Source organism: Lacerta agilis, chromosome 11 (assembly GCF_009819535.1).
Source record: "Lacerta agilis isolate rLacAgi1 chromosome 11, rLacAgi1.pri, whole genome shotgun sequence".
Taxonomy (NCBI): domain Eukaryota; kingdom Metazoa; phylum Chordata; class Lepidosauria; order Squamata; family Lacertidae; genus Lacerta; species Lacerta agilis.
Window position 1 is genome coordinate 408,576 of NC_046322.1, and position 57,424 is coordinate 465,999.

At 51.8% G+C, this 57,424-nt stretch overlaps 5 protein-coding genes and 1 non-coding gene across 6 annotated transcripts; 3 read left to right on the forward strand and 3 right to left on the reverse strand.

Annotated features, from left to right (window-relative positions):
- Positions 1–2,552: 2,552 nt before the first annotated feature.
- On the reverse strand, positions 2,553–14,314 carry LRPAP1 (LDL receptor related protein associated protein 1). Its single transcript, XM_033164269.1, has 8 exons — positions 14,126–14,314; positions 12,308–12,452; positions 10,529–10,653; positions 8,284–8,404; positions 7,110–7,277; positions 5,788–5,870; positions 4,308–4,484; positions 2,553–2,697 (listed from the first exon to the last, which is right to left on the reverse strand). The coding sequence occupies exons 1-8, from the start codon at positions 14,297–14,299 to the stop codon at positions 2,632–2,634; spliced, it is 1,059 nt and encodes a 352-aa protein (XP_033020160.1). The 5' UTR covers positions 14,300–14,314; the 3' UTR covers positions 2,553–2,631.
- Positions 14,315–16,396: 2,082 nt separating this feature from the next.
- LOC117055293 (beta-1,3-galactosyltransferase 5-like) lies at positions 16,397–18,002 on the forward strand. Its single transcript, XM_033164754.1, has one exon. The coding sequence runs from the start codon at positions 16,484–16,486 to the stop codon at positions 17,507–17,509; it is 1,026 nt and encodes a 341-aa protein (XP_033020645.1). The 5' UTR covers positions 16,397–16,483; the 3' UTR covers positions 17,510–18,002.
- A 773-nt stretch (positions 18,003–18,775) lies between these two features.
- On the reverse strand, positions 18,776–24,229 carry LOC117055210. Its single transcript, XM_033164619.1, has 5 exons — positions 24,115–24,229; positions 22,256–22,627; positions 20,890–21,039; positions 19,855–20,004; positions 18,776–19,294 (listed from the first exon to the last, which is right to left on the reverse strand). Exons 2-5 carry the CDS (start codon positions 22,599–22,601, stop codon positions 18,951–18,953), a joined length of 990 nt encoding a protein of 329 aa, XP_033020510.1. The 5' UTR covers positions 22,602–22,627; positions 24,115–24,229; the 3' UTR covers positions 18,776–18,950.
- A 4,850-nt stretch (positions 24,230–29,079) lies between these two features.
- LOC117055247 (B-cell differentiation antigen CD72-like) lies at positions 29,080–37,030 on the forward strand. Its single transcript, XM_033164689.1, has 4 exons — positions 29,080–29,308; positions 29,744–29,833; positions 30,511–30,813; positions 36,978–37,030. The coding sequence occupies exons 1-4, from the start codon at positions 29,080–29,082 to the stop codon at positions 37,028–37,030; spliced, it is 675 nt and encodes a 224-aa protein (XP_033020580.1).
- Positions 29,373–29,479, reverse strand: LOC117055370. The gene has a single exon (XR_004427625.1). It is a non-coding gene; the product is annotated as a U6 spliceosomal RNA (small nuclear RNA).
- A 5,062-nt stretch (positions 37,031–42,092) lies between the features above and the next one.
- Positions 42,093–49,528, forward strand: LOC117055248 (B-cell differentiation antigen CD72-like). The gene is made up of 7 exons (XM_033164690.1): positions 42,093–42,268; positions 42,338–42,427; positions 46,351–46,440; positions 46,872–47,116; positions 47,201–47,279; positions 49,007–49,182; positions 49,448–49,528. The coding sequence occupies exons 1-7, from the start codon at positions 42,199–42,201 to the stop codon at positions 49,526–49,528; spliced, it is 831 nt and encodes a 276-aa protein (XP_033020581.1). The 5' UTR covers positions 42,093–42,198.
- Positions 49,529–57,424: the final 7,896 nt, after the last annotated feature.

The following is a 57,424-nucleotide window of genomic DNA, read 5'->3' on the forward strand; positions in this document are numbered from 1 at the left end:
GGGTCCTTTTTGCAACAAAACAGCTTTCCCAAAATGAAGCCGAACACCCGCCCATCGCAGGCCTCAGCCCAGGGATCAGCAGTGCATGACCTGAGAGCTGGGACCACCCTCTCTGTGCCACGCCAAGGGATGCGCCAATCATACAGCAGAGATGCTCTACAGGGGGGGGGCGCTCCCTTGTGCCAGGCCCAGGGGAGACTGCAGAGCTCAGCATCTTCAGGGCAACCTGCTTCCTACTCAGAAATGGCCAAGCAACTCAACTAACTTTGTGGCTAAAGCTGTTCCCTGCTGGCAGAAACATAAACCAAAGATCCATTTTTTAATGTTGGCTTTTGATTTTATCTTGCCCTTCTGCTGTTGCGCAGTTTTATTATTACATTTGTATTATTGTAATTCAATTGTCTTCTGCTTTGGAAATCATTATGATTGAACATCGGGCTAAAAATATAGCCTAAATAAATACAAATAATATATTAAACTGGGGGGGGGGGATCACGGCCAAGCCAAGAGGACAGCGGAGAAGAAAACACGTGTGGCTCAGAGCCAGCCTGGCCCCAATTGCTCAACGCAGCACGCACAAATCCTGCGCAGGAACAGCAGAAAGCCTGCCAGAAGCCAGGCCTTAAGAGGTAAAGAGGGGAAGGCTGAGGTGGTTTTTTCCCTCTTTAAGTTTTCAATTATTGAAGGACACTAAACAGAACTGAAGAGGGTTGTGCCCCAGGGCGCCCTCTCGCCTGCTTTCTTTTTCTGTCATCCACAACACCTTTGACTCCTCTTTTTCACACGCTCACCCTTGCAAAAGGAGGGTGCTGTCAAGCAGTTCCCATTCACTGCAAGGCGGCTAGCCTAGAAAAAAAGGCCCTGGGGAGCTGGGTCTGCCGTCTTGCCTGCCTTTCTCTGCTCCCCCCCCCCCGCTGCCCACTTTGTGCTTCAAGTGATGGAGACAGAGAGAAATGTCCTTGCACTGGGGGAGAAATGTGCTTCTGTTCCACCAGCAAGACTGTGGCCATTTCATACCCTTCTGTGTATTCACAGCAGTGAGCAACTACCATATTTTCCCATGTATTAGGCGAGGTTTTTTACTCAAAAATCAAGTAAAAAAACTGGGGACATCCTATACATGGTTAGTGACATGGGGGGGGGGGGGAAGCTGTGCGCCACCAGCCGGCTGGTTAGCGGGCCCCACAACTCCCCCCCATGCCGCTGTGGGAGGCGCGCACTCTAGGGAGCGTTTCCTGCCCACAGTGGCGTGGGGGGAGAGGCTGCCCACTTTGCCAACCCCCAGCAACGGCCCTGCTGGGGTGGGGTGATGGTGTGTGCGCAATTCCTCCTAAAAAAAGCTCAACAACTTTGGACCATCTCCCCTCACTTTCTTTGAATTTAGTCCCCCAAAATCGGGGGCATCTTATACACAGAAAAATACGGTAATCAAAACCACAGAGATTCCGAGACAAATTAATCAATGCAAAAATCGCTAGGACACCAGTCCCTGCTCAGTCTGTGTCTGGCTAAAAGGTACCTGGCTGAGCTAGCCTTGGTCCAGAATTTTCATCCCAGGGGTTTCCCCAAAGCACAGCTTCCTGCTGGGAGGGGCCATCCAGGGACTCTGGCCAGGACCCCCCCCATCCCCAAGTCACCATCCTGTTTCCCCCGACTGTGTCATCCTGCCAGCCGCTGGGAGATGGAAAGGCCAGAGAAACGGCAAGCACCCCAGCGCAGCCAAGCTCCTGCAATCATTACAAGACCAAGACCTTAGTCGGACCGTTTATTTCACAAAATGGAACAGAAACACGGAATTAAACGGAGGTGCCCAAGCTACTCAGTGTCACTCCTTCCTACAAATCCCACCCCTCTTCCTGGCAGCCTCCCTTCTCCCTCATCAGGGTCCTTAAGCAAGGAACTCCCCCCGCCCCCAGTTCCCAACATGCTCTCAAGGGAAACCGCCCCACAGGCAGCCTCAGTTTCCCCAGGAGCCAGCCCCACGCTCAGAGAAAAGGGTCTGCCCGACGCTCTCTGCTGGTGAGGAGGGGCAGAGGACTTTGGAGGGAAGAGCAGGAGGGGGACTCAGCAGCAACAGGCACCCTCTCCTCCTCCTCCTCTGATGGCTCTAGGAAAGAGGAGGAGGAGGAGGAGGGGAAGGAGGAAGGAGGGAGGGAGGGAGGGGGATTCTGCCTATCTGGCCGGTCGCTCCGGGGTCCTTTTGCACCACACACAACAACTTGGTCCCTGCAGGTGCCACAGCAAAGGCACACATTATCCCGATTCTTCTAGGCTGACGGCTGTGTCCACATTTTGCTCCTTTATTCAGGAGGAGAAATCAACACTGTGCCTGGAAATCTTTAGCAACCTCCCCACCTGCCAATAGCAGTTCAGGGACTTCTCCGAACCTTCCCTTTCCTTCCAAACCCCTCTCTCACTTCAAAGCCTTCTGTTCTGCAGTGCTTTGAGGCCTGCGGGCCCAGTTCTCGGAGAACGTCTTAAAAGATTCACTGATATAAATGATTAGGAGAGAAACTAGGAGGAGGCGGCTGTACCGAAGACAATTTGCATCAGAATTTTAAGTAATTATATAAACCTTGGGATATACTGATTTTGATCAATGTACAGAGATCCTACGAGAACAAGGAAGTTTCAAAGTTCATTGTGCTGAAGGCCTCTGGAAATTCTGGTGGACAAGTCCTGCAGGTGTTTCTTGACCTGAGAAGACAAGAGACAGGTGCATTTCAGCGTAAAGGAAATGGCCGCATCTCAGCAAAGAGACAAACATCCGCTTGCTCCTGCTGCTCTGAATACGGCCGCACCAAGGAATCCCGCCTGGACACATGCAAGCAGCAAGGGCAGCCCCACCCCCAGGGGATGTCGGGGGGTTGGGGGGGAGCAGTTCTTAGGATCTTGGGGTGCTGGAAGGACATTGCCTTGGGACCAGCAGCGCCTGCGCATTTGTGGACAAGCAGATTGCTTAGGAAGGCATCCACCCCTTCCATCTCCAGCGCTGTCTCATAGAATCCTAGAGTTGGAAGAGACCCCAAGGGCCATCCAGTCCAACCCCCTGCCAAGCAGGAAACACCATCAAAGCATTCCTGACGGACGGCTGTCCAGCCTCCGCTTAAAGACCTCCAAAGAAGGAGACTCCACCACACTCCTTGGTAGCAAATTCCACTGCCGAACAGCTCTCACTGTCAGGAAGTTCTTCCTAATGTTTAGGTGGAATCTTCTTTCTTGTAGTTTGTATCCATTGCCCCGTGTCTGCTTCTCTGGAGCAGCAGAAAACAACCTTTCTTCCTCCTCTACATGACATCCTTTTATATATTTGAACATGGCTATCATATCACCCATTAACCTTCTCTTCTCCAGGCTAAACATACCCAGCTCCCTAAGCCGTTCCTCATAAGGCATCGTTTCCAGGCCTTTGACCATTTTGGTTGCCCTCTTCTGGACACGTTCCAGCTTGTCAGTATCCTTCTTGAACTGGGGTGCCCAGAACTGGACACAGTATTCCAGGTGAGGTCTGATCTAAATGCTATACTCCTATTGATGCAGCCCAGAATTGCATTGGCTTTTTTAGCTGCTGCATCACACTGTTGACTCATGTCAAGTTTGTGGTCTACCAAGACTCCTAGATCCTTTTCACATGTACTGCTCTCAAGCCAGGTGTCACCTATCCTGTATTTGTGCCTTTCATTATTTTTTGCCCAAGTGTAGTACTTTACATTTCTCCCTGTTAAAGGCATCGTTTCCAGGCCTTTGACCATTTTGGTTGCCCTCTTCTGGACACGTTCCAGCTTGTCAGTATCCTTCTTGAACTGGGGTGCCCAGAACTGGACACAGTATTCCAGGTGAGGTCTGATCTAAATGCTATACTCCTATTGATGCAGCCCAGAATTGCATTGGCTTTTTTAGCTGCTGCATCACACTGTTGACTCATGTCAAGTTTGTGGTCTACCAAGACTCCTAGATCCTTTTCACATGTACTGCTCTCAAGCCAGGTGTCACCTATCCTGTATTTGTGCCTTTCATTATTTTTTGCCCAAGTGTAGTACTTTACATTTCTCCCTGTTAAAATTCATCTTGTTTGCTTTGGCCCAGTTCTCTAATCTGTTAAGGGGTCAATTTTGAAATGTGATCCTGTCCTCTGGGGTATTAGCCACCCCTCCCAATTTGGTGTCATCTGCAAACCTGTCTCCCCTAAAGCAAGGCTGGCTTAGATTTCCCACCTCTCCCTGAGACCACAGAGCACCCCCAGATTAATGTGCAAGGGGGGTTGAAGAACAGGGGCTCCTGGACCCCCCAGAGGCTCCCCTGTGCACCTTGTAGCCCAGCTCCTTGGTCTTCTCCTCCAGCATGGCGGTCTTCTCCTTGTTGCGGCTGAGATGCTCCTCGTCTCCCATCCCTTCAATGTGCCTCATCTTCTGGTGCGAAATCTCCAGCTGCTTCTGGTAATGGTGGTGCTTCTCGACCTTCGCTTCAAAGTGTTTGAGCTCTTCCTGGAAAAGCAGGCGACATCGTTTCCTTTTATTAGTACCTGAAAGATCTTAAAGGGGTTCACGATAAATACGCAGGTGTGCACAGCAGTGTCCTGTGCCCTCGAGGAGGTGCTCAGCAACCCCCCAAACACACACACAATCCTTTGCACCCTCAACCACCCAGAGAACCAAGGAAGGACGGAGAGCGCACCCAAGTCATGTGGGAATGTTCAGGGTGGCAAGAAAGGATATATTGTTTATTAATATCCTTCCTAACTTGCGCTAGCAAGTTCCTTTACTTAGCAGAGTTACATTCCCCTTCTCACATGCACAGCAGATAGCTGGTTGCAGGCTCGTGTGAGCCTCTCACTATTATACAATTCAGTCTGTCTCAGATTGAATTGTACATTCCTGGTAAGTTGACTTGACTCCCTCTTAAAAGAATATAGACGCCACAATCTTATTCAAAGTCAATAAAAGAAGTTTAGTTACACCAGTTCACAGACTTAGTTACAAATCTGTACATGTGGATCTACCCCATATGGGGGAATAATCCCAGTGCTTCTGCTAGCTGAGAGCTAGCAGAGCAGTCCTAGCTAGAAGTTGGTCAAACGAAGAAGAAAGTAAAAAAAGGGGGGGAGGTGTGCTGCGTGACTCATCCTTTTGTTACCTGGACAGGTTAGGTCACGCCCACCTTCTATCACATGGAAAAGGAAGGATGCTCCAGCCAGGAGGAACAGGAAGTTCTGGCTGGCTGGACCAGGCTTCCTCAAACTCAGCCCTCCAGATGTTTTGAGACTACAATTCCCATCATGCCTGACCACTGGTCCTGCTAGCTAGGGATCACGGGAGTTGTAGGCCAAAAACATCTGGAGGGCCGAGGTTGAGGAAGCCAGGGTTGGACCAAACGTTCCCTCACGTGTCTTCTCTAGCATTTCAAGGAATGTTGTACTTAGACTGCCTCTCATGGATCACACCCCACATGTCACAGCAACACCCCCCCAAACACACACATGATCCTTTGCACCCTCAGCCACCCAGAGAGAACCAAGGAAGGATGGAGACGCCAGAACCATCCCTTCTGCAAAGAACGCGAAGCGTTTTTCAGACGGACGCATTTGTTACAAATCAGTCTGGGACCCCTTCCAAACTCAGCTCTTCCAGATGCCAGCCTCGTTTCCGATTAACGCAGCACAAGGCACCCAACTGGAGCCCCAAGGTTAAAGCAAGAAGGGCAACCCTACTGCATTTGTGTCTCGGCCAAGAGGATGATCAGAATGAAGCCAGAAAAGCCCCCAAACCAGGCAGGTTTAAGCCAACATACCCGAAGCGATTCAAGCTCTTTCTCTGTGAAATTGGTGGATTTAGCCAGATCCCACAAGTCAATCACTCGGGGCTCCTCAAATTCTGGAGGAACAAAGGAGATTTCTGTGTGGAAACTCAAACAGCGGCAGCTGAACTGCAAAAAGGCTTCATTGATATTTGTTCCGCACTCACTCAGGAAATACTTGTGCAGGAAAAGAGAAATTATTTCCCCTCTATTAAACTCCAGCTGAGAAGCTCCTGGAGCTCTGTCCATCTTATTTCAATTGTTCAAAGAGTGAGCGAGAGAAAACCTCAGGAGGGTAGTTGGCTGCATCAGGATGAGGCCAAAGGGGGCCCATCTGGTACAGCAAGCTGGGTCCTACAGTGGGCAACCAGTTGCCCCCAAAGAGAAGCAGCCCCCAAGCCAGACAGCAGCCCCACAGCCCAGCAAGTCCCCCTCCTGGGACTTCCGGCCACAGCATCCAGACACATCGGCTTCCCTACCCCATTGCCTTGACAACTACCCTCCCTGCTGCCTCCCTCCCAGCCCAAATGCCGCTCCACACAGGTGCCTGAGCAAGGTACCAGCAGAGGCTGCCAGGGAAGGACACCCGTCTCCAAAGCGAGGGGACAGTTGTGGAATTTGTGAAGGCCACGCTGAGGGATTGGCCCAGACCAGGGGTTGGCAAAGTTTACTGGGCATGGGCCAGATCACTCCAGCAGAGATCCTCCGCGGGCCAGACTGGCATAGCGCGATTCCAGCAGCTCTGGAAATAGCTTCTGCAAAAGCCCAGATGCCAAAAATCGCGCCTACGCAGGAGTGATTTTCAGCATCTGGGCATGCGCAGAAGCAATTTCCAGAGCCACGGAAGAGTGTCTCCGTGCCGGGCCAGTTTAGCGCAGCGCGGGGGGACTTGCTGAGCGGGCGGCTCGGTTCGGGGGGGGGGGGCTCGTGGGCCAGTTAAACGGCCTCTGTGGGCAGCTTTCAGTCCATGGGCCGCAGGTTGGGGACCCCTCACCAAGCCCATTGATAGGCAAACTAAGGCTCGGGGGCAGATCCAGCCCAATCGCCTTCTAAATCCAGCCTGTGGATGGTCCGGGAATCAGCGTGTTTTTACATGAGTAGAATGTGTGCTTTTATTTAAAATGCATCTCTGGGTTATTTGTGGGGCATAGGAATTTGTTCACATTTCTATTCAAAATATAGTCCGGCCCCCCACAAGGTCTGAGGGACAGTGGACTGGCCGCCTGCTGAAAAAGTCTGCTGACCCCTGGCCAAGACCCACCCGTGCCCCAGCCAGAAAACCCGCAGGTGCAAGTGGCGGGGGAGGAGAGACCTACCGCTGGAGTCGTCATAGCCCTGGTGGGTGACCCTGCGCAGCCGCTCAAAGCCCTGGTTGATGCTGTGCAGCTTCTCCTTGAGCTCAGAGTGCTTCTGGTGCAGCAGGTCGTGCTTGCGGGGAACCTCCTCCTCCTCTTCCAGGTCGGCAATCATGTTCTTGTGGACGTCTGGGAGGGCCAGGAGGAGCGCAACAGAAAACGCCATCAGCCCGAGGAAGCCACGGGTGGGAGAAGGCTCCCAAAGCAGGGGGGGGGGGGCATCAATGATTTAAAAAAAACAAACCTGCTTTTTTATTTAAATGGGATTTTTAAAATAAAATGCTTTTGGAGGAAAAATCTTTCTAAAGATTTTCTGTTTAAGTTACATTACAGTCCAAAGGCTATTCATCATGAAATAAGGATTTGTTTTAAGTTTTTCATGTATGCTAAAACTCCTAAGGTTGTTGTTTAAAAAAAAAAATTGTTTAACCACATCAGTTAACAAATACAGTTACATCTGCTATAATGTTATCATTTTAGTTAAATAAATTGTTTAAATTGTTAGGAAGGAAATGATTATTTTTCTCCTTCCAATAAAGCACAGCAGAGAAGTTGTCCAAATCTAAACAGTTAACTTATTAAACCTCACAATAATTTCATAATTCTCTGTCTACGTACTTCTAATATAACCAAATCAGTAATTTTCAATATAACTGTAAAAAGTACTCTGAAAATTTATTATTCCAAAAATGAAACCTTCATCTGGTTGTAAATATGCCAGAATGAGTCTTTCTGCAAAAAAAATTTTTTAAATCCAGTCTTACTGACTAGTGATTTAAATTAAATCTGCCCTGTCCCCAAGTGAGGGGTGGGATTACCTAAGGGGGTCAAGGGGGTGGCAGGAGGTGAAAGTCTCACACCAGTGGCTGTCAAGGTAAGACAAAGGATTAAGATGGGAACTATGATATTGGGAATAAACAAGGAAGAAAAAACAGGAGCAAGAAATAAAAAAAATTCCCTTGACCAGCCAGAACATCGGAAGTCTTTTTAAAATATATAATCTGCAATGTATAACTGGCTTTATTATTTGTATTATGATGTGGCAAGATATGATATTCTATCAATTGGAGTGTTATTAATGAAAAAATTAAAAGAAATTATTTAGAAAAAAGGAGGTGGCAGGAGGGAGAACTACCTTCCGTCCGACTGACGGCCTCCAGCAGCAGGTTGTAGTCATGGACTTTCTCTTTGTGGTGCCTGAACTCCCTCCACAGCTTGTCCAGCTCTTCGTCAGTGAACTTCCCTGAAGTTTTGGCCTTGGAGAGAGAGATCCAAGAAAGACCAGTAGCAAGAGGGGAATCCCACACTTGGCCAACAGCGCTTTGTGGAATATCCTGCTTTGGAAGCTGCTGGACTGCAACGTGGGGCACACAAAATTTCTTTGACTCCTGCCACTGTGCCCTACACATTTTTGCTCCCTAGAAACCCTGTTTTGAGGCACCTGATTCTGGTTCTGCTGGAGCTGAGGAAAGTTGCCACTGGTTCTGCTGGAGCTGAGGAATCAGCGCTGGGAGGGACCTGAAAAGTCATTTAGTTCAACCCTCACAAAATCTACAACTGCTGTTCCTAAAAGCGAGAATTTCCACGGTTCCTGCCTCAAGGGAAGCAGCTCTCGGTGCAAGAAGCAGAAGAACTGGGAGGCAAAGAGAAGGGCAGGAGGAACGATGCAGGAGGAGCCGGCAGGATCAGGCCAAAGGGGATTCCCGGCAACCCAAAATAAGGGGTGTTATGGGAATTCTAAGGTCTTATATACAGTATAAAAAATAAATGTTCCAACAAAGGAAGATTGGATTAATAAATTAAATGAATATTGAACCTCGGCTAAATTAACAGCGGCAATACGAAATCAGTCCAACCAAAAGTTAAGAAATGAATGGAAATATTATGAAGATTATTTGGCAAAGTGCTGATCCAAAAATAATATGCTAATGTGCCTAGACTAAAATGTGAAGTATATAAGGTATAAAAAGTAGTGTTTAAAGGAAGACAAACAAATACAGAAGGGAAGAAAAGGAGAAGAGGAAGTAAGGAACGCAGGTTAGTAACAATATAAAGGTGAAAGGAAATTGAGATGGGGTGGAGGGAAGTGGGAAGGGAGATGCGATAAGGGGGGGGGGTGAAGATTGGTTTATGGATATCTTCTATTTCCTTTCCGATATGAGATATATGTATATGGATGTAAAGGTGGATTGTAATGAAGGAAGAATGGAAATAAATAAACAAATAAATGTACAAAAATGTACAAGGCAAACACATACATAAGTCTATAGCCCACGTGTCTGAAATAGCACAGGAGAACAATCCTGAAGCCATTTTGACTCTCCCAAATAGACCTCAGATATTTCTCTGCAAGGAGGAAGGAAATGGGAAAAGCTTTACAATGGTCTTTGGACTGGAGGGGCTGACACCTCCCTGTAAATACAGTCTGGCAAGTACCGGTATCTGTTAAGCTGAGCACACTCTCAATATGCGCAAGAGATTAAGGATTTACCATCTCCAAGGAATGGCCAGGCTACCCAGAAAAGGCAATCAGATAAGGCCTTATCAGGTATCCTGGCAGACAGGAGAGAAGCAACACACTCAAATTTCTTCTGGGGACCACCTCCTTCTGTGATGTATGGATGATGTTTGGGGGGTGGTCTTGAGCTACAGGGGAGGCAATTTCAAAAGTCTATAGAAGAACTTGCACACCAATGTTCTGGGTTCCTCTCCTCCCTCCTGTGTGGGGTGAACGGGGGACCTTGTTGCAAGAGTTTAATCCAGATCAGGCTTACTAGCCGCTTTGCTTCTCAATATTCTCTGGCTGGCCTCTGTTATTTGCTCCTACCAATGGGGAACCCACTTAGGGACTCCATAAGGGAAAGGGAGCCGTTTATCTTATAACAGGGGCTTCTGATAGTGGAGACAGAGCCCAGCTGTCAGGGCCAAGAAACTTCTTCCACCTAGCAAAAAGATGTGTGAAGTGGAACTGTCACGAACCACTCCCCTTCTTAAAGGACTCAGAGTCTCCCAAGGTCACTATCCTTCGGAGACGAGTTTCCCTTGCAAGACTTAGGCTGGGAGGCGTCTACAGGGCAGAATTAGGGGAGGGCAGAATGCTCCAAATGGTTCCCCTTGATATCTATCTATCAATCACTACAGCCGAACTCTGGAATCAGACGTGAGTCTTTCTGGGAGGAAAGGGGCCTCTGTATTTGCAGGGGGGAATTCTGCAGGTACAGTGTTAAGAGTTAAATGCCCCCCCAACTGCTGATTGCTTCTCCCTGTGCTGCATTTCTATTAGACTAGCAAATCAGGGACTGGATCCACACACCTGCTGACATTGTGGACACAACAGGACCACCCCCCACCCAGCAAAAAAAGCACATCCAAAGACAGACCTTGTTCCAGAGCTTCTCCAGCCGGGGATCGTCAAGCACATCGTTCTCCAGGCCGTCTTTGATGTGGTTTGTGTCTCCCAGCTGCGCGTCTTTCTTCCCATCCATTCCATACTTGGCCAGAATCACTGGAGGGGCAACGGAAGGGTTGCACGAATTTTAAGGAATACACACACCCCTCCCCCTAAAAAAAAACCCTGATCCTTCACCCTTCAACAATTTAAGAAGTGTTTTCTGGGAAAAGAGGCACTTTATTTGAGTGCATTAGACAGTCCAGAGAGCAAAAGCAAGGCCCTCTTTAGCCTCCAGCTGGACTGCGAGACCCAGTTCCAAACAGAGAGAAGGAAGTGAAGTTCTTGCAAAAACCATTCCTCCACAGCCAGCAGTCTTTACACCTGCAAGTCTGAAGCCCTGTTAATGATCTGGTATTGTTCAAATCTCTGAGTGACAGACTTGCAAATGTGTTGCAGAAACCTGAGCTTGGCCTGAGTTACATGTGCAACCCATTTTTAGGGTGCATGGTGCTTCTGGGTGGTCTCTGGCTAAGGGGCTGGGCAATTTATAAAGCCTTTCAAAGTTGCTACACACCTTTGTTCTGGATCCTCACCTCCTTGCAAGTTCTGGGGGGAGGGACTCTGTTGCAACAGAAAAGTAAAGATCTGCCTTGCTTTCTTCCTTGCTCCTGCCTCCATTCATTCCTCTCTGACAGATAATGAACTGGGGGGGGGGGGGTACCAGGTCCCTTGATGGGGAGTTGGACTTTAAAGGCCAACACCAATTTTTTCATATGCCAGAAGCAAGACCAAAAAATGCTGAGGGACTCTTATCTCCCGGGCATGTTTGTTCACTTTGCCAGAGGTGGGCAAAGCCAAAATTAGTGGCCCACTGGTCATTTTCCAGGGGGCAGTCCGTTGCCCCCACAGGCATCTAATGTGCCATTATGGGAAACAGAACCCAGGATTAAAGGGACTTCTGTCTGGCTCAGCAAAGCAACGCATGCCTGCCCAGGACCACAAGGGCAGGCTTAGGACCATATTTCCACCAAGCATCAACCGTTATGGCATCCTGAAGGTGTCTTCCTGCTTAGCAAAGGTCAAAACATCTTGAGGGACCAAGGGGGATGCTGGTGGCAGTTCTAGGGAAAAGTGCAATTTCTTGAAAGTGGAGGATATTTACACCCAGAACACTGTCCTGCTTCTCATCCAGGACTGCCCCAAATCCTGCTCTTGTATCTTCCATCTAACGGCAGGTGGAGACACCAAAACACGTCTCCCCAGGCAAATGCCATTCCTAGCAGCCTGGGAAGCCAGTCCGTTGTGCCCAGAAGCAGCCTGCAAGACAGACACGGGACATTAGCCTCCACCTGGGAAAACCTAGCAGAAAGGAACTTAGGCAAGAGCTGAACTTGAAGCAGCCCACCGTTTGCAGCCAGCTCCACAAGAGCCAGCGCTTGCTCAGGAATTTTTGCAGAACACGGAGCCAGTTAAATTGCAAAACACTTTGCAGGAAGTTTTGCAGTGACTCAGAGGGGAGCTTCCATGCAAAGAACCCAGATGATTGAAAGCTACTCCCACAGCCTCTCAGATCTCTTGACACCAGATGCATCAATGAGTTTGTAGCTAACACTATTCTCAATTATCACCGCACCACAGCCTAAGGCATGCAGACTTCTAATGGGAAGGCGGTGGGTGGGAAATGACCAGCTTTTCCTATTTATTTGGGGTTTCTTTTAAAAAGCCTCAGTGACCCAAAGCCGGGTCTCAGAACGGAGCAATTCTTTACCATTTAGATTGCGCCTGAGCTTGGCTTCCTTTTCTCCATCTTCATCCAGCCCTTCGGCCTTCAGTTTCTTCCAGCTCAGCTCATCCTTCTCCTGAATTTTGAGATCGCTGTGCAGCTCTGCCAATTTAACAGCAGAGAGGTGGAGCTGCAAAAACAGAAGGTATTTGGGGAGGTGGGGCAGAGAAGGGTCTAAATCAGTTGAACTGAGAATCAAATTCAAGTGGTGTGCGGCTTCCCTAAAGGGAAGATCTGCTCCATGAACAAGAGTCCTTTCTGGGGAAGTATTAGGCTGCGACAGTGGGGAGGGGGACCAGGGAGATGGAGGAAGGGGCCAGACTGCCTTGATGCTGCCTCCCTGCTTGCCCGCCTCCCATTGACAAGCCCTCTTGCCAAAATCACCCCACACAACCGGACCTGCCCTAAATGCAGGGGCGTAGCAAGGGGGATGGGGGCGGGCTGCTCCAAGTTCCATAATGGAGGGGTGACAAATTATCAAGGAACAATTTTTATTTATTTATTTTTTAAATGCCTGCTCTGAAGGTCTTATCTTAATATACTAGGGATTATATAGTTATATATGAAATTTCATGCATATCGGATAATATCTTGACCCTCCTCCACCAAAATAGCTGTTTACTTGGCGGTTTTCCTATGTCGTGAAGGCTGAAATTTCAGTTCAGTGGAGCACTTACTGTTCCCAACCCTAACCCTGTGGAAAGCCATCTAATTAGACTTTAATTTGATTTTGAGATGTTTTTAGGAGGTAATTTAATTATTGTTTGATTTTATACCAATGTTATGTATCTGATGTTAGCCACCCTGAGCCCGACTTCAGCCAGGGAGGGTGGGATATAAATAAAAGTTATTTATTATTATTACTTTGTAAGAAAATATGAAATAACGTAAAACCATTTTTGCGGGGGGGGTGTTCAATGGAGGGGTTGACAAGAAATTTTCCGCACCGGGTACCACCTGACCTTCCCATGGCTGGGAGGCGGGGGGGGGGACAAAAATAATTTTGCCCCCGGGTACCAATTTACCTTGCTACGCCCCTGCTCGCCTGTTCAGACTGGATTCCCGACCCCCTTGTAATAAGCCTCCTCACCCCCAGGGAAGAGTCCGTCTGGGCGAAGCCGGAGGACGGCCAGGCACCTTGGAGAGACCACCAGTTGGTGGGGCGGCTGAAGATTAACCCCTCCGGGCGCCGATCCGGCTAAAGATTAACCCTGCCCAGAGATCCGCCACTGAGCGGGGCCCCGCCAGCCCCGTCCAGCCCCTGCCGCCTGGACCCAGGAGACGTTGCCGCACCCTCCCCCAGCACCCTTCCCAGCAGGCGGGGGTGACCCTTTCCCGTTGGGGGTCTTCCAGAGCCGCCAATTGGCCCGATGGAGGCCAGCAGGGGCCGCTCCTCCGAGGGGGTGGGGAGGGACGGTTCCTTACGAGAATGGAGGCTCCGACTCGACGTTAGGAGTAACTTTCTGAGTACGAAATTGGATTTCTTTGGCATTCTTGTGCCGCTTTCCGTCCCAATGAACCCCAGAGCGGCCATTAACCTGCAAGGCACCAGCAGCGCCCCCTTCGACGGCGGGAAGGGGCTGGTCCCCCCTTCCTTGGAGGTTTCCCGGGAGAGGTCGGACCCCTGCATTTCCAGGGGCTGGGCTAGATAGCTCTTGGGGGGCCGCGGGGGGGGGATCCCGTGACGTCGGGGCGGCGGGCTCTCCTCCTTCCCGGGGGGTTTCCCGGCGGAGGTCGCCCAGCTGAGCTGCCTGCCTGGCGGGGGTTGAGCTGGATGACCCCGGGGGTCCCTTTCCGACTCACCCGCTGCGCCTTCGCCCACACCTGGCTCAGCTTGACCAGGCGGAATTCCGCGGGGGGCGCCGCCTTGTCCGCCGCCGCCTTCTCCTCGTTGGCTTCCCGCGAGTACTTGCCTCCCGCCGCCGCCTGCACGGCCAGCGCCGCCAGCAGCGCCCGGAGGAGCCGCGCCCGGAGCATCGCGGAGCCGAAAACGCGCCGAGGGGCGAGCGGAGGGACGCCGAGACAAGGAGAACTACGCCTCCCGGGATGCACCGCGCGGACGCACGGCGCGCGCCTGCTCTCGCCCGTCCCGATTGGCCGTCCGAACAGCCGGCCACGGCCGGCTTGCTGATTGGTTAAGAAGGGGAAGGAGTGGGGGAGGAAAGGACCGTCCTTCCCAGCCGTCACCCATAGAGATAGGAAAAGTGTAGAGAGAGCTCCTGCCGACGCATCGTCCTGCGCGCTTCCTCAGCGTGGGGCGTCTTCCTCTTGTCTGCCTCCAGCCAGGAGAGTCTTGAGGGGACGCGGACGAGGCCTCTCTCCGAGCAGCCGCTTTCATTTTCTCTCTTCCAACGTGAACACATAGCTGTCAAGTTCTCCCTTATTTTAAGGGAAATTCCATTATGCCAAATAGGCTTCCTCATGAGAAAAGGTAAAACTTGGATGCTGCCTCACAAGTAGCTGGCGCTGCTACACCTCTAATTTCTTATCTCTGCGACATCCCTGTCGCTTTCCGATTGGGCGGAATTCCCGCGAGGCGCCCCTCCCTCTCCTCTTCCCGATTGGTCTCTCGCAAGAGCTCCGCGGCAGCTATTGGCCAAACACCCATCCATCCGGGCCTCGACGGGAGCGCCAGCCCAGCCACGGGCCTCTCTCTACCTTCGGAAGCGAGTGGGCGGCACCACCTTTTCGTTGCCGGGGCAACCAGGTGCGCCGGGGGAGGAGCAAACGCGCCCCCCCCGAAAGGCTCCGCCCACCTACCCTCTCTCGTAAGAACTCCAAGCTCCGCCCTCCTGGGCGTCGAGATAGACTGCCTCTGCAGCTGGAGGCTCAATGGGAGCCCCAGAAGGGTGTGGCTGCTGGGTCAGGGCCGGGGGCCAAGTAGATGCCCCCAGGGGGAAGCCCCCAGGCAGGATCCCAGCCCCAGAGCCCCCTCCCCTCCCAGGCTGTGGTAGCCAAAGGTCAGGGGCCGTCCTCTGAACTTGATGTGGTGGGAAGGAAGTGTCCCCCAGGCATGAAGGGGTCCTCAGGGCAACCTGGACCTTCCTGTGGGTGTCCTGGTACAATGTTAGAAGCAGTGCCGTATTTATGTCTAAGCTAAACACTCTCTAGGGGGGGCCCAAAAAAATTAAAGGGGGAAAAAACTGGATGTACATTTCCAAAATAAGATATATTAATATACTTCTTCTCAATTGTATTTCAGTTCAACAATTACTTTGATAAAATACATATTTTGTTATGTGTAAATGGCTTTAGATACCTACTAGGTCCATAAATTGCCATATAGCATATATTCAACACAAAAAACAGCAACGATTTGTTGTTGACAAAGGACAGCTGGATATAGAAAGGGCCCCATTACCTTCAGGAGCTGAGGGCCGCATCCAACCTCGATCCGGCCCTGGTTAGAAGAGCCCTCTGAATCAAGGCAAAGGGGTCCCATCGGGTCCAGCACCCTGTTCTCACAGCGGCCAAGCAGATGCAGTCATGGGATAATCCGGAGGCAGGAATCGAGCACAAGAACAGCCTCTTCCCTCCTGGGGTTACCAGAAGAATTCTGGAATTCCCTCTCCTCCTCCAGGAATTTGGCCCATCCTCTCTTCAAGCCATCCAATTTGGGGGCCGCCCCTGCCTCCTGCAGGAGGGAGTTCCATAGTTTGACTAGGCGCTGTGCAAAGCCGTATCCCTCCTCCCAGCGCACACTCGTGAGATTTGCCTTTTTTCTTTTGCTTAGGAGGAGCAGGACTGGCCAAGGCCGGGAGCATCAAGAACCATCACGGATCTGCCGCCCAGCCACTGCGAATCTTCCAAAGACAGCAGAGTCCCCACGTCCCGCCCCCTGCCCCCCCCAGAGCGTCCTTCCTGTTTGCCCTCCATCCGGGCAGCCGAAATGAAGGGCCTGCAGGTGGCCTTTTGGAGAGCCCCCTCTCGCCCTGCCTGTGGCTCTCCAATCCCCCTTTGGCCTTGGCTGCCATAGTCAGAGGCCGGGTGGCGCTTGGCCTCGGCCCCTGCACATCTCCTCCCCACTGTCTCCCTCTCACAGCTGCCCTTTGGCCGGTCGGCCTGCATCCAACAGGCGAGAGAGCAAAGGCCAGCACTCCTGCCCAGCTGTGTCTCCTTGCCGCAAGCGACAGGATGTGACCAGAGGCTGCCGGGACTGCCATGCACCGCTCCCCATGGCCCCGAGGCGCCCCTGGGGCTCAAAGGGTCTGGTCTGCCTGTCTCCTCCTCTCCTCCATCCCATTCTGGTGCCTCCTGCTCCTGCCTGATGGTGCCCAGAAGCTGCGCTGGGCCTCCAGACCTTTCTTTGCTGCCTGGCAGGAGCCCCCCCAGAGGACCCACTCCGCAGCCGGAAATTCAGCCCACCAGGGTGTGGACTTTGGGCCTCTGCAGCCACACTGTGAGCCTGGACAGGTGCTCTTAATCCTCGTGACGTCGGCCCCAGGAAACGCAGCCTCCCGGCAGGTGATCAGGCGGACCTGGGCTGCGCGAGAGAAGCCCCCGCCTTACCAGTGGCAGGTCGTGTTCCTGATAGGCCAGAGCCCAGGCGAGGGGGCCTCCCGGCAGATCCGGCAAGAGCAGGAGGACTTTGGGGATGTCCTGGTCGGGAATTACCTGGACACCTACCGCAACCTCACCCTGAAGGTCCTGCATGGCGTGCGGTGGGCCCTCAGCCGGTGCCGGCCCAGCTACCTCCTCAAGACGGACGACGACTGCTTTGTCAACACCGAGCGGCTGCCGGAGTTCCTGGCCAGGCAAAACCCCCTCCGGACCGGCCTCTATGCAGGATCCGTCTTTGCCCGGGAGAAGCGGAAAGTCATCCGGCATCCCTCCAGCAAGTGGTACGTGCCAAGGGAAGCCTATTCCCCGGAAGAATACCCGCCGTACGCCAGCGGCATTGGCTATGTCCTGTCCCTGGACGCAGCCGCGAGGGTCCTGCGGGCGGCCGAGAGCGTCCCCATCATCCCAGTGGAAGACGCCTACGTGGGCATCTTGGCTCAGCGGGCAGGGCTGCGGCCAAAGTCCAGCGCCCGCTTTGCCAAGCAGAACGCCAGGTGGCGAGTGTGCAACTTCCGCTATCTGATGGTGGTCCACAGCCTCGGTGCGCCAGAGCAGGAGCTGGCCACGCGGAGAATGCGGGAAGCCCGGCACGCCTGCAGAGACAGGCCGGAGGTCACCAGGTGGTGAGCTGGAGAACGCAGCATTGTGGGGGGGGGGCTTGCCCTCCTGCTGCTCCGAGTGCGGATCGCACCAAGAGCCTAGCACTGTCCTCCTCAGGCTCCTTCCCCAACACCAACCTCCAGCTAGAGAAAGCAAGTCCTGCTAGCATTTTTGGCGGAAAGGTGGGATATAAAGGAAACAAACAATCTTCTGTAGGCCCAGCAGAGCCTGGATGTGCCAAGAGCGTCTTGGCAAAAACAGGGAGCCCCAGGAAGAAACGAGGCTCCACCTTCAAGGCTGCCAGGCACCCTTGGCCCAACACGGCCCACTCTGACCGGCAGCAGCTCTCCTACATCCCAGGCAGAGGGAGGGCTTTGTCACTGGACTTGAACCTGGAGGATGTGATCCAGCACTGGGTGTTTTGTGCCTGTTCCAGCAGCCGGAATGAGGACTGCAAAGCCCGCAGGAAACTCTGCAGCGGCCAGGCAAAACACCCTCCCCTCATACGTATAGTGGCGCTTCAGGGAGCAGGGGGGGTGGCTGTGTTGTCAGGAGCCACTCAGGCGCCCCCCCCCCCCCCGACCTCCGGGCATGTGAGAGAGGGACTGCGAGGCACTGAACAGCTGCCATTCCCGCATTTTAGCTGCAATTCCTACAATGCAGAGGTTGGACTAAATGAGCCTTTGAGTCCTTTCCCAAACTACAGTTTTGAGATTCTACTAACAGGCATTATTTGCAACACATCCTAATCCTAACCCTAATCCTAATCAACAACTAATCCTAATATTACTCATTAGGATTACTAATTTCAACTAGAAACTCATCTCAGCTCCTCCGCCCAGCTGTGGTTTCTAATGTGTAAAGTGGTGCTTTTTGGGTGGAAGGGGAGGAGGACACCCCCCCCCCCCGGCCTGGAACAGTCAGCTCAGCTTGTTGGTGCTGCAAGCTGGAAATGAATGGGGCAGGCAAGATATTCCCCGGAGGGTTGCTTCCTCCTTGCTGTCTGCCTTTTATCTCCTTCAAGGCGGAGGACTTTGCAGCAATCAGCTTCTGTTCAGAAACGGTTCTGCTTCTTGTGTGGAATAGGCCTGTGTCACAGCACTTCAGACTATAGGCAAAGGCTTGCAAAACTGAAGTAAAAGCAATCAATAAACAAATAAATCCCTGCATGTTGAAAGCTAGGATGTCAAGGAGAAGAGAAGACCAGCATGTCCCTCCCAAACATGCCAGGATATTCTCAGCCCTCCATTTCTGATGTTTCTGCACAGGAAAGAGGCATAATACATTTCCTCGTTTTTAAATTTTATTGAAAAAATAAATTTTTACAAAAGTCTGGAGGCTTTTCTCTAAGGATACAAACACTGACCTTGGGAAATGCCCGCTCTCGGCACAGAGGGGCAAATGGAGTCCCTCGCGCTGCCCCTGCCCAACTCTGATGGAGTATCAAAACTTGGGAGAGAGCAGTGGCTCAGGGTGGGGCCAAGCCGTGAGGTCGGAAGCCGGTGGCAGGGAGCAGCCAAGCTTCTTCCTTGAGAAGGGGAGAGGCAGATGGGGCCCCCGGGGAACAGGGCTGGGATGGGCCTCCGTGGAGAGGGGTGCGGATGCCGTACGGATCGGCAGAGTGCGCGTGGCTCTGGAGCAGCAACTCGTGCAGAGTCTCGCCCACCTGCACCAGGTTGTCCGAGATGACGTGCAGGTGGGAGACTGTGTCGCTGGCCAAGCTTTCCAGGAGGAGCTGCTGCTGCCGTGATGTGCGCAGGATCTGCACCAGGATCTGCTGCATGCTCTGCAGGAGGCTGACGATGCCGGGCCCTGTGGGGGGAGAGAGGAGGGTCAGGGGGCCAGGGCAGCAGCATCACCCATGGGGGACCTCTCCAAAAACACCGGAGAGTACGGACACATTTTCTGTGGATTTCAGAAGCAGATTTGTAAGCCTGGGGGGGGGGGTCCTATGCCATTTGTAAATGCACATCAGAGAAGGCTAGCAAATTGCCTTGTCCTAAGTGTGTTTCTTCTCAGAAGAAATGGAAAGAAGAGGTTCTGAGCTGAGCATCTGCAGACATGAAAAGTAAATAAGGAACTGCAGCAGTTGTTGGTGGGGCCACCTGGGCCCCAGGCAGTTTATGTACATGACTTCTTCATTTTTCTCACTCACTCCAACAGGACCCCAAAATCTGTAAAAACGACAACGTAAACTTCCTAGATGGGGTTGAAATGCCACACGTCAAATCACACCTTGCCACAGTCGAGGGATTCTGGGAGAATGAGTTGCAGAAGACAAACACAAAAGGGTTCTGACTTGTTCAGTGGTGTCGGGGTGCTTTCAGCCCCACCTGTTTTTGGAGCCCTAAATCCAAAGAAGTGACGCTCACCTTGACCGTCTGGCCCAGAGGGCTGCCCACCGTCCGCTGCCGCCTGTTCCTCTCCTGCAGTCTCGGGTGAGTCCTTCTCTGCAGCGCAGGCTGGCCGGTCCGGGCTCCCTGGCAAGGGCCTCAAGGAGCCCTCACAGGCCGAGGGGGAATCTGCAAGATTCGGCAAAGGGTTCGTGATTCAACTCCTGCAGGCAACCCCTTAAGAGCAGCCTGCTGGATCAGGCCAGGGGCCCATCTAGTTCAGCAACCAGCTGCCCCACTGGGAAAGCCAGAATCAGGACCCCTGCATAAGAGCAACTCTCCCTTCCAGCAAATGGTAGAGTGGTACCTTGGTTCTCAAACACCTTGGAACCCAAACACTGCAAACCTGGAAATAAGTGTTCCAGTTTGCAGACTTTTTTCGGAAGTCGAACATGCTCCGTTTTGAGTGTTACGCTTCTGATTGAGTGCCACACTTCCGTTTTGAGTGTTACGCTAAGGTCTGTCTGCTTTTGCTATTTATTTGGCATTTTTTTGGCTCTTTGTGTGTGTGTGACTGGAACCCAGCTCAGCTACTGATTGATTGATTGATTGATTGATTGTGTGACTGCAGTACATCGTTTATTGCTTTCATTTTATGGATCAATGGTCTCGTTAGATAGTAAAATTCAAGTTAAATTGCTGTTTGGGGGGGATTGTTTTTCAAAGTCTGGAACGGATCATTCCATTTTGCATGACTTTCTATGGGAAAGCGCGCCTTGGTTTTGGAACGCTTTGGTTTTGGAATGGACTTCTGGAATAGATTAAGTTTGAGAACCAAGGTACCGCTGTATTCAGAAGCATTGCAGCCTTGGACCATGGAGGCAGAGCAGAGCCAACACGGCTTAGTGGCCATTGATCGCCCTCTCCTCCTCCATGAGTTTGTCTCATCCTCTCTTAAGGTCATCCAGATTGGTGGCCATCACTGTCTCCAACAGAAGAGCAGATTCTGCTGCCTTGGGAGAAGCCCATGCCTGGGTGTGTTCTCCCCCTCCCTGCTTCCAGCTGCACACCTACCAGCAGCCTGACACGCAGAAGCTGAGCAAGTCAACCGTCTCCCACCACACAGGTCCTGGGCTTTGCTGCCTGCCATCCCTTGTGGCAAGGACCGAGACGGCTTGGCCTCTGGATCGTCCCTATCCTTGTGGGGAGGCAGCTTCCCTAGATCTGGAAGGAAAACGGACTCGTAAGGCAAATCTCACAGGACAGCCATTGGCAACCCAGTCCTCCCATTGGTTTGGACTACAACTCCCATCAGACTCAGCCTGCATGGCCATAGGATGCTGGCGGCAGCAGAGCTCTGCTGCCAGGAGCTGATGGGAGCTGTAGTCCAACACAATAGGAGAAAACCAGGTAACCAAGCAAGACAGCAGTTGACAAGCACAGGTGCGAGCAGCACATTTGATTAGGGTGGGATTTTTTAAAAAAATACACATTTCAACGAAGGAAAGGGGGGAATGACAAGCAAACAAAAAAGGGCAAGGAAGAGGTAAAGAGGCAAAAGAACTTCCACAAGGCCAAAGAGGAGGTTGTTCTTGCAGAGAAAAAGGCCCACGCCATGCTGAGCAGAAGCAGGGCAGATCTGGGGGGCTGAGGGCAGGATAGCCCCTCCTCCTCTCTGCTTGCATGCCACAAAAGCAGCCCCTCATCCCCACGGATCTCACTCCCCCAAAGGTGGCAAGTGGTGCTTGGATGGAGGAAGAACCACAAGACAGAGATAGATGCAAGCAGAAGAAAAAGGCTGGAATGGATCTGCCTTGCTGCCGGGCGCTGGAGTCAATCATCCCACCGCAGCTTCCAGAGACAGATGCAGGTCGCAGCTGAAGATCCATTCCAGCCTTTTTCTTCTGCCCATCTCTCTCCCTCTCTCTCTCTCTCCCCCAGCTTCTGTTGATCCCCATTTTTAAAAAAAGAAAAGCATTAGGCCTTCATACGCCCCACACACCCCATGTGCACCCCTGGGTTGCCAAGCCATTCCCCAAGCACTGGCATTCCCAGTTACCTTAAGATGGGGCCAGTATGTAGAGAAATTTTCAAGGCTTGAGCCACACAGCCCCATCCTTTGCAAATCCAGGGCATTTCTGGTCTCCCTCTTTAAAAAAAAAAGTGTCTCGCCCTCATTCTTGTGGATAAAATGTTTGATTCTATGATTCTATGATTCTAGGTAACGGCACCTGTAGGGAGGCGAGGGGATTTGCTTCTGATGCTGCTCCCCCCCCTCTCCCATCATAAACTGCCCTCCTCTCCCACCACCCACCTCTTTTTGCCACAGTACCTGTTCACATCCCCCAAATCCTGGGCAGTGCAGAGAGGACCAGGGCTTACCTGAAGCCCACCCCAAAGCTGGCTGGGGGGGGGCAGGGGGTAGAGGAGGCTCCCTTACCTGGCAGGCGCCTCTCCCCAAAGACAGGTCGCCCCGCAGCTTCCCAGATCCTCTTCATGGTCTTGTAGTGAGGGGTTGCCTGTGGGGCGGGTCGCCCCCCACCCTGCTGCCTCCGGGTCTCCCACTCGGAGTAGAAGGCCTGCTTGAGGGCCTTCCACTTGGAGCGGCACTGGGCCACGTTGCGGCTGTAGCCGGCCAGGGCCAGCCGGCGGGAGATTTCTCGCCAGAGGGCCTCGTTGGGGCGCGAGGTGGAGGCCATCAGCAGCGTCACCTGCCGGCAGCCTCCGATGAACGCCAGGAGGCAGGCAATCTCCTGCTGGGTCCAGGCACGGCCCCTGGGCATCATTCAGGACGGCTCCGTGGGGTGGGCACCTGCAAGGAAGATGAAAGGAAGGGGCTCACAGGACCAGGGCGGGCAGGGCGGGCAGGGCAGAGCGGGCACCAGGAAGGAGCCAGGTGGGGCAGCAGTCCAGGGTCAGCTGGAAACCAGAGAGCTCTGCTTGGGGGGGGGTGTGCACCTGGCTGCCCTTTGCTGCCACCATCAGGCTCCCTCATGCAGGCAATTATGAGACCCCAGTCAGCTGCAAGACCTCCTGCCTTGGGCCTCGGATGCCCCTGAACCCCAGACAGCTCCCTCCTCTGGCAGCCTGCCTGCCGCCCTCTTCAGCATCCCTGAATGTGGCTCCTGGACTCCCCCCGCCCCAATTCCCAGTTTCCCACCAAGGTGTCAATACTGAGCCAGCTGGACTCAGCCTCTGACTGGCCCTATGGCCAATTCCCATGTAGGGCCCCAGCTCAGAGGGGGAGCCCTTGCCTGGCGTGCGGAGGGTCTCTGCTGGCATCTCCAGGTGCCCTGTCTGAAACCTGGAAGAGAGCCTCTGCCAGCCCGTGTCAATAATGCTCAGCTGCATGCATGGCCCAGGGCTCTGACTCAGCCCAAGGCCAGCCTCATCTGCCCCTCCATCTGGAGGGAAGGGCACCTGTCTGGCATGCAGAAGGACTCGTTCTGAGCTGGATGGACCAGGGGGCGGCTTCCTCCTCTGTTCCCGCGAGCAGGGGAATAAGCCCTGCCTAGCTGCATAGGGGGATCGCAGTTCATGGAGAGCGGTGCCTGCAATTGCGGAGGAGATTTTCCCCTGCGACTCTATCTAGGGCTACCTTTTCTGCCCACCCGACGCCCGGCCAGGCCTCCTTGCCCCACTTATTGGCCCCTGAAGGGGCTGAAGGCCCGAGGCCGCTTCCTGCAGCCCTTTGTTTTTCCAGAGGGCGCAGCAGCTGGCGGGCACCGCTCTGCACATGCTCAGAGGCCCTCTCTTCTGCAGCGAGCGTGGCTCCCGGGCTCCGTCCGTCCGCCCATCCTCCTTCCCTGTCGCGACCGCAGCTGAGCTTCCTGGCCAAGCGCAAGGCGCGCGCCCGGTGGGGGGGAAGGGAGCGCGATCGTCCCCGCCCGCCGCCCGCCTCTCCCGGCTCCGGCTCGCCTTACCCGCCGCTCCGCTCGGGGTCCGGCTGGCCAGCGGCGGCTCTGCGGATGCCCAGCCGCGCCCGGTCCCTCGCCCGCCCGCCCGCCGGCAGCTGCCCCCGCCCGCGGCGACGAGGCTCGGGGCTCCGCATGGCCGGGCCGGGCGAGGCTGCGCAGGACCAAGGCGCGCGCGGTGGCGACAGCAGTAGCAGCAACGACCCCGCCCGGTCTGTCGGGGGGCTGCACCCGCCGAGCCTCTGCCAGCAAGCAAGCGCGACTGGACCCTTTGCAGGGGGAACCCCTTCGGGGTGCAGCCAGGGGACCCCCTGCCTGCCAGGGCCCCGGAGGCCCCCCCTCTCCCACCCTGGACCCCAACCCTTTTCCTCCCATGCCAACCTACCTGGACCCCGAGGCCGCCCCCGGAGGCAGCCGCGCCTGCGCCCCCTCCGAAGGAAGCTTGGAGAGGGTCCTTCTCCGCGCAGCGCAGCGCTAAACTGCGCAACTCGCTCCCGCGGGAGGCAGCGAAGAAGGCCACCGACCTGGCCTGGGGCATCCCTGGAGCTGGAGGAGGAGGCTGTCTCTGAGCCACAATGGCCGTGCTCTGCCTCCCGGGCCAGAGACAGCGGCGCGTCTGAAGAGCAGTTGCTGGAAACCAGAGGAGAGGAGGCTCCTTGGGGGCATCGATCTGACTGGCCACTGGGTGGACAGGACAGGAGGCTGGACTAGAGGGGCCACTGGCCTGATCCAGCCGCAGACTCTTCCTTCGGCCTCAGGTTCTTGGGGTGGCAAGAAGGGAGGGGTCCTCCTTTTCAGCTGTCTTGCTCCCTGCAGCCCACCTGGCACCAGCTCTGACAAGGCTCCAGAGTGTGTTGAAGAACCAAACCATCTTGGTAGTCAAGATAGCCCCACCATTAATTGGTAGTGGTTGCAGCAATGAGCTCATCTATATTTATATTTATTTGCTTTGATATTCTTTGTTTTTAATATTCTGTTGGGAAACCCAGCCAGATGGGTGGGGTATAAAGAAATTATTATTATTATTATTATTATTATTATTATTATTATTATTATTATTATTATTATTACCTGGCTTTGCCTTTTCTGTGAGCTTGGGGTGCTGGGCTCTGAGTCCAGAAAGATGAGCTACCTGTAGGATTGGGGTATTTGGCACCTGTGACCTCATCTGGTCAGGTGAAGCAATGGGAAGTCCTGGCCAAAGCGATGTCTGCTGCTTTGTGTCTAAAAGAATACCTGCAGATTGACTTGGGTGTGGACAAGCCGCCTCCTGGCTTCTGTGTCCGTCCTGCGCCTGTAAAGTCTGGGAGACCCGGCTGATTTGCTGTAGGCCTGCACCTGGCTGTCTTGAATAAAGCACTAGAACTGATCGCTCCAATGTTTTCACATCCTTTTTTGGTATCCCTGCACCCAACCACTCCCATGAGTCCTCCTTCGGGTCTGCGGTTCAGAATGCCGGGTCTGGCGAAACCCCATTGGGATGTTCTGGAGTCAAGGGGGGACGGGTTCTTTAGCAGAGACCCTGTCATGGTCGCCATGTGTGCTGAACCCCATCCCAAAGCAGAAGCTGTGCATTAAGTGGCGCACACCTGTGCAGCGCATCAGAGACACAGGCCTCGTCAGTCCCCAGAACCATATCTGGTGCCAGCACACACCTTCGTTCCAGCAATTACTCTTGTTGACACAGTGTGATTCCAGCTAGATAGTGACACCCTCCTTGCACTGCATTGCCCCACAAATGAATTGGGTCCCAGAGCACCACTTATGCAGGGGGCACCCACAGATCAAGAGTACAATGCATAGGGAAATGCAGCAAGGCAGCAATTTTTTAAAACTTTTATTTTTTTCCAAACAATATTCTTATACTCACATCATTTTCATTTTCTACATTTCTGGGATTACTTAGATCACCCCCGTTTCCAATTTTCCCTTATTATATTTTTTGCATCTTATTACACTTTTCTAGTCCATTTTATCTCCTTTTTAAAACTCACATTACATTATAAGTGTTACAACAATCCTGCTAACGTTTTTAAGTACAGTGGTACCTTGGTTTGCGAACAGTCTGGTTTGCATACGTTGGATTACTATCATATCAAACCCGGAAGTGCATGTCCCTGTTTGTAAACTTTTTGGATTACAACCCATTTTATTTGGTTAACGAACAAACTTTTTTTGGAGGCCCCATCGGCGAAAGCACGCCTTGGGTTACAACCTGTTTTGGTTTATGAACGGACCTCTGGACTGGATTATGGTTGTAAACCAAGGTAGCACTGTATTTACAGTGGTCTTTAAGGTAGTCTATGAACTTCTTCCACTCTTGACTGAAATTCTTGTCATCTTGGTGCCTGATCTTCACGCTCATCTTTGCCATTTCAGTGTAATGATCCATCATTTTGGTTATCCACCCTTCTTTGGTTGGCACTTCCTCTTCCTTCCACTTCTGGGCACAGCAATGTACGGTAACAATTAGACCTCTGCCTCCTCCCCATATGAACTTACAATACCACAGCTGGCGCACTCAGTGAAAGCGCAGCTAGCAAAGGTTGCAGAGCGTCAGGCGCAGCCGAAAGCAGCCCTCCTTTCCGGAGGAAGCGCCCTCAATGCGTGTGGAAAAGGAGCCCTCGAGCAAACTTCCTGTTTCCAAAGATGCAAAGTTGGGGGCAGGGGAGGACCAGCGCTTATCTGCCAGGCAGTTTTTGCAATCAGGATCCCACTATCTTCCCTTGGAGGTGGGGTTGGGGGGTGTTTTGATCCTGGGGGTGGTGTCTGAAGGCAAAGGAGGCAGCCACCTTTCTGAAACGGAAGCCCTCACACTAGACTGGTGGAGCTCCAATGAAGCTGAACGTTGGAAGGTTCAGGACAGACGAAAGAAAGAAAGACCGTCTTCGCGCAGCGCAGTTCAACTCCCGAACCCCCAGGAGGCAGAGATGGCTTTAGAAGAGGACGAGACAAATCCGTGGAGGGGGAGAGGGCTCCGTCCATGGCTCCCAGCCACAATGGTCACAACCGGGGGCAGCAGCGCTTCCATATCCCAGTTGCTGGAAGCCATAGGAAGGGGAAATGTGCTCGACTCCTGCTTGTGGATTTCCCATAAGAGGCATCTGGTTGGCCACTGGGGGGCAGGATGCTGGCCAGGATGGGGCGCTGGCCTGATCCAGCTGCAGGCTCTTCTTATCTTCAGATTTGTTTCTGGCAGCGCCTGCCAGGGAACCACATCTGCATTGCCTTGGGCTCCGTGATGGAAGGGGGGGGGAATAGGAATGAGAGAAAGTAACAAAGGGAAGGAAAACAAACCCCTGAGGGGGAAGGTAACAACATTTCCCTACCCTAGTGCTTGCAGGGGACTAAATGTCCGGGGGGGGGGGGAGAGAGACATCCATTCCATAAGAAGAAGAGTTTAGATTTGATATCCCGCTTTATCACTACCCGAAGGAGTCTCAAAGCGGCTAACATTCTCCTTTCCCTTCCTCCCTGTTATGTACTGAGCTGAATCCTAGAGCAATAGGATCCAGAATGCAGCAGTCTGATTAGTTCGCAGGAGCCATCCAATCCAGCTCCAGGTGGAAATGAATCAGCGACCTGATTGGCCTGCAAGAGCAGCCAATTAGGCTCCTGGAGGAAGTGAATCCTCAACCTGATTGGCCTACAGGAGTAGCCTGGAATTAGGCAATCACATGGGGCCCATTGTGTAAATAATGTATATATAGCAGACGTTTTGGGGAAAGATTCATTCATTGCTACTATGAGCTGAATAAAGAACATGAAATTCACACTTGACTCTGAGCATATTTCACTCCCCCACAACAAACACTCTGTGAGGGGAGTGGGGCTGAGAGACTTCAGAGAAGTGGGACTAGCCCAAGGTCACCCAACAGCTGCATGTGGAGGAGCGGAGACGCGAACCCGGTTCCCCAGATTACGAGTCTACCGCTCTTAACCACTACACCACACTGGCTCAAGCCTTTGATGGGGGATGGACTGCAGGCATAACCATTTTGGTTATTAAAAAAAAAAATCATGCCACATGTTGCATTCAATTTTTTAAGTTCCTTTGACAACTAATAAGTTGAATTAATAATAATACAGTGGTACCTCGCAAGACGAATGCCTCGCTAGACGAAAAACTCGCTAGACGAAAGGCATTCGCTAACAAAAGGGTGCTTCGCAAGACGAATTTCCCTATGGGCGCGACTCGCAAAATGAAAACATTTTGCTTTTTTTGGTTTTTTCCCCTCGTAAAGCCGTGCTTCCTCCGTCCGTGCTTCGCAAGACGAAATTTTCGCTATATGACAGCACTCGCGGAACGAATTAATTTCGTCTTGCGAGGCACCACTGTACCATATAGCTACTATCATAGGAAACATAGAATTTCAGAATTGGAAGGGACCCCAAGAACCGTAGCCCAGCCCAGGAATCGCACCTAAAGCACCCCTGACAGATGCCCAAGGTTTGAAATATTGTTGTGTACCAAAGCAGCCATGGCCACCAACAAATGCAACCAAGTTGGGGAAGGAAGCAGCTGAGAAAGAGGAAGCCTCACATTCTCTGCAACGCTCTGATGCACCGAGGGGGCCTGCATCCACCTTGCAGGGAGAGGGAGGAACAGAGAGAGGAGACTTTGACTTTGCATGCCAAATAGAGGAGACACCATGTGCTGGAGGAAGTCTAGTGCTTGCGGTTGCTTGACAGACCTTATCAGATTCCAGTTTCTTTCGCTTACCATCAATTTCATCTTTTTTGAAGACAGCCCAGGAGCTCCCAGCCAGCTAGGCATCTCCCTTTGCCATCAGGGTGTGACCTATGCAGACGTGCGGTTCCTGAGGACCCCTCCAGAGAGAAGCCAGGAGAAAGGTACATGGAACCAACTGGACCAGATCTGGATGCACCCCTCGGCTCCTATTCCAGACCCCAGTGAGGGAGAGATGACCTATGAAAACCTCCAGGGCTCCCACCACCAGTAGCAAACCGGGTGGGCTGGGAGGGGACAGGGCCTGGATCCACAGGGGAGGCAGCAGTGGGGGGGGGGCAAGTTCTGCTGACAGGGCAACAGGCCCTGCAGGGGAAGCCCCTTCCCTCCGCCTGCAACACTGACTGGCCCGATTCGGGGAAAGAGGAAGCCTCACATTCTCTGCAACGCTCTGATGCTCCCCTGTGCACCGAGGGATCCGTGCAGCTGGCCTGGGTCCCTGGAGGGGGTTGCAGGGGAGGAGGAGGTCTCTCTGACTTCACTTTCTTTAATTCACCGCCACTTTCCTCTTTTTTCGGCAAAGAGCACAGGAGTTCCCAAGCAGCCCAGCGTCTCCCATTGCCACAAGTCCAGGTGCAAGAGGACCCCACCCACCCCAGGATGTCACAGGATGTGACCTACGCTGACCTGCGGTTCGTGAGGGCCCCTCCGGAGAAGAGCCAGGAGAAAGGTACACAGAGCCAACTGGACCAGATCCGGATGCCCCCCTCCGTGCCTCACCCCTTGTCTCCTCTTCCAGACCCCAGCGAGGGAGAGCTGACCTATGAGAACATCCAGGGCCCCCCTTGCCAGGAGGAGAGGACTCCCACCCCCACAGAGGGTACAAAAGGTGAGTGTCGGCCAGCTCCTAACCCACCTGGATCCCCCACCTGCGATGAGGAGGAGGATTTTTTTAAAAAATGGAACACTTCACGAATTTGGGTGTCATCCTTGTGCAGGGGCCATGCTAATCTTCTGTGTATCGTTCCAATTTTAGTTGATATGCTGCCGAAGTGAGCACAGGAGGAGGAGGATTTGGGGGCATTTGGGCCCATTACTTATCTCTGCAGAGGAGGGGCCACCCACAGAGGGAAAGGAGCCTGTTCCTTCCACACAAATGAGATTGGCCACGAATGCAGCAAAGCATGCTGGGCCCTGACAGGGACTTGGGGGCCGCATTCAGTTCCCTATCTCCACACAGCCCTCCCCTAGGATCAGCCTTCCTTTGAGGGCTGACCCCGTCCCACAGGAACCGCACACTAACCCCAGGGAGTTTCTCTTCCAGAGTCAGACCGTCGGACCTGGTACGCCATCCTGGCATTGTTGGCTGCCTGCCTCTTCCTTCTCTCCACTGCCATAGGACTGGGGGTCCGATGTGAGTAGCGGGTGCCCCCTGCCCGAGCCCACTGAGCTGACAAATGGGGGAGGGTGGAAAGCACCTTTGGGTGTTGCAGGCATTGGATGCAGAGCTTTCCCTCAGAGACAGACTGGGCTCAGAGACAGACTGCCTGGCACCCTGCAGGGAGAGGGCCTTCTCGGTGGTGGTGCCCCTCCTGTGGAACGCCCTCCCGTCAGGTGTCAAGGAAAGAAACAACTATCTGACTTTAGGAAGACATCTGAAGGCAGCCCTGTTTAGGGAAGTTTTTAAAGTTTGATGTTTTATTCTGCTTCTAATATTTTGTTGGGAGCTACCCAGAGTGGCTGGGAAAACCCAGCCAGATGGGCAGGGTGTAAATAAAAATTATTATTATTATTATTATTATTATTATTATTGACTCCAGTTCCCTTCAGCCCTGGCCAGCATGCCCAGTGGTCAGGGTCAAGGGGAGCTGGAGCCCCACAACATCAGGAGCACACCCCTGATGTAGGAAACATTTGTATAATACATAAGACATGCATAGCCTGTGTTTGCATATCTCTGAGCAGCAGTTCCATTGGGCCAAGCCAGCCTGTGTGTGCCCCCATCCAACAGAGGCTGGCTCCCCTCTGCCACGCTGCCTGCCTGGCCCCTGAAGGTCCCTCTGTCATGTCGCCCCTGATTGTGCTCTGCAGACTGGCAGGTCTTACAGCAGCTGCAGCAGGCAAATGAAGGTGGCAGCACCCTGGAACGGAGAATTGGCTCCCAGGAGGGCAGCCTGGCCCAGACCCGGGTCCAGCTGGAAGAGGCCAAGGAGGAGCTCCACTCCACCAACGGGACCCTCTGGAATTGCTGGGCTGCTGGGAACAGGACACAGGGGCGGCTGAGGGAAGCCAACGAGAGCCTGATGCGCACGCAGCAGGAAAAGGATGCAGTTCAGCAACAACTGGACCAGACCATGAAGAGTTTGGAGGAAGCCGAATCTTGCCAAGTGATTGGTATGTCCATTTCACTCTGCTCAGGAGGCTGGCAGGGCACCCCTTGTGTCCTACTGCATCACCTGCCCCTGCGGTGGTGGACTTGGCTGAGAAGCTCATAGGTGCCCCGTTTGGCAAGAGCTCAAAGTCTGGCCTACATTTTACTTTCATCCTCCTCCTCCATCCAGTTTTCCTTTAATGATAGTAGATGAATTTGCCATCCATGTCTTTCCTAAATTCCAGCTGCAATCCTTTGCACTCTTGCTCTGCTGAACATGATAAAGCCTGATTCAGAGTAAAGACAGCTGCAGGGACGTGGGCGCAGGCAGAATTTTTGTTAGGGGGGCAGAACCGACCTGATTGGTCAGCTAGTTAAGTCTTGCTATTGTTTTACTTGATCTAGGGAAGAAGCTGCCCCACCTTGGCCCTGCCCACAGCTGGGTCGGAGGTACCACATGGCACAGCCTTGAGTTCCCTGGAAGAAGGGAAGGGTTTTAAAAAACCTCACTAGCACATGAGGAGAATCCGGCTACTCTCTGTACGCTTTGGCTGCAACTCCCTCCATTATGTGCAGAAGAATGCAAGTCCCAACCCTCCCTCCGGGTTAGATCCAAGCACCTGGGGGAAACAGAACAGGAAGGAAGGGCCTGGAAGGCGAGATGAGCGCCACAGCTCATAATCACCTTTGACTGGACCTAACCGTCCAGGGGACCTTTACCTTTTACCTTTTTACCTGTCCCCATAGCCCATCCTTTGTGGACACAACAATTCATGTCATCCACACAGGTGGAAAGAATGTGGCAACAGGGCAACTTTTCTTGTGTGCATCTGTCTGCACTCAGGTCCGTCCTATCTGTCTCTGCTCAGTGACTGACATGGTCTGAACTGGGCCCAACACAGGTGCTTTTTGGAAGCCAGTTTGGTGTAGTGGTTAAGAGCGGCAGACTCGTAATCTGGGGAACCGGGTTCGTGTCTCCACTCCTCCACATGCAGCTGCTGGGTGACCTTGGGCTAGTCACACTTCTCTGAAGTCTCTCAGCCCCACTCACCTCACAGATTGTTTGTTGTGGGGGAGGAAGGGAAAGGAGAATGTTAGCCGCTTTGAGACTCCTTCAGGTAGTGAAAAGCGGGATATCAAATCCAAACTCTTCTTCTTCTTCTTCTTCTTCTTGTCTCTGGATTGGCAACATCCACCTCCTCTCCCTCATAGACTCTCGGCTCATGGACTGGGGACAGATCTGGGTCCCACTGGAGAGGGTCCCACCCTAAGCCGGCCTGAGACCACTTTCCCTTGACCTTCTCTTGCCTTCCTTAGGCTGTTGTCCCCATGGATGGAATCTCTTCAGGTGGAAATGCCTGTGGATTTCAAGCGACACAAAGAGTTGGGAAGATAGCAAGAAAGCCTGTGAGGGCATACCATCTCAGCTTCTTGTTTTAAAGCCCTGGACTGCAGAACAGCTATGGGGTGCCACATTCATTGATAAGGTAATAACTTTGGGGTGCAAATGCCTCAGACTTTAAGGATTGGTGCTGGGGAGTCAGGTCCAGAGTCTAACAGATCATGAAGAAATATCCACCAGGACAGGGAGCAAAGGGAAAGAGAGAACCCCTTGATTTCTCAGTGCTCTTGCAAAAGAAACACCATAGAACTGCTGGGGATTCAGTGGGTCACTCTAGCCCCATATGTAGATTGCAAAGGAGAATGTGCCCAGGAGAAGAAGAAGCTGTGAGTATTTCTGGTCAATATACATAGCCTCCAGTGGGCCTTGGGGAATGGACCATTCCGGACTGAATTTTGTGTGTTCTCAAGCCACAGGAAGCCCAAGAGGGTTTAGATTTCATACTTCTGAACTTTTGGGGGAAGGGGGGGGTATATTTTCGGAGGCTTTGTATACTGACAAGGGAATGTATTGTCATGAGTTCAGGGGTGCCCGACTCCTCTAAATTCCAGGATCCAGTAAGTGTTAGAATTTAATCAAGCCTCCTGAAGCCCTGGAACCAGCAAGGGTTAAAACCTAGGTTAGCTGAGCAAAGGAGGGGGTTCTGGGCCAGACGGCAAATGGGTGAGGCCTCTCCTGCAGCTCTTAGATAGTTAGAAGGACAAAAGCAAGAGTTGAGAGTTGGCTGCAATCAGAGGGCCTCCAAAGCCAGGAGAGACCATGGACAAGAAACTCAAAGAGTTTGCTTTTCACCACCTTTTGGTCTCCACTAGTGAACTTTCTCTCCAGCAGTCAGGTCTGCTCTGCTCCCCCCCCCCCCATCATCAGTCCATCTGCCTGCCTGCCTGCCTCCCTCCCTGCGCTCCCTGCTTTCCCTTCTGCCTCCTCCCTTCCCTTCCCTTCCCTTCCCTTCCCTTCCCTTCCCTTCCCTTCCCTTCCCTTCCCTTCCTTCTTCCTCCTCCCTCCTCCCTCCTCCCTCGTCCCTCCTCCTGAAACTCTTGTCCACTCTCTCCATCTGTCAGGCATCCAGGAATCCGACCCCCCCCTCCCACAGCCTGGGATAGAAAGACAGGGAAAGCTCTTACCAAAGTCTTTTATTCAATATTCAGAGAGAGGCTTAGAAAGGCAGCCTCTTGGAGTAATAGCGTTGCTTGGACTAATCTCCCCCCTTTCCCTTCTCAATCGCCAACAGCACCCCCCCCTTTAAGGCCCCTTGTCTCTTAGCTCTTTGCTCTCCTACTTTCAGTGCTCGCCGGGTTCTGGGAGAAGTGGGGTCTGGAATGCTTTCTAGTGATAACGTGTCAGCCAGCTGCTGTGGCTCTGCTTCTCCCACCCCCCTCCCATTATTTCCCAGCTCTGCCCCTCTTCTGTCTCAGAGCTGTGACCTTCTGCAAGCCACTGTTGTAAATCTATACTGTCTTTCGGGGGGGGGGTCTCCACCATTCCTCCTCAGTCCAGTCCCTGACACCATCTTTCTTCCCTCTGAGCCCCTCTGGGTGCTCTGCTCACCCTTCAAATAACACCACCGACCCAAGGGGGAGCTGCCCAGGCACCTACAGGAGCTCGCATGTCTTGCTTGACCACCCAGAGCAGTGAAGGAGCAGTTCAAGGAGCGCATGGGTGGGCTCCTAGCCACTCGGAGTCAGAGTGCAGAGGCACAATTTCCGCATTCCCTTGGGCCTGTGCCCTGGGCAGGGGTCAATCTGGTCCCTCCCCAGGAATGCCCCTGGCTGCAGTGTGACCTGGAAGTAAAGCTGCAGGGTGGAAAGCCAGAGAGGCAGCTCACAATGGAATCCAAGGCAGCTGCGAACCCCTTCATCATAGGCTCAGCTTGTATATTATTAGAGGTGACAGACCATAACTGCTTCCCAAAGTGTCTAGCAGAGTTTCCCTGGTGGCAGATGACAAGAGCTGTAGCCACACTCGAATGCACGGTCAAGAATTACTTTATGCAAGCATTTGGTTATACAAGCATTTTCAGTTACTACTATCTACAAACTATTTACAGTCCTTCTTCCTCTCTTTGGCATGGTATACTTTCAGTCTAGTAGTAAACAGTCCTGATCCCGCAAACTCATAGTATCAGCAGCACACTTCACCATACATCCAAACTAGCTGTAAGCATGTGTACTAACAGTGTATGTGTTGTTCTCCTTGTGCCTCACATTGCAATCTCAACTTCCTCCTTTTTAATTGCATCTCCAGCTGACACCAATTAAGCTTGGAGTGCCACTCCCACACATTGAAGAAACTTCTGGAGTGCTTTTTTTAAAGTTTCCAGGAACTATTAATTTGTTTTGTGAAGAATGTATTCCTAACACATTTATGTGCACTGCACCATAGTCTCCTCTGTGCCTCATTTCCAAAAGGAAACACAAAGCCTGGGTGAGTGCCTGGAACCCTTGGGTTCTCGCACCGCTCGGAGATTGAGGCTCAGAGATGCAACAGTATACCATGGCTGGAGATAAGATCAGCCGACTCTCCAGTCCCAGACACAGAGCTGGGAAGGGGTATTGTGGCAGATTCTGGGACGGGTGTCCTGTGGACTATTATTAACTGTATTGTTTCTGCATATATGAGCCTCTTAAAAAGGGAGGAAGGAGAGATCCATTGGGAAGGAGGTCCTTAACATTTTATTCTTTCTCCTAGAGTGATCAATACTGGATTGGAATTAGAACCTGGAAAGGCTCTTGGGGTTGGGAATGGGTTGATGGTACAAGCTCTGGAGGGTAAGTAGAAGAGAGACGGTCCCTTTGCTACCCATCAAGTCAGATTTGCTTGGGCTGAACAGAGCAGAGTTCCTCCCGTCAGCCCCCCCCCCCCCGAATCTGCAGCCTGCAGCCTTTTCCCTTCTTTCAGGGCTCATCCCCGCAGAAACACACTCTTTACCAATGAAAACAATTCCGCAGAAAACGCAGGTTGATATTTGCTCAAATTCACTGGTCAAGACTGGGATTTCCTGGGGAAAGTGGCAGGGCAAAAAAGAAAGATGCTCAAACATGGACTGGGGAAGTGTGGGGCAGTGGCTAGAAAGTGTGGGGCCAAAGGGAAGTCTGGCTGAGTCCATGGAGAGTCAAACCACGGTATAAGCACACGGAAGCTGATGGTTTTGGCCATCAGAGCTTTGATTAAATCACACACACACACACACACACACACACACACACACTGCTCCTGCCTGAGGGGAGGGGTTGATGAGTGTGTGATAATTATTATCATTATCATTATTTATTTATTTATTTATTTATTTATTTATTTGTACCCCGCCCATCTGGCTGGGTCTCCCCAGCCACTCTGGGCAGCTTCCATCAAATATCAAAATACATTTAAAATATCAGAGATTAAAAACTTCCCCAAACAGGGCTGCCTTCAGAGCGTTTGTGCATTAGAGGTAGCAAAACTGAAGGCATCTAGGGGTGCAGATCCCACCTCACCCCGGCATCTGATGCAGGGCAGTAGATCTGCTGAATGCTGGGAGCACCGGCACTGCTTATGGTCTACTTATATAGTAACAAATGCACTCCTGGAACTTTTCATCACTGGGGGGGTGGGGGTGGCGCGCCAAGTGTGGGAATGTTCAGGGATGCAGGAGAGGATATATTATTTTATTATATCCTATTCCAACTTGTGTTAACAAGTTCCACAATTTTAGCAGAGTAACATTCCACTTTTAAACTTACACAGTGGATGCGTTGCTCAGGCTCGCTAAAGCCTCTAAAATAAGTTTCCTTCGTAATTTCCCCTTTATTCCCTCCTAAAAGGTAAGACACGACAGAGTCTTCTACAAAAGTATAAAAAGGGTTTACTTACACATCTGTTCACAATAGGATCCCAGAAGGCAGACTTAGCTTAGAAAAGTTAGATACACTTGGAGACTATTCCTTAAGGGAGATAGTTCCTTTGTCCCCTCTATCTTTGGCTAAGCAGGTGATGCTTCGAGGTGTAGTCAAAAGAAGAAGAGAGATGGGGGCCAGTCCTGTGGGTTTTGTTACCTGCACAGGTGAGGCCACACCCACCTCTAGTCACATGTAGAGGAGGTCTGTCCCAGCCCAGGAGAAACAGGAAGTTCCAACTGGCTGGTCCAAACATCCCCTTCTACGTCCACTCTAAGGATGTTGTACTTGACTGCTCCCGTGTTTCACATCCCGCTTCAAGTGCCAATCAATATTTATCCCAGGAGAAACTGAGCCATTTTTGAGGTTTTCTGGAAAGTCTTGTTTTTCCACAGAAGTGTGCCCAACCTATTCAAAACAAAACCTTTCCAGGAAAATAATTTGAAAGCAAAGCAATAACTCAGATACAAATAAGTCAAAATGACCCTGAAGGCTCTGCTCTGCCTCCACGGCTGGAGGCAACAATGCTTCTGAATGCCAGGGGCTGGAAACCACATGAGGGGAGCGTTGCTGTTGTGCTCGGATCCTGCTTTGGAGCTTCCCATTGGGGGCATCCGATTGTCCACTGTGAGACCAGGATGCTGGCCTAGATTTGCCCCTTTTGCCCTGATCTAGCATGTAAATCGGGCAGTGTGTGTGAGAGTGGCTTGGATCAGGCCAAATTTGACCGGTGCCCCCCCACCTGCTGACACCACAGTGATCTCAGGTGACCTTTTTGGGCTGTACTCCCATCATCCTCAGTCAGCATGGATGATGGACAGGGTTGGTGGGAGAAGCCCAGAAACTCAGATAACGGTGAGCGGTGAGGAGGGATTGGGGCTTTTTGCCTTGATTGTCCTCTTTGTCTTTCCAGAACTGAATATATTGGGACTTGTAGAAGTTCTAGCGGCAACTGCGTTCAAATGAGCAAGGGAGCCCTGCAATGGTGTTCCTGTTCAAGAAAAACCAGATACATCTGCGAGAAGAACGCTCAACATTCACAGCCAGTGTGAGCTCAGTAGGGCCAAAGTACGTACAAAGACCCCCGACAGGAAAGGCCTTCTCTGGAGGAGCCAGCATGGCTTCTTCCAGCGATGAACCCCCTCCCCGCCATCAGCCTATTTGTCTCCGGATGAGGCCTAACTTTTCTACTACATACACTGAATGTGTGCCTTGTGCTACTTGTAACAGCCACGGTTCCCCTATCCAAGAATCCTGGGATCCACAGTTTGCTAAGGGTGTGGAGAGACTCCCTTCACAGAGCTACAGTTTCCAACTGTGCTGGCATCCATCTGTCTCGGGAGACCATGGAGGAGTCCGCCTTTCGCCTTTAGGGTGAAGCCAAACTACTGGGGGGTTGCAGTGCCTGCTGTGGCTGCAGAGACCGATATCGGAGAGACATGTGTTGTTGCAGCTGAGGCAGAGGAAGGCATCCAGTTGTGCTGCTGCAGATGCACCAGGGCGTTCCTTCTCTCTGTGGGAATGTTGAGGGTGGCAGGAGAGCATATATTGTTTGTTTATGAATATCCTTCCTAACTTGTGCTAGCAAGTTCCTTTACTTAGCAGAGTGCATTCCCCTTTACACAGCAGAAAACTAGTTGCAAACTCGTGTGAGTTTCTTAAGACAATACACAATTCAGTCTGGCTTGTCCAGATTGAAATGTGTTCTAATATTTTCCTGGTAAGACCCCTTGAATCCCTCCTAACAGAATAAAGACACGGCAGTCTTATTCATAAGCAACAAAAGGAAAGCTTACTCACGATCAGGCAGAGCAGAGTGTGATCCCTGAAGGCAGGCTTTAGGCTTAAAGTTACAAATGTATAAAAACAGGTTTACTCCATATGTTAGCAGTCTGGAAAGATCGCAGGACTGTTATGGAAAAATCCCAGGTGTGGAACTGCCCAGCCACCTGGCCCTTAGGGATAGGCCCACTGGTTTCTGCGGAGTTAAATAAAAGAAGTCCAGCCACTGGAGCAAGGACAAGACAGGGTTTATTGCGCAATAGGTTACAGTCAAACTGCACCCCCAGAACAGTGTTACAAGAACTTTTAAAAACCCCTATCATATCCCAGAATACAGTTTGAAAACATCATTATTACATCATCACTACATCACTAAAGGGAAGGGTTATACATGATTTACATATAGGAAAAACAGGAAAGACAAGATTAGCATATGGGGGAAACAGAGCAATATCAGGGAGATAGCCCTGAGAAGTGTGAATGGGTGTTAAGTATTGGCAAGGATACCTTGAGCACTTATCTGGGAGAGAACAATGGGATTCTGGTTGAGGGATATTAGCCTGAAACACCCAGAGATTACCTGCTGAGGTATTTCCCTGTGTACGTGGTCTCTCGCCTACTGGATCATGGCAGAGAGATGGGTCCCCTTAAGGGCATCACTCCATACCCCGAATGAGTTTACTCAGGAGGAGACTTTGCTTAGGTGACCCCCCCCCCTATAATTTCCGTAACAGGACGAAAGGAAGATCGAAGAGAGGGAGAGTGGCAGCATGCCTTGTCCTTTTCCCAGGTCTGGAAAGGCCACGCTCACTAGTTGCATGCAAGGAAGGATGCTCCAAGGCCAGGAGGAACAGGAAGTTTCGACCGGCTGGACCAAGCATTCCCTTGCATGTCCACTCCAGCAAAACAAGGAATGTTGTACTTGACTGCTCCCAGTGGATTTCATCCCACACTCTCTGCGCTCCTCCCAGCGGTCATTCCTCCTCTGGCTGAATCACTGCGTTGCGAAATGATGTGTGTCTAAAAAGTGTGTCACCAACATGAACAGTTTGGAAAGCTCTGCCGTCCAATGTCAGGCTCCGAATGGTTCCCTTCCGAGAGGGGCCTCCTCTCCCTCTCCCTCTCCCTCCCTGAGGCCCAGAGGGTCAGGGGAACATTTCCAAGGGGTCAGCCTCTAGAGGGCCTCTACCAAATCCATTTACTGGATCTGGAACACACGAAAGGAAAGGGTGGCTTATGGTGAGCTGCAAATGCCTTTATACTCTCTCCACTCTCAGGAAAGTCTTGTTCTTTTTGTTTCATTTCATTCTTCAAATTATTGCATTTTGTATTTCTGATATTGTATTATGGTTTGTTGTTGCCGCTTTTTGCTTTAAAGGCCACCCAGGAAAATGTTACTTTCAGGCAACTGTATAACAAATTTTATTTATAATTATGAAGATTATACTATTGTTAATAATACCAATACTAATAATAGTAATAATAAACGTAAGATTGGAACTGAGTGTGAGCTCATGGCTGGTCACTCTCCTTGGACAAATGCTATAGCAAATCATTGGACAGAACACCCACCCACCCCCTACTCTGAGAGAGAGAGAGAGAGAGAGAGAGAGAGAGAGAGAGAGAGAGAGAGAGAGAATTGGAAGGAACTTGGGTCTCCCCAGTGACATTCATTTGCTGGAAGTCCAGGGCAGGACAGGCTCTTACAACCAGCCCTCATGCTTCATGCAACACTGAACCATAACAGGGTGGCATTCAACTTAGAGTAGACCCATTGAAATTAATGAACATGACTGATTTAATCCTTCTATTTCAAGGGCTCATCTCCACTTCCACTGGTGCCATGTCTAAAAACCACATGAGGATTGAGGGGTTTTAGGAGACCACAAGCTTGGCACCAGTCACCAGTGTGATTATGGTTGGTACCCGCCTGCCCAGAGAGACAATGGAGTGTGCCGCTGTGGGTGAAGTCAAACCGCTGCATTAGCAGCAGCCTGGGTGGTGGGCCTGGGGGTCCTGGGCTGCCCAGACAACAAGACTTCTCTCTCGACCTCACTGAGGTGCTCCAGAGGAAGGCAGAGCAAGACGTTTGGCACCAGCTGGGCTGCAGGCGTTGCCAGAAAGAGGCGTACAAGACACCATCCACTCCAGATTGGTGCAGGGTTTACTCCTGAGCCTTTTCTTCTCCCAAAGTTGTCCCGCAAGGCATTGGAGGTTTAGGATCAGTCTTCCTTCTCCTAGATGGGCTCCCTTCCCACATGGACGAGCCCCACCTGCCCCTCACTTCCCTCTTCAGCACAGACAGAAACCACCTTCTTGGCCCTTGGACCCCCTCTTGGTCTCGTCCGCTCCACCTGCCAGAGCCTGTCTTCACATGCAGAGTCAGTCCCTATCTCCCCATGGGTTTGAGACCCATCAGCTCCTCTCCCCTTGTTTAGCTGGCTAGTCAAAGGCATTCCTGGGGTGTAGCCACTGTCACCTGCTGCCAGCTTCCAGGAGCCACAAGTGAGAGCAGAGTGCAGGGTGGGGACCAGAAGGAGCAGGACATGTCCCCCACCAGAGGTACTGCCCCTTCCCTAACACCTCAACAGTATGATGAAGTAGGGGGGAGGGGGGAGGCTAATGCCATACCAGGCTGCATCCACAGAAGTCTTTTGTGTCCTGATCCAAGTAAGCAACAGTACCGCTGTATCCTGCCTCGGTTAGACCCCGCCTGCAGTCCTGTGCGGGGATTCTTCGCTGGAGCTTCCTGCGTGCAGGACAAGGTCAACTGCACACGGGATACCAGTTGCTGGGGGATCTGCGGCCAGCGTCTCACGTGTGTCCTTGCACGGGCGCCGGCCAAGCCTGCGGACGGGACGGCCGGTAATTCCGGAGCTTAACTCACACCGCGCCGTGAAGAAGGTTGTCCGCCAGGCTGAATCTGAAGGGTGCGTGAGTCGTTCGGATGAATAGGTGCCTCGAAAATGTACCTGCAAGCACTTGTGACCTCCTAAGTTGTTCCCTTAAGCAAAGTACCCAAATAGAGGGCGGCCAAAACTGCGGCCAAATAAAAGCACTAGTAAACTACAAAAATTTAAACTAGAATGAAATGAAGACAGACAACCATCGTTTCTTTTGATGGCTTTGGCTGACCCGCGAGGGCTATTTCTTCTCTCTATACCTGTCCTTTATAAGCCTATCTAGACTAGCTAAACCTGTACCGCCAATTCTTCCGCGATCTATTCCTCTCTTAATCTAACTAAACCTGAACCGCCAATTCTTCCGCGATCTATTCCTCTCTACCTCCTGCACACTCTTCTACCCAACCAACCCCCCAACCATCCCAAATAACCCACGGTCTAAGACCGTCTATCTCTCCCGACTTAACCTAACTATCTGGCCAACACAGGGAGCCGCAGCCTTTTATTGACAACGAACAGACAACGTCATGATCAATACTTTTACCAATCAGAACACTGTTGCTGCCCTTGAAAAGGGCGGGAAGCAGATTAACTGACCATTAACAAGTTTAAACCTTTGGAGCCAAAAAGTCTTAGCAGAGGGATCTCAGCGGCAAGTCGCCCACTGAATCCTACTTTCACTTTCACTTTTAGCTCGGAAGTATACATTAAATAGTGCACATAATTGACATTACACAAACATAAACGATCGTAGGTGCAAGAGCACCCACGAAGTGTATTCCCACAGTCCTGGGCACCCCAGTTTAAGGAGAAAATGGACAAGCTGGAAGGTGTGCAGAGGAGGACAACCAAGAGGACCATGGGTCCGGAAACCAAGCCTGATGAGGAATGGTTGAAGGAGCTGCTCCATTCATGAATAAGGGTGAAGCCATTTGCAGGGGGGGAGGCAATCCGACCCACACCTGCCCCTGCTGCTGGAAACCCTGTGGAGCCACTGCCAACCCAGGGCGAGGCTGCTGCTGCTGCTGCTGCCGCCATGGTGGGGGCAGTAGCAACAGGGTGGGCCAGGAGGTGACAGGGCCCGGGGTGTGTGTGGCAGCAGTGGGGGTGTCCAAGTTCTGCTGACAGGGCAACAGGCCCTGCAGGGGAAGCCCCTTCCCTCCGCCTGCAACACTGACTGGCCCGATTCGGGGAAAGAGGAAGCCTCACGTTCTCTGCAATGCTCTGATGCTCCCCTGTGCACCGAGGGAGCCGTGCAGCTGGCCTGGGTCCCTGGAGGGGGTTGCAGGGGAGGAGGAAGGCTGTGCTGCAGGAAGTCTCTCTGACTTCACTTTCTTTAATTCACCGCCACTTTCCTCTTTTTTCGGCAGAGAGCACAGGAGCTCCCAAGCAGCCCAGCCTCTCCCGTTGCCACAAGTCCAGGTGCAAGAGGACCCCACCCACCCCAGGATGTCACAGGGTGTGACCTACGCTGACCTGCGGTTCGTGAGGACCCCTCCGGAGAAGAGCCAGGAGAAAGGTACACAGAGCCAACTGGACCAGATCCGGATGCTCCCCTCCGTGCCTCACCCCTTGTCTCCTCTTCCAGACCCCAGCGAGGGAGAGCTGACCTATGAGAACATCCAGGGCCCCCCCTGCCAGGAGGAGAGGACTCCCACCCCCACACAGGGTACAAAAGGTGAGTGTCGGCCAGCTCCTAACCCACCTGGATCCTCCTCCGGAGGAAAAGGACAACTGCTGGAGCCAACAGGCATTTTGAACATACAAAGAAGGCCACTTCCCAGTCAGTCCCTCCTCGCTACCTGCCAGATTCCAGCAGATTACTGACCCCCAACATCAGGTGCCACCAAGCATCTGGTTTCCTGGGCTCAGTTTTCAGCCCAGGGGCCACTTTCCCCTGCTGGTGCTCTCCCCGGTGGATCCTGGCCACCTTGGGATCTACCAGAAAAACAGTCCAATTTTCCTTGTGGGCGGGGGGGGGGTGCTTCTCTGAAAGGTCCCTTACTTCTGAAAGGTAAGGACCCTGTTTCTCTTTCAAAAGAGGACCCCTTTGATATCAACTGGGGGCCTTGCAGCCACAGAACTGATAGAGGCTAGGCTTGTCCCACTGAAGCAAAACCTCCCTCAACACAAAAGGGCTCTTTTGGGTGTTTTGTAGAAGTTAAAAAAGAGCACACATTTCTCATAAATCCTCTGAAAATGTAGGCTTCTCAAAAAAATTTTTTTTAAAAAAAAATTGGTTTCTTATCCACCTCATCCTCTGCGCTCATGGCAAGGAGCCCAATAATATAGGTCAATAATACTACCCTGTATTGAATCAGCACATCTTAGGTAGGACAATTTAAGTGCTCACAAGAACGTCAGGTGAATTTGCGACTTTAACAAAAGAATTCCATGTATGGTTCTTAACGTTCTTTTGTTTCTCAAAGGCCTTAATAAAGGGAGTCACAGCAAACATCAAACAGGCAATGCAGGCATCACAACAAAAGAACCCCCTACACAGGGCTGTCTCATCCATAGGGGCTAGTGGCACAGCGCGCCAGGGCGCTGGGCCCCCCAAGGGCGCCCCCACGAGCCCGCTGGCATACCAGGCGCCCCCTCCCCAACCCGCCCCCGCCCCCATGGGCGAGCTGTCGGCTGGGCGCTCGTGCGCCAGCGGTGCAGCCGCTGCCACCCATGCCGCTCCCGTGCGGGCTGCGAGCCAGCCACCCTCGCCTCCCGTCCCGGGAGCACTGGAAGGGCGCACAGAGCCCCGCGCCGCTCTAGCGCCACGCCCCTCACCCCCCCCAGGGGCGGCAAGCGCGGGAGGTGGCGTAGAGGCGGTACCCCCGGAGGATTCGCTCCAGAGATCCTGGCAGCAAACTCGTCTGGGAACGGCACCTCCCAACTCAGGGCCGCTTCGCCGCGCGGGTGAACTTTTCCGCAGGGAGTGAAAGGCGGCAGAGTAAAGACAATGGCTCGCGGGGAAGGCAGCCATGCATCCCTTAGGGGAACCTAAGAGTTGGCCGCCCTCGCCTCCCGTCCCGGGAGCACTGGAAGGGCGCGCAGAGCCCTGCGCCGCTCCAGCGCCAAGCCCCTCATCCCCCGCTCACCCCCCCTCCTGAGGGGCGGCAAGCGCGGGAGGGAGGCGGCGGAGAGGCGGCACGTGGGGGGCGTCCGGAGGGATTGCCGCGCCACGGCGGCCGATCTCCTTAAGACAGCCCTGCCCCTACAGATGGCCAACCCCCTGCAACGCAGGAATCTTTCACCCTATGTGGGGCTTGAACCCATGACTCTGCCAACTGAGCTCCCATTACTATTCGGCTGGTGCTGTACAAAGAAACAGTGACAATCGCTGCCCAGGAAGCTCATAAACTGTCCAACTAATCGAAAGTTCTTTCTAGTAGCACCTTAGAGACCAACTGAGTTTGTTCCTGGTATGAGCTTTCGTGTGCATGCACACTTCTTCAGATGTGTGCATGTGTGCACTTCTTATCTGAAGAAGTGTGCATGCACACGAAAGCTCATACCAGGAACAAACTCAGTTGGTCTCTAAGGTGCTACTAGAAAGAACTTTCGATTTTGTTTTGACTATGGCAGACCAACACGGCTACCCACCTGTAACTGTCCAACTAATGATATCTTTGCTTTTTTCCCCTTGCTGGATTGGGGCCCTCCTTGAGCAGTTTTTACTGCTTAATATTGTTATGAGTTTGTGGAGGGGGGGTGTAGGCAGTTGTTAAACTGTAAGCCAGCCTAGCTTCCTGTGTCAAGGGGATCGCCTGGGGGAGCAGCTATTAAGAGAACAAAGGAAACGGGCTCCGTGCAAGAGGACAACTGGGTGGCCCCAATCCCTCAGTGCAGAGATAGAAGGACAAAGCCTCAGTTTAGAGTGAAAGGGGGCAGTCATGAGGCTCCGAAGGAAAGTTAAGAACATCGCTACTAGCAAAAGGTCACAGCCTCTATAGCCTACATATACTGTAGTGGGGGCATTCAAAAGGAGAGTTGCCATAGCAATCTGTAGTTAAAAGTAGAACTCAACAAGTTTGTGGTCTTCCTAAAAAAAAGTTCAACAACTTTCAGAGTGTCCTGGTTTTTCCTTTTTGAAAGCGGGTTGGCACTCACAGGGGCTTAGCAAGGGGGGCGGGGGGCAGCCCCGGGTTCCATAATGGAGGGGGTGACAAATTATCAGGGAACAAATTTATTTATTTTTTTGAATTTTTTATTTGAAAATGCCTGCTCCGAAGGTCTTATCTTACTATACTAGGGATTATATAGCTATATATGAAATTTCATGCATATCGGTTAATATCTTGACCCTCCTCCACCAAAATAGCTGTTCACTTGGCTGTTTTCCTATGTCATGAAGGCTGAAATTTCAGTTCAGAGAACACTTACTGTTCCCAACCCTAACCCTGTGGAAAGCCATCTAATTAGAATCTGAGATGTTTTTAGGAGGTAATTTAATTATTGTTTGATTTTATACCAATGTTATGTACCGGTATCTGATGTTAGCCACCCTGAGCCCGACTTTGGCGGGGGAGGGTGGGATATAAATAAAAGTTTATTATTATTATTATTATTATTATTATTATTAATTGTTGTTATTCCTTTGTAAGAAAATATGAAATAACGTAAAACCATTTTGGCGGGGGGGATCAATGGGGGGGTTGACAAGAAATTTTCTGCACCAGGTACCACCTGACCTTCCCATGCCTCGGGGGGGGGTACCAATTTACCTTGCTACGCCCCTGGGCACTCAGTAAGTAAAACTCACAGCCCTTTATAGCATAATGATCAGCAACAAACCAGGCAGTTCTAGGGTTGGGGAAATTCTAGCCGGTTTTAAGGGGCGTCTTTAGGGTTCAGGGCCTTCCAGAAAGGAAACAAGAGGCACCTCCAAACTCTTCTGGGGTCATGGACAGGCTGCCCATCGTGGGTTTTTCTGTGTTTAGAACATTTTTCATCCTGAGATTATGTCCCTCCAGATTTCCAGACATAAGAAGGGCTCCCAAAGAGGCTTTAATTTCATCAACTTTCTATTCAAATCATCACTGGACCCTTTTCAACTATGCAGAATATAAATCTTGGGGGGGGGGACTTGGGTTTTCTGCAGCCATTCCACCAGTCTGACTTGGGACAGTGGCTCTCCTCGTCTTGGGGTGTTTGGGCTCTGCATGAGAGGGGACCCCGCCAAACAAGAGGAGAGGGGACCCCAAAGGGGCCTGCTCCTTCCCCCTCAAATGTCTATGCATGGCATTGGCCACGAATGCAGCAAAGCATGCTGGGCCCTGACAGGTAATTGGGGAAAACAAAATCAAAAATTCTTTCCAATAGTTAAGGATCTGGTGACTTCTGTTTCAGTGTATCTGAAGAAGTGTGCATGCACACGAAAGCTCATACCAAGAACAAACTCAGTTGGTCTCTAAGGTGCTACTGGAAAGACTTTTTGATTTTGTTTTGACTATGGCAGACCAACACGGCTACCCACCTGTAAAGGGAATTGGGGGCCGCATTCAGTTCCCTATCTCCACACAGCCTTCCCCTAGAATCAGCCTTCCTTTGAGGGTTGACCCCGTCCCACAGGAACCGCACACTAACCCCAGGGAGTTTCTCTTCCAGAGTCGGACAGTCGAACCTGGTACGCCACCCTGGCATTGTTGGCTGCCTGCCTCTTCCTTCTCTCCACCGCCATAGGACTGGGGGTCCGATGTGAGTAGCGGGTGCCCCCTGCCCAAGCCCATTGAGCTGACAAATGGGGGAGGGTGGAAATGTCTGTGAAGCACCCTGAGATCTTTGGATAAAGGGCAGCATATAAATTTAATGAATAAAATATAATAAATGTCGCAGGCATTTGATGCAGAGCTTTCCCTGGAGCCTGGGCTCAGAGAGGGTCTGCCTGGCGCCCTCCAGGTAGTCTTAAACTCCAGTTCCCACCAGCCCCAACCGGCCTGGCCAGTGGTCAGGTTCAAGGGGAGCTGGCGCCTCCCTGTCTCCTCTGATCTATACCCCCCCCCCCATTTGTATATCTCTGAGCAGCCCGCCTTTGGGCACCCGCAGCGGAGCCTGGCTCCCCTTTGCCACGCTGCCTGCCTGGCCCCTGAAGGTCCCTCTGTCATGTCGCCCCTGCTTGTGCTCTGCAGACTGGCAGGTCTCACGGCAGCTGCAGCAGGCAAATGAAGGTGGCAGTGCCCTGGCACGGAGAATTGGCTCCCAGGAGGGCAGCCTGGCCCAGACCCGGGTCCAGCTGGAAGAGGCCAAGGAGGAGCTCCACTCCACCAACGGGACCCTCTGGAGCTGCTGGGCTGCTGGGAACAGGACCCAGGGGCAGATGAGGGAAGCCAACGAGAGCCTGATGCGCACGCAGCAGGAGAAGGAGAAGCTGCAGCAGGAGAAGGAAGAGCTGGAACAGGAGAAGGAAGAGCTGGAACAGGAGAAAGAGCAGCAGCAACGGGACAAAGCAAGACTACAGGAGGAGAAGGAGATTGTTCAGCAGCAGTTGGAGGAGATGAGGAGAAAACTGGAGCTAGTTATAACTTGCCAACAGAAGGGTATGTCTGTTGCATTCAGATCAGGAGGCTGGCTGGGCTGGCCGGGCTCCCTGCGCACCATATTCTATCACCTGCCTCAGTCTGGTGGTGAAAGAGGATTGGGATCATACAGGGCAGGGTGGCCCAACCTCTAAGAGCACGTGGGCTGCAAGAGTACACACTGAATTAGATTTCCATACTGTATATTAAAGTGTTCACAATATAATCAATTTTATTTAATGTACACAATTACAGTTGTACCTTGGATCTCGAACGCCTTGGCTCCCAAACAAATCTGCTCCCAAACGATCGAAACCTGGAAGTGAGTGTTCCGGTCTACAAACGATTTTCAGAAACCAAATGTCCGATGCAGCTTACGCGGTTTCCAATTGGCTGCAGAAGCCACGCTTTGGTTTCCCAATATTTTGGAAGTCAAACAGACTTCCGGAACGGATTCCGTTTGACCTCCGGGGTACGGCTGTAATATGTTTAATTAAATATATATAATTAAATACACAGTTAATACACACTCAATAGATTTAATGTAATTATTTATGAAACAAATAAATGCAAATACAAATAAAATACACAAGTATTTCCGGGTTGCTGGGCAGGGCAGGATTCAGGCAGCTGACGGAAGGAGGAAAAGCAGCCGGGAAGGGTCCGGCTTAGGAGCCCTGTCAACAAGGACTTTGCCCCTGGCACAGCACACTGGCCTTTGCCCCCAAGAGCCAGGCAGCCAAGGCACCTCCTTCATGTGGGAATGTTTAGGAGTGTGGATGATGATATATTATTTTATATATCTCAACCCAGCTTGAGTTAACAAGCTTCAAACTTAGCAGAGTTACATTCCCTTTTAAAACACAGCAGAAATCGGTTGCATAGGCTTGCTAAAGCCTCTATAAGAAATATATATTCCTGGTATATTCCCCTTCTTCCCTCTTAAAAGTAAAGACACAACACAGTACTGTTTATAAGATATAAAAGAGTTTACTTACAGGCATCCTGAGTTATAATACAGTCTCAGAAAGGCAGGCAGGCTTAGATAAATGTATTTACATGTAGAAGCTAACTCCATAAAGAAGCAGGCTTCACTAGACCTCTCTTGGCATTCTGTCTCTGAGATGCTCTTCCTTGAAGAAGCGAATCCAAAAAAAGGGAAAGATGGGGTCTGGTTGCTGTGGTTTTGTGTGAACCTCCCCAGGTGAAGCCACACCCATCTCCAGTTACAAAGAGGAAGTTGTATCAGTCCAGGTAAACAGGAAGTTAAGGCTGGAGGACTGAGACACCTTCATGTCCACTCTAGCAATGTTGTATTTTGACTGCTCTGTGTTTACATCCCACACTTCAGACCCCACCCCCACCTTCACATGGAGAGAGGCAGGTCCCCCCCCCTCCAGTCTCTCTACTAGATTCCTGTGCAGGTGGCACTATGTCTCTGATGGCACCTGCAGACATAGCCTGCTGCCGGCCCACAGAGGAGCACCTGCGAACTCCCTGGTCGGGGCCCTGACACTCCTTGGCCACCTGCCAAAGCTCTGGTTCTGTCTGGGAATACATGTGAAAAGTGTCCCCTCCCCCATCCAGCCTGAGACTCGCTTCATGATCCACGACACCCCCTCTCCCTCTCATAGACTCTCAGCCCGTGGACTGGGGACGGACCTGGGTCCCACTGGAGAGTGTCCCACCCTAAGCCGGCCTGAGACCAGGTGGTTTTACAGCTGAATGCCTTCCCTTGCCTTCTCCAGACTGCTGTCCCCGTGGATGGAAGCTCTTTGGGTGGAAATGCCTGTGGATTTCACCTTCATCAGAAAGGAAGACCTGGAGAAAGAGCAAAGAAGTCTGCGAAGCCATTTCAACCCGGCTTCTTGTTTTAAAGCCCTGGACTGCAGAACAGCTATGGGGTGCCACATTCATTGATAAGGTAATAACTTTGGGGTGCAAATGCCTCAGACTTTAAGGATGGGGGCTGCTGGTGCTGGGGAGTCAAGTCCAGAGTCTATTCCTAAACTTCAGTAAGTGGCAAAAACATGTAAGTGTTTTATTCTGCAAAAAAGGCTTCACATCCTGTTTCCGTTTTATTATTATTATTTTGCCCATACATGAGGGATAGAAGGTTTTAAATTTCACTTTACAGAATTAATCCTCAATCCATATCTTCTGCATTCTGGACCTGGGTCTTCTTCCAGACTACTCTGCACCTGAGCAAGGTGTGTGCTGGGGTGACCATAGGCCGGAAGCCAACCAGGGAGTATCTAGTTGCCCCATAGCCAGCTAGAGAAAAAGCAAATTTTCCTGCTACTCTCTAGTTTCCTGTAGACTCTTATTAACTGTATCGCTTTTATATAAGAGCCTCTTATATAAGTGAGAAGGGAAAGTCTCATTGGGAAGGAGGTCTTTCTCCATTAACATTTTATTCTTTTTCTTAGAAAACTCAATATTGGATTGGACTTGAAAAAGACGGGCAATCAGAATCCTGGAAATGGGTTGATGGTACGGGCTATGAAGGGTAAGTGGAAGAGAGATGGCCCCTTTCCTATCCATTAAATCAGATTTGCTTGGGCTGAACAGAGCAGAGTTCCTCCTACAGCCGCCCCTGGAATCTGCAGCCTTTCCTCTTCTTATAGGGCTTATCCTCACAAAAACCCGCTCTTTACCAATGAAAACAATTCTGCAGAAAACCCAAAGGGACATTTGCTGTGATTCATGGGTAAAGATCCGGTTTTCCTGGGGAAAGCAGCAGGGCAAAAAAGAAAGGCGCTCAGACACGGACTAGGAAGGTGCAGACTCTAGAAAGTGTGGCGCCAAAGGTAAGTCTGGATGAGACCATGGAGAGCCAAACCGCTGGTTGCTCAAGGCTAACATCCTCCACTCAGGAAGAGCAACACTTCTTCACTTTGGCAGCCTGAGGGTTATTTTCCCCATGGGGAACCTTCTTGGGGGCCACGTGTCAATGAGGGTGGGCATGGCCAGAGGCAAAGATGGACAGAGTCATAGCTATGACACTTCCCCTTGTAGTACAGGAGGCAACATCAAGCCACGCAAAAGCCGGACTTCTCTGTACATCCAGGCAAGCAAGAGGCATGGTCAGAGTTCAAGGACATATTCCAGCCAGGCAGAAAAGCTCGGGGACTGGGGGGGGGGGCTGAGGAGAGCCCTGAGGGCCAGAGATGCATAGGAACGGGCTGCTTTTTCAACCCCATCCAAGACTGCAAACCTCACTTCAAACCAACAGCCTAGCAGTATATTGCTATCTAGTCTGGAATAATCTGGGGGGGGGGGGGTGTACTGGATCAGGCTGATGCACTGGATCATTCTCTCCCCACCTGCTCACAGGTTAGGTTTGACCAGTACTCACCGCTGTCTCCTGATGTCACAGTGATGTCACAGGATGTCCTTTTTTTGGTTGCATGCATCTTCAGAACCCCCTTTTAAAGATCTGTTTAGTGCAGCAAACCTTCTTTCAGATGAGCCAGGTTTTTACCTGCCCCATACCTGTTTCATGCCTTCACATGACATCACGTCTAGACCTGGCACAGGCCATGTGGGTCCCTCCAAACTAGGCTGCTGGACTTCAGCTCCCATCATCCTCAGTCAACAAGGGCAAAAGACAGGGATGGTGGGAACTGAAGTCCAGAAACCTTTGCAGAGCAACGCTTTGCCTGTCCCTGGTCTGGACTGATCTGGATTCTCCTCCCAGAAGATATTTTGCAGCCCCCAAACAGGCTCCTCCTAAACTGGCCCTGTCTGGTTGTTATAACCACCACTGACAATTCAGATTCTGCAAAATTGTGGCTGGTGCAAATGTGGGCAGCCCCACAGAGACTCATTTTGGGTGTGGCTGGGAGAACTGAGATAATGATGAATTGCTGAGAGGGATTTGGGCTTTTTGCCTTGACTGTCATCTTTGTCTTTCCAGAACTGAAAATATTGGGACTTGTAGCGATAGAGGCTACTGCATTCAAATGAGCCAAGGAGCCCTGGAAAAGTGTCCCTGTTGGGATGTAAAGAGATTTATCTGCGAGAAGAAAGCTCGATATCCATAGCCATTGTGAGCTCGGTAAGGCCAAATTATGTGCAAAGACCCCCGACAGGCAAGGCCTTCTCTGAAGGAGCCAGCATGGCTTTTTCCAGCAATGAACCCCCTCCCTGCCATCACCACTAGCATATTACATGAGAACAACCAAAGCACACTCCCTTCTAATTGTCAAAACAATAAAATCAATGTTCATCAATGCACAATGTGGACACACATACAAACCATACAGTGGTACCTCTGGTTATGAACTTAATTCGTTCCGGAGGTCCGTTCTTGAGCTGAAACCGTTCTTATCCTGAGGCGCGCTTTCGCTAATGGGGCCTCCCGCCGCGCGATTTCCGTTTGCACCCTGGGGAAAAGTTTGCAAGCAGGAGCAGCTACTTCTGGGTTAGCGGAGTTCGTAACCAGAGGCACCACTGTATTCTGAAATGGTCCAGGAGAGCAATCCTGGAGCCGTGCTGACTCTCTTAAATGGCCTCAAATCTTTCTCGGCAAAAGCAGGCAGTATATTGGGGAGGGGGGAATGACTTTCCAGATTTTTCTTTTTCAGTGTAAATGCTGTAAATAAATAAACTGCTGTAAACTGCTTGAAATGAGGGGGCTTACACCTCTGCAAAACCGGTCTGGCAAATATGCGTTAAGCAGAGGAGACCTGTCAACGGAGCATCTTCTGTATATCAATAGGTCTAAAATTGGTGAATGGAATTCAGGAACTAAGGTATTTACAATTTCAAAAGAATAGCCCAGACTGACCAAAACAACCCCTCTGCAGCACCACAGATCCAACTCAATGGTGTAATGTTGGAAAGTGTCAGTCACTTCTCCTACCTGGGCTGTTATCTTTCCACAAGGGCCAACATTGATGCCGAAATCCAGCATCGCCTGAGCTCTGTGAGTGCGGCTTTCTCCCGATTGAAGCACAGAGTGTTTGAGGACCGGGACATTTGCAGGGAAACCAAAATGCTTGTTTACAAAGCTATTGTACTGCCAACCCTATTGTATGCTTGTGAAACATGGACCACTTATTAACGCCATCTCCAACTCCTTGAAAGATTCCATCAATGGTGTCTCCGGAAAATTTTACACATCACTTGGGAAGACAGGCAGAGTTCACCAGTGTGAAGGCAATGATTCTTCAACATCAACTTCATTGGACTGGTCATGTTGTGTGGATGCCTGACGATCGTCTTCCAAAGCAACTACTCTGTTCTGAACTTAAAAATGGAAAGCGTAATGCTGGTGGTCAACAAAAGAGGTTTAAAGACTCTCTCAAGGCAAATCTTAAAAAAGTAGTATAAACACTGACAACTGGGAAACACTGGCCTGCGAGAGCTCCAGTTGGAGAACAGCCTTTACCAAAGGTGTCATGGGCTCTGAAGACACTTGAACTCAGGAGAAACGTGCTAAGAGGAAGGCGCGTTTGGCAAACCTTCAATGTGATCCACTCCCACCCGGAATCCAATGTCCCCACCGTGGAAGGACATGTGGATCCAGAATTGGCCTCCACAGTCACTTACAGACTCACTGTTAAGACCCTGTTCATGGAAGACAATCTTACTCAGCTATGAGGGGTGGCCAAAGAAGAAGAAAGAAGAAGAAAATTGGTGAATGGGATTCAGGAATTAAGGCATTTATCATTTCAAAAGAATGGCCCAGACTGGCCAGATAGGACAATCAGCACACAATTATTGGATATCTTGACAAACAGGAGAAAAGCCACACACTCAAATTTCTGCCGTAGCCCCCCTCTTTATGTGACAGAGTTTTATCCTTTTTGGGTGGTCCTTGGCTAAGGGGTTGAGCAATTTCTAAAGCCTTTAAAAGTTCCTGCACACCTTTGTTCTGGGTCCTCACCTCCAGGGGCGTTCCTAGCCCCTCGGCTGCCCGGGGCGGGAAGCCAAGGGGCACCCCTGGGGGCGGGGCATCGTGGCGCGTGCGTGCGTCATGACGTCATGACGCACGCGCGCGCGGCGACGGCCCGGCATCCCCGGGGGCAGGGCATCGCTGCGTGTGCGTCATGACGCACGCGCGCGCAGCGACGCCCCCGCCCCTGGGGTATGCCGGGCGGGGGCTTGGGAGCATCGGCGGGCTACAAAGAGCCCCGAAGCCGCAGCCATAGCGCAAAGGGCTGCCAGGCTGCGGCTTCGGGGCTCTTTGCCGCCCACCGAGGCTCCGGAAAGCGGCAGCCCGGCATCCCTGGGGGCGGGGCATCGCTGCGTGTGCGTCATGACGCACGCGCGCGCAGCGACGCCCCCGCCCCTGGGGTATGCCGGGCCGCCACTTCGGGAGCCTCGTCCGTGCAGCGCTGCTGCTCCCGGGGTGACGGAGGGAGCGGCGGCGCATGGGAGTGGTGGGACGCGCCGCCGCTCCCTCCGTCACCCCGGGAGCAGCAGCACTGCACACACCCGCCTAGGGGCGGTACCAGGGGCGGCCCGCCCCCACCGCCCCCACCCTACGACGCCCCTGCTCACCTCCTACCAAGGGGGGGGGGACAGCTGTTGCAACAGAATCATAAAGATCTGCTGTGCTTTCACTGGATCCTGCCTTAGCTCATTCTTCTCTGACCAATATCGAACATGGGGGATTCTTAGTCCCCAAATGGGGAGTTTAGGGATTCCAGCCATATTGGGAAGAACAATAACAGGCTCCTCTGGACATAAGGGCCAACTCCTAGGGGGTTATTTGAGGGGGCTGGGCTCCCACAAAGCTGATGAGCATTTCCATTCAAATGGGGTGTGTGCGCGCTGCATCATGTGATCGATCATGTGGGGTGGGGCTTACCTGGGCCCCTACAATATTTTATTCAAGTTGGCACCCCTGCCCTTGAAAGGCGATGGACTCTCCTTCATTGGAAGTGGTCAAGGAGAGGTTGGGTGGCCATACTCACACCCCACCAACCTCCGTCTCCCCCCAACCCCCCACCGGCCTGCCCAAGGGGGTGGTCCTCCTCCTCCTCTGCTCATCCTCAGCATTGCTCCCTTGCAGAATGTAGAGGTTTGGAGCTTTCAGAGTTAACAAGCTCAACCAGGTCGCCCCACACATCCGGTTTTCCTATCGCCGGAAGAGTCTGTGTAATGTGATACTTGTTGTTTCTGTTTTTTTTCCTTTCGTTTTTTGACCGGAGAAGGCGGCAATGTCTTGCGTCTCTCCAGGAATGTAATTTATGCCTTGTAAATAAAGCTTCTGGATTAGAAAAGAAGCTGGACTCTGTCATCTGTAATTGCTGGCATGCACACACACCATTGCGCAAGAAGATACTCTGCGGATGGCACAGGAGAAGCAAGTGAGAACATGCCGCAGGTACGTGCACAGCAGAAACTTGCTGGACTCCATTTGTGTGCTAAGTTGGTTTGAAGACTTTCCAACAATCCAAAAGTCTTCACAGAACTCATTGAGGGGGAAGGATGGGGACTAAATTTCTGTGTTCCAGACCCAATATTAACCTGCAATTGAAGCCTGTGAGCTGCAGACCTGCTTTGGCCCAGCAGCATTGAGCCCATCAGAGGCTCCTGGAATCCTCAGTGGCCTCATGAGCCAGAAGCACCGACTGTCTAGCCTGATACATGGGGGGGGGGGAGAGACTTCCATCCATTTCCATGCCGCTTTCCCACAAAACTGGGTCCAAAAGGGATCTAATGAATGTCAATAACAATTAAGAGAAATTAGGAACAATTTGAAATAATCCTGAAGGCAATAAGTAACCACTCAGAAAGACCCATGCAACATTGTGTGACACAATCCAGATAAGATTAGCGTATTTTTCTGTGTATAAGACTAGGTTTTTAAACAAAAAAAAATAGGTTTAAAATTGGGGCTCCTCTTATACACGGGTAGTGCTGAGGGGTGTTTTCTTAATTTGGAGTCCCCAAAAATAGGGGGTGTCTTATAATGGGAGCGCCTTATACACAGGAAAAATACGATACCTAATGTAACAGCTTGGGATCAAACGGGAGGGAATAACGCCTGACTCTGAAAGGAAACGGTTGTATCCTGTAGAACAGGCATGTCCGAAGTCTGTTTCGGGAGTCTAATCCAGCCCAATGGTCGGTTTCAGCGGCGTAGGGAGCCGCTTTGGCACCCGGGGCGGCAAATGCGGGGGCACCCCCCTGGGAGCGGGGCCCTCTCCGTAGCGCGTACATGCCCTGATGTCACAAGGCACGCACAGCATCCTGGGTGGACTGCGCATGTGTGGACATGCGCAGTCCACCCAAGATGGCGTGCGTGCATGGCCAGCACCCCTTCCGTGTGGCGGCGCGGCAAGTTTTAAGGCTGCAGTGTGCAAACAGCAGCACAGACACACTGCTGCTGTTCACACGCTGCAGCCTTAAAAGTTGCCGCGCCGGCTTTGAAGGCACTGGTCGCGGGGGTGTCACCCTCCCCCAGGGCAGTGCCCAGGGTAGACCACCCCCTATGCCCCCCTTGCTCCGCCCCTGGTCGGTTTAATCCAGCCCCTGTGGCAATTTTTCAATCCTTTTAAAAGGTCAACAACTTTGGTTGGCCCTTTGGTCGGCCCTCATGACCCTTCACTTCATCAAATCTGGCCCTCTTTGAAAAAGTTTGGACACCACTGCTGTAGAAGCTCACCCCCGTGGGCTCGCTTGCCTTGGACACCAGAGGTCACTGCCCTGCCCTGTTGGCTAATGCTGTGAGGCCCCTTCCATCATGTGGAATTCTATCGGAGAAAATGCCTCCCAACTCCAAGGATTTTCCTTCCAAGAAAACCAGATCCCAAGGATGTGTTGCTGGGATCCCTCCCAAAAAACAACAACCCTCAGCTGTGCTGGCTGATGCAGTGGTGGTGCCCAAACTCTGGAACTCCCTCTCTGGGAAAAATATTTAGTAATATTCATTTCCCACATATAAAAAGACAACATCACTCACAGACCATCAACCATGTTGCTTAAACATATCAGATTCTTACAGTTCACACACACAAAAATCTTTCCACATATGACCATGAAATCTTGTGGGGAGGGTTATAAACACAATCTTTTCGAGACATATAATCCAAAAACGGTTACCACCCATCGTAGAAAAGATGGGGGCTAGAATTTCTTTGGTTGCATGATTCTAGCACGTCAGCTTTTCAGCCGGGGCTATTGCCCATGCTCAGTCTTCAAGCCCAAGGCAGTGCGCCATTGCACGCCTATTTCCATATCTGCTGCCCCACTTTGTGAGGAAACCGGACCCTGGGAAGCACCAGGAACCCCTGGAATCGCCCACTGCTTGGAGACGGGAATGGCAGGCAAGAAGATGAAACTCAGTTCTTTAAACACCAAAACCCAGAATGGGGAAGCGGAATTGCAAAACCACCACATACATTTGTAAAATCCAGTCTCTCCACATCCCCTCCCACAGGTTGATGTTGCCCCTGGGATCATGTAGGATATTCGCAAGGGGGAAATATCTGACTTAAGATTTTCAAAAAGGATTCCCTTCATTGGACCAAAACTGTTTTAAAAGCCCCAAAAATGTCTTCCGTTTTTTATTTTCAATAGAGATTATTACTGTACTTGAAAGTTCATTTCCTAGGGAATATTTGTGGCTGTAAAATGGCCAAATTCTCCCTCAATTAATATTTTGTATATACCATATTTTCCTGTGTATAACACGCCTCCTTGTATAAGATGCCCGCTATTTGGGGGGATTCAAAATCAAGAAAATGCACTATGCACTATCTGTGTATAAGACGATCCCTTATTTTAAACTTCAAAAATTTAGGGGAGGGGAATCGTCTTATACGCTGAAAAATATGGGTAACTCATACTCCTGCCTCTGACGTGGCAGGAACATTCACCAGAGTTGTTCTCGCGCAGTCTGCTTGAATGGCTACACTTTAGAAGAGGAAGGAAATGAACTCATGTCCTCATTCATGCGCACGAGGCTCACTTAACCAGTGAACTGTGGCCCCACTCTGAGCACATGGCACATGCTTTGCTCTGCAGGGACAGACAGCGAGCACACCAGGCGCCTGTCCTCTGGGGATCGGGGGGGGGGCGTTCCGTTCCAGACCCCACCTCACAGAGCGGGGGCAGCAGGAGTCTGGATCTGATGCTCCATCCGTGGGTCGCATCTGCTCCCGAGGACCAGTGGCCCAGGCCCACCCCAGGGGCATCTCAAGCGCAGG

What these genes read in the sequence shown, in the direction of transcription:
- LRPAP1 (XM_033164269.1), bottom strand. Translation starts at nt 14,299, where the DNA reads ATGCTCCGGGCGCGGCTCCTCCGGGCGCTGCTGGCGGCGCTGGCCGTG. An exon ending in GCTCAGGCGCAATCTAAATG is followed by an intron (nt 10,654 to 12,307) that starts GTAAAGAATTGC and finishes TTGCCCCTCCAG; the next exon opens with TGATTCTGGCCAAGTATGGA. An exon ending in CCAAGGAGCTGGGCTACAAG is followed by an intron (nt 2,698 to 4,307) that starts GTGCACAGGGGA and finishes TTGTCTTCTCAG; the next exon opens with GTCAAGAAACACCTGCAGGA.
- LOC117055293 (XM_033164754.1), top strand. Translation starts at nt 16,484, where the DNA reads ATGCACCGCTCCCCATGGCCCCGAGGCGCCCCTGGGGCTCAAAGGGTC.
- LOC117055210 (XM_033164619.1), bottom strand. Translation starts at nt 22,601, where the DNA reads ATGATGCCCAGGGGCCGTGCCTGGACCCAGCAGGAGATTGCCTGCCTC. An exon ending in TGGGGAGAGGCGCCTGCCAG is followed by an intron (nt 21,040 to 22,255) that starts GTAAGGGAGCCT and finishes TTTTCCTTCCAG; the next exon opens with ATCTAGGGAAGCTGCCTCCC. An exon ending in TTCTGCGTGTCAGGCTGCTG is followed by an intron (nt 20,005 to 20,889) that starts GTAGGTGTGCAG and finishes CGAATCTTGCAG; the next exon opens with ATTCCCCCTCGGCCTGTGAG.
- LOC117055247 (XM_033164689.1), top strand. Translation starts at nt 29,080, where the DNA reads ATGTCACAGGATGTGACCTACGCTGACCTGCGGTTCGTGAGGGCCCCT. An exon ending in CATAGGACTGGGGGTCCGAT is followed by an intron (nt 29,834 to 30,510) that starts GTGAGTAGCGGG and finishes TGTGCTCTGCAG; the next exon opens with ACTGGCAGGTCTTACAGCAG. An exon ending in CGAATCTTGCCAAGTGATTG is followed by an intron (nt 30,814 to 36,977) that starts GTATGTCCATTT and finishes TTGTCTTTCCAG; the next exon opens with AACTGAATATATTGGGACTT.
- LOC117055248 (XM_033164690.1), top strand. Translation starts at nt 42,199, where the DNA reads ATGTCACAGGGTGTGACCTACGCTGACCTGCGGTTCGTGAGGACCCCT. An exon ending in CCCCACACAGGGTACAAAAG is followed by an intron (nt 42,428 to 46,350) that starts GTGAGTGTCGGC and finishes TTTCTCTTCCAG; the next exon opens with AGTCGGACAGTCGAACCTGG. An exon ending in AGGAGAAGGAGAAGCTGCAG is followed by an intron (nt 47,117 to 47,200) that starts CAGGAGAAGGAA and finishes GCAAGACTACAG; the next exon opens with GAGGAGAAGGAGATTGTTCA.